The sequence below is a fragment of the Petaurus breviceps genome, unplaced genomic scaffold (assembly GCF_028583685.1).
Source record: "Petaurus breviceps papuanus isolate PSGF00001 unplaced genomic scaffold, PetGlider_PUasm1.0 226, whole genome shotgun sequence".
Classification (NCBI taxonomy): Eukaryota; Metazoa; Chordata; class Mammalia; order Diprotodontia; family Petauridae; genus Petaurus; species Petaurus breviceps.
Genome location: NW_027185890.1, coordinates 7,322,110 through 7,394,198, shown reverse-complemented (window position 1 = coordinate 7,394,198; position 72,089 = coordinate 7,322,110).

Below are 72,089 nucleotides of genomic sequence, written 5' to 3'. Positions count from 1 at the left end.
TGATAGGAAGGTACCTTCCTTTCCTCTTCTCCTTGCCATCTTCTTTGCAACTCTATGAAAAAGGGTTTTCCTCAAATATTTTATTGAGAACCACATAATCTGTATCTAGATTATTTCTCCCAACCTACCAGTCTTATTTTCCCCCTTATTATTATTATTATTACCTTATTAAAAAAGGGAAATGAGGGTGGTCTGGCATGGCATTTCTTGAAACTACTCTAGTTCCTTGTAATCATTGCTTTGGTTTCTAGTTGTTCACTAGCAGTTCTTTTAATAATGTCATTTAAGAATTTAATTTCATTAATTAAAGTTAAATTAATATCAATTAAATTTTAAATTAAATGAAAGTTTAACATTTTTTTCCAGGAATTGGAGCCATGCTATTCCAGCTACTATTTCTGGACCCTAAAAGTCTTTTGCTGGACTAAAAATGGCATACTCACAGGAGTTTGGTAGAGATAAGTAAACTTATTGGTGGGACTGTGTGGGTGTTGCTGTAAGATACTTACAAGATCTAGATAAACTGGGATGAATGCCTCTGAAGTATCATAGTTTCATGACTGTTCTCAGTGTTTCCAAAACTTGTTCTATTCTTTCAGAGATCTTACCAACAAATTCAGCAGAAGTAATCTAATAACTCAAACTTTGCTAATACTATCTGCTTCTGTCTGTCTGTTTTTTTCTTTCTCTATCGCTATTGTCTCCTACCAACTCCCTTCCAGTTTCCTCCCTACCTTTCTCTACTATCTCCCTTTCCAATATTCCCTTCAAATCTTTGGGTTTCAGTTGTTTCTTCCATTTAATGAGTAGGACAGATAGGTAATTCTGGTCAATTTTTCCAGGAGTCTTGGTTGAAAGACTAGAGATCAGATCCTATGTTTTTTACTCCTCAGCAAGAAGTTTCCTATCTCAATGGCTCTCTGAGTTTGCTCCCATCCTCTTACAAGCCCTTTCCTACCCACTGGACATAAGTCACAGTACTCTACTTTAGAAATAAACAGCAGTGTAATTGGCCCAAGGGCTCCCTTAATTACTAATATTGATCTAAATGAAGTTTGGATTCTGCTTAACCTTCTGCTTGAAAAAAAATGGGAAATATATTAGGTATCAGAACTAGAACTTGTCAACTTCATAGAGAGGTAGTCGACTCTATAAGGTACCAAAAAATAAATCACTAGGTAGTTGTATTCAGTTCCCTCTTTGAAACTTTCCAAAAAATCATTTTCAACTATACCATAGAACTGTGATAACCCAAATCAAGTAACTTGAAATTTGGAACAAAGGAATTGATGACTTGTAAAGTCTTTTCTAGTTTTAAAATTTGGGATGCTTAAAGTACAGGTTATATACAGCCTACCTATAAATGTAGAATGCTTAACTCATAGCAGTCACCAGTCTGGAATCAGAATTTAGAGTCAAATTTCTTCTTTTTACTGATGGAGGAGTCAAATGTCATGGACAAAGACAAATACAGTTATCTAGAGACACAAATGAGACTGGAATCAGACATTCTGACTTCTAGCCTGGTACTCATTCTACTATGTTGCTTCATATCTTGTTTAGGCAACAGTGAGAGTTCAGATTTAACTTCTCTCTATAAATAGAGATGGTTTGATATAGTTTACACCTGACCTCTAAAATAACCTGTAAACAACTGGGAACATATAGCAAGACAAAGAGGAGAGTAGGGTACTCTCCCCTTCCCCTGCCTTATGTCTTACTCTACATTTACTTCCTTTTTTCTGTTACTGCTTCCTTTAAACTGTCTCTTTTATGATTCTCCATATTTTCTCCAATTTCCATCTCCTCTCACCTTTCTGCCTTATTTCAATGGTAGAACCTCAGCACTCCTTTATCACTTTCTCCACCCCCCTCCCCATTATTCATTCATCCTTAGACAAAGAAAGGAAGACTTACATCACCTCCATGTGAGAATGCTGTAAAGCAATTTATGAAGCATGTTTTCAATTGTGCCTGACACAGTTGATCAAGGCAGCTCACCAATGCATGAAGTTTTGGGGGTTTTTTTGAGTTTTTTCTTTGGCAAACAAATGTCACCCTTGGTTCAGTTGAACTCTGGGTAAGAGGTCCATAAAACATTTGGATGTTATAAATATTAAAAACTTTCTATATATTTTGTATTTATTTTTATTTATGTAGAAAAAATACTCCTTAGCAAAAAAAATCTAGGTTAAGTTTTTGTGTCTAATTTTCAGTTTTTGTTAAGTGGATAAACCAAGACAAGAAGTTCAGCAACAAGTTTATTGCAAATTAAACTCCAATGTCATATACTCCCAGTTCAATTTCCAAATCATTGGATTCTTACCCCACCCCCACCCCCACCCTATCCCCAAACCCAATTCCACTGGGACTGAGCTATTATAAAACAGCTGTAGAAACATGTCTTTGAAGCTGTTTCATCACTCAGTAGGGGGATTCCTTTGCAAAAAATACTGGCCCAAGAGCAAGTCCAAGTGTAGAGATCCAAAAGGGTTTCAGTGACTCAGGAGGGAGGACCTTGCCAGAACACTTCATCCTTTTTAATGCCTAATTCCCTGTCCCAGTTCCCCATGTTCCATCAGTGCATCTTGTGTGGGGGGGAGGGAGGATGTACACTAGTGCAAATTTTTCAATCAGCAAGTAGTTTGTTTGCTTCTTCTCACAGAGATCTTCCTGGACCTCTAATTTCTCCAATATCACTACCCCACTATCACACCCAAGCTTATTTTTCAGACATCCCTTAAATTTTTATAACAAAACCAGAGGCACCCTGGGGGGGTCTCTCTAAATCTTCTATCAGTTTAGTTCTTTCAGGGGACAATACCTTATTGTCCCCTGAATCTTAGCAATCTAGATCTTGTTGCATTGGTCCCTATCTTTGTTCATCCAGTCTTGTCCCCTAAAGTATAAGGGTCATACTTATACTGCTCTTCTAAACTTGTACTCATAATTTCCCCTATTCCATTATAGTCCCATCCTACTATGCCCTTTGGAATTCCTACTTTATTATCCATAGTCTTGAAATTTCTAACCAAAATCCCTTCTACTCCCTTCTTTTAACAAAATTTTGCATCTTTATCTTTAAATAGCTCTTTACCTTGAAATTCTCTAATGAGTTGATCATGTAACATTGAGAATTATAGCTATTTTGTTGGTGTTTTTGTCCCTATTAGACTAGAACCTCCAAGACTCATGTGTTATTTAAACACTGTATCTCTCCAAGTACCACAGTATCTTGTACAAATTTTGTAGGTCGAAGTTTGATTTGTAGTACTTAGATCAATTTTGATATACATCTGCATGCACTTGTTTGTACTTTATTTTACAATTGTTCTCTGTACTATGTATGTTTTTTGCATTTCAAATTCTGAGTACACATTTACCTAGCCCACTACATCTGTCAAATCACAGACCTGACTATGACTCACATACTATTTAGTCATCCATCTAGGCCATCTTGCCATCTACCCAACATAGTACACAACCAATAACAGCCTCCACTTTCCACCTCTTGCTTTTGGCATAAATATCTAGTCAATAGTCTAATTGCCTCTGGAGAGGGCATGCTAATTGACTGCCCTAAAGATCAATTTACCATTTGCATGAAGTCTCACACAAAAACTCCCTTCACTGGCCACTGCTCCCCATGTGTATTTTCTCTGACATTAGAATATAAGTTCCCTGAGGATAGAGACTATTTCACTTTTTATGTGTCATAACTGAACACTAAGTAGATATAAAGTCTATTTATTAGTAATGTTAATAAATATTATTTCCTTCCTTCCTTCCATGCTTCTTTCCTTCCTTCATTCATTCAATAAGATTTTGAACTTCATTCAGAGAACCATCTTCAATTTATTTTGTTCTAGATTAATAAAGTATATATTTATGAAGTCATGTAATGAATGGATGAGTGTATGAATAAGTAAATTAATGAATTAAAAAATTAATGACTAAATGAGAAGATGACTTTGGCCAACTCACAGTAACACCTCACTCTTCTGGCACTTTTGAGGAATAAACTATTCCACATGGTTACACTGATTACCTTCCTACATGAAAAGAGAATATTTGTAACTCTTAAGAACTTTATCACTAGTAGGGTAGTTAAAAGGAGTGTACATAGACAGAGGGCATAAGTATCAGTTCATTATAATGGGACAATAGCTAAAAAATAATAAGAGCTAAGAAAGAGCAATGCACTGAAAGAAGAGGGAAGGGACAGATGGAATGAGAAATTATCTCACATAAGAAGGGCTGCAAAAAAGGCTTTTAAAGTGGAACTGGGGTGCGGAAATGCTTGAACCTTACTCTCATCAGAATTGGCTCAAATTTGGGTATAGAAATTTATTTTACTCACAGGAAAGTAGAAGGGGAAGGGGATAAGAGGAGGAAAACTGATAGAAAGGAGGGCAGATTGAAGGAAGTAGTAGTCAGAAGCAAAACACTTTTGAGGAGTGACAGGGTGAAAGTAGAAAGAGGTTAGGATAGGATGGAGGGAAATGCACAGCAAATAATCATAAGGATGAAAAAAATATAGCAAGTTTCTCTGATAAAGACCTCACTTCTCAAATATAAAGAGAATGGAATTTGTAGGAACGTAATTCATTCCCCAATTGATGAAGTAAGCAAAGCTCTCTATAGTCATATAAAAAAATGTTCTAAATCACTTAGAGAAATATAAATTAAGACAATTTAGGTTCTACCCCATACCAATCAGTTTGGTTAATATGACAGAAAAAGAAAATAAGTGCTGGAGGGGGTACAAGAAATTTGAGACAATGCACTGTTGGTTATTAAACCACTCTAGAAAACAATTTGCAACTATGCCCAAAAAGCTATAAAATTGTGCATACCCTTTGATTCAGCAATACAACTACTAGATATGTATCCCAAAGAGATTTTTAAAAAGGAAAATTATCTATAGTACAAAAAAAATTATACCAGTTCTTTTTGAGGTGGCAAAGACTTGGAAATTGAGGACAAGCCCATCAATTGGGGAATGACTGGACAAGCTGTGGTATGTGATTGTAAGGGAATGCTTTTGTGCTAAAAAACACACACACACACAAGCCGCCCCCCCCCCCAAATGGTAAGCAAGATGCTCTCAGAAAAACTTAAATGAACTCATGCAGAGCCAGGAGAACATCATACACAGTAACAGCAATTACTTAGGATCATCCACTATGAATCATTTAGCTTTTCTCAGCAATACAATTATCCAAGACAATTTCAAAAGACTTAGGATGAAAAATGTTATCTACTATCAGAGAAAGAACAGATGGAGTCTGAATGCAGATTGAAGTATACTTCTTTTTACTTTATTTTTTGTTGTCATTTTCTTTCAGAACTTAATATGGAAATATGCTTTGTATGACTGCAAATATGTAACATATCAAATTAGTTGCTTTCTAAAGGAGCAGGGAAGAAAGGAATGGAGGGAAAGAGTTTGGAAATCAAAATTTAGAAAAAAATGCTAATGTTAAAATTATTTATACATGTAATTAGGTAAAAATACAATGTGAAATTCCAAAACTATCCATTAATTAGTAAATGACTGATACAATTACTAAGACAAATTGAACAAATAGTATGATAATGTTGATCTACTAACTCTATTTTCTTTCATATTTGTCAGTTACTTTTGTTGTGTCTTTAATTTGACTAAATCTTCATAATTTGTGATTTTTTTTCATCACCAGGTCTGTAACAGAGATAAATTATGCAAAGATTTTGTTTCCTAATGGACAATTTCCCTTCTTATTCTAGTTACATTGTTTTTATTTATCAAAAAACTTTTCAATTTCATGTAATCAAAAATGCCTATTTTTTTCTTTTTTTGTGATCACTTTTGTCACTTAAAGGGGGCTTAAGAACTCAGCCCCTAACCCTAGTTGTCACAGACGAGTGTTCTGGTTCTCTTTTATTTTTTATTTTTTGTTAAAACCATTAGGATTCAGTTGCTTATTTTGAGTTTACTAGAGTAAATGATCTAAGATGTTGCTCCAAACCTAATTTTTAACACACATTTCTCTTTTTCCAGGAGATCTTATCAAATAGAAAGTCCTTTCCCACATTTTTTTTAATATGTCAGGTTTACTGAATGCAGGCTTAATGAGTCTGATTGTTTTTGCTTCTTCCTTATCCAATGTATCTTAATAAGTTTTACAATAGAAAGAACATGGGATTTTAAGTCAGAGGACTTAGGTTTAAATCCTGGCTTTGCCATATACAACCTATTCGATTTTAATTGTTACTTAACTTCTCTGGACCCCAATTACCTAATCTGTTGGACTAGGGGGTTAGATGACATGATTTCTAATATCTCTTCTAGCTTTAAATTTATGATTTTATTATCTCTGTTGTTTTTTAATTGGTACAAAAGAGTTTTAGTGTTTATTACTTTATAGTATACTTTTAGGTCTGGTAGTATTATATTCCACTTTTCATTCCTAATCTAAATAAGTATTTTCTTTAAAATTTAGAACATTTTTTTCCTTTGAAAAAATTTTGGGTTTTTTGTCTAGTTATTTAAATATCTATCCCTTTGCAGTTTAATAAACCACTGGGTCAGTGAAAATTAATATTTTAATATAGGGTCAAATACAAATTAGTAATGATTAGTCCTCTAGTTATGCCATTTAAAAAATTGTTCTGTTTGTATAATCCAAGCCTTTATACCCTGACTTGCAGATATTGTATACACTTTGTAGTCATTTAAAATGAGACATCCTTTTTCTACTATTTCCTCCTCTATTTTTTATTTCTTTGTTAAAAACCCATCATTTTTATTGATTTATTTTTTATCCTGCTACTTTACTGAAACTGTTATCTCAATTAGTTTCTTTACTGATTCCATGGCATTTTCTAAGTAATCCATCAGGTCATCAACAAATACAGATAATTGTGTCTCTTTGCTTATATTTGACTTTGATTTATTTTTCTTTTTTATCCTACATATTACTTATTCTAATGCTGTCGTTATTATTTTCTAATACTAGTATTAGTACTTCTGGAACTATATCATGAGTAAAGAGGCTTCCTTGTTTGCTTTTGCTTCTTCACTGTGAAAAAAGTTAGCCTTTTATTTTATTTACACAATTTAATCATACTTAAATTACCTTATAAACCAACTCGTTTAAAGTATTTTTTAAATAAATCTTTTGTATTTTGTCCAAGGCCAGTCTGTGTCTGTAAATAAAATCATTATTTTTTTTAGCTTGTTTTAAATACTATTCAAAATGTCAATTACTTTTTTCTAATTTTGAATCATTATTGTTATAAATCCAATTTGTTTAAAGTAAGTACTTTTGATTTTTATGTTGCTATTATTTTTTGCCAATATTTTATTTAAAATATTTCACAGCAATATATATTTAGTTCACTTTCTTTGTTTTTTCCTTCCTTCATTTAGATATGAGGACTATATTTGTTAACCAATAAGTGGCATTTATTAAGTTCTGGTTTCTGAGCTTGGGGCTGGCATGAAACATGGCAAAAGTAAAACAGTCTATGTCCTCAAAAAACATGTATTCCAATGGAAGAGACAGTATCCTCATATGTAGGTGTAGACAAAATAAATACAAACCAAGTACAAAGTCACTTTGGGGTGGGGGAAAGGTGCTATCAGCTAGAAGGTGGGAAGCATAGGCCTCACACATGAGTACTTGACCTGTCTCTAAGGAAACAAGGGATGGAAAGATGTAGAGGTGAGGAGTGAAAGAGCATTGTAGGCATGGGGGACAGATGGGATGTGGAGTTTTATGTAGGAGAAATAGCAAGAAGGGAAAATTGGTATGTACTCTATAAATGTGAAGCCAGTTATTGTGATAAAGAAAGAGATATAGGATATTGTCATAAAGAGATAAGAATGTCAAAGGGTTTATATTTTACTCAAGAAGTAATAAATAATTCTTGGGATTTACTGAGTAATGGTTGACACACTCAAACCTATGCTTTCCAAAAATCACTTTGGTAGCTGTGTGGAGGACTGGTTAGAAGAGGGGAAAGACTTGAGGCTGGTATTAGATCAATTAAGAGATTAATGCAATTATCCAGTTTAGAGAATCATGTGGGCCTGAACAATTACTCTAGGGTGCTGACTGTGGGAGAGCACCAATGTCTGCAAAAGATATTGTAGTGTTGAAAACAAAAATATTTGACAATTGATTAGATACATGGGGTGATCAAGCTCAGTTAGAGACCCTGTCATTTACTTCTGGGACTGTGATGCTCACATTAATTCTTTGCATATTGTTTTTAAAGCCAGTCACTTTGGCTTGTATCAATTCATGTGGTCTTTTAATTTTTTTTCCTTTTGCTTCTTTTCTACCTAATTTGATTCCTCTTCAATATATTTCTGTTTCAAATCTGCCATTCTCTCACACATTTTCTCCTTCTTTACACAAATTTTTCATCATGTATTCAATTTTCTTTATTCTGTTGTTCAGCCTTTATAATTCTCTGTTGATGGTCGTACTTTGCCTCTCAATTCCTAAATTTGAAAAAAAAAGTTTTATTTCTCTTTTTAATCATTTTGGGATTTTTCTGTTGTCCCACAGTCTCTGAGGAGTTCATAGGATTGCTGTTTGATTTGCTTCATTTTCCTTTAAAGTATAATTATTCAGAATGATATGTTTTGGAGGTTTCTTTGGGGTTTTACTCATACTTCTTTTTGTCTTTGTGATCTATTTGGTTATTTATCTCCTTATGGGAGTGGATATTAATTTAAGCAATCACTCCTGATCTCCTTTTGGTCTTTATGCTTTTTTCTTATATTCTCTTCTTTTAGAATCCTCCTCATCTTTTGTTTTTTTTTCCTTTTCCATGCTATACAGACTTATCCCACCTCCCACCTCCCCATCCCCAGTCTCAGATTGTATGGGTCAAAATTGCATGGGTCAAGGTGCTACCTTTGCTTTGGTGCTACCCAATTTCTCTTGCCATCAATCTCAATATTTAGTCATCTACTAGTTGTATTAAATTAATTTTTTAAATAAAATTCATGCAAAATTTGGCATACATGTATTTTAAATATCCTTACTTCCTCAAAGAGAATATAAAACTGAATTTGATCTTTTCCTGATGATTCACTACAATCATTATGGATAGTCATTATGGTACTGCATAATAATATAGATTTATATTAAATTACTAGTTTTCCTTCTTTTCCTATCACCAATCACTTCTATAAAAAGCAGGTTATTAATAGTCCATTTCCACACCATTTCTAAAGGCCCTTTCCTTCAATTGTTCATTCTGATCTTGTCTTGACTAGGAAATTGAAAACAATACATAATAGCAATTGTATGTTCATTCAAAGTCAATAAGTCTAAGGCATTATCAGTAAATGTAGGGCCTCTTTCAGATTTTGCATATTTTTTTCTTCTAATTTGGAATAATGTTTTGGGAAGTAAAAGTTTGCCAGAAGACTGGTTTTCATCTAGTTAAGCGGGGTGTTATGTCCTACTTTTTGCCCTTGCCAATAAACTCTATGGTTTTGCCTAGTCAAATGAGCCAGAATTCACCTATTATTTGCCTGTATTTCATGTTTCTTCTCTTCCAGTAAGCAACTAGACCTTTGGCTATTTACAAGGTGTTACCAAGTCAAAAATGTCTAACCTTTTCTTTAAAATCTCCAGAAAAGGAAGGTTCCACAGATTTCTTCCTCCATTTTCTTTTGCTTTGCAGAAATGGAGAACAGCTGGTCATTATCCTTTGTATTATAACCCTTCAAATACTTGAGGATAACCACTGAATTATTTCTAAGTCTCTTTTTTCTTTCCCTAGGCTAAACACATTGAAACACTAGTGAGTTATTTGTTCAGTCAAGGTATAATGAAGCCAAAGAAACCACCTGTGTTCAAAGACCACCTGTCACACCCACAACTTTTTCCATGACATTTCAAATAAAATCCTTTAACGTACAGTCTATATGGAAGACACTAGTTTTCCTGGATGGTGAGATTGAGTTTCATTGATTTGTAATAGGAACATCCCACTCTGTAATTTAAAATACCTTAACCATCAAGTCATAGGAATTTTCTTATTTCAGTGTAATGCAATGATCTCTGTCAGACCCTGGTTACTTGTCAACAGGAGAGAGGAAAGGAGGAAGTTTGTAAACAGTGATATTCATCTTTTTACTCTCCTTTTCTTTTTCACAAGAAATTACTTAAGTATGGAGTAGATGTCTATGTGCAGTCTTGTATGCATATATACATACATTTATACATATGCATACATATACACATGCACATATATATTATATTATACATATTATATATATTCACATATATAATCATTTTTGAGACCATATAAATTTTTTAAATTAATATATTTTGGTTTTTATATCACTTTTTCCAAGTGTATCTGTCTTCTCTTCCCTACCCAGAAATCCATCCCTCATAACAAAGAATGAAAGAGATAGAGTACTACAATGAAACTAATAAAAACATTAACCAAGTCTGAATATATATGCAATGTCCTTCACTTATAGCACCTGTTTCTGAAAAGGGAGGACAGTATGTTTTTTTTAAATTGTAATAAAATAATATTCCATCTCAGTATTGAGGTGTTGCTCTTTCCAATTACATTGTAAATATTGTTTTCCTTCTTTTCCTTTTCATTAATTCATATAATTCTTAGAATCATTAATTAAGAACTTGAATTGAACCCAGAAATCATTGAGTTCAAACTCCTATTACCAAAGAGGAAATTGAGGCCCAAAGAGAATAAATTGCCCAGAGTCATGAAACTAGTATCTGCAATAGAGTTTGAATCCAAGTCTTCTTGACTCTGATTATTGCACTGTCCTATACATCATATTGCCTCTTGTGATACTTGATTAATATTTCATTTTTCATATTCATTTTCCTTATAATGCAGTATATTTGAGCTATATCCAGATGCAAAATGATAGACAACATTCTGAATGTTATTAGTTTGAGTAGTTCAAAAGTTCTTTGCTGAATAATGTACTCTTGCATAATACTTTATTATGTAAAAAAAAGGAAGATCATTTTGGAAGAGAATGATAAAAATGAACAAAGTTCAGCATAGGATAAATGGTTTCCTTTGAAATCCTGAGTTCTCTCTATTAAACTTTTTTGTCAATTGTGGAAAGGGAAATTACTAAGAGGAAAGTGAATAACTTCTTTATTGAAATGAATAAAGTATGTGAGAATGAAGTGTTATACAGAACACTGACTGGAGTCAGAAATCTCTGGATTAAAATCCTTTCTAGATTTGCAATAGCTGGTTAGTCATGAAAAAAAAATCAGTGAACTTGTCTGAGTCTCAGATTCCTTCTCAGGAAATAAAAGATGGAAATAATAAAACTTGTAGCTTCGAGGTTGTGATGTTCAAGTGAGATAGTGTTTAAAAAGTGCTTCATAGTCTCTCAAGTTTTTTTAATATACAAATTGTTCTTGTTATTACTATTATTAATCCTTTGACATACTCTGGTAGGCAGGAGATTCCTCTTTGGGATTATATGGATTCAGCCCTAGTAATAACACCACAGACTTTATAGGAAAGCATAGAATTCACTTTCTGGGCAATAAGCATGGAATAAAAGCCTAAAGCACAAGTGTTTTGGAAGCTAGGCAAGGAATCACTAGAGAATCACTCTCATATCCCAGTAGAGCATAGAGGGAGGCCCTCAAGTTCCTCAAGGTTGTTTCAGGGAAATATCAACTCTGGCCAATCTCCACAAGCTGGAGTGGTAACAGATTGTTTTTATGTCTTCTGAGTACCAGGCTAGAGAAATTCAGTATAGCTTATCACCAGAGAGTTTACCCTTAGGTGTTGACTTTTTTTCAGTCAAAGCAATTCATGAAGATATCTACTGAGATAGGGAAGGGGTCAGAATCTGTATCTGTAGAAGGAGTACCAACAAGGATGAAATCATGAGTCCTCAAAGCATTAAAGTCAGGAACTCTTAATAATCTATTCCCTTAGGATGAAAATGATAAAAACCTGAAGTTGAGTTATGGACCTCAAATGCAAGACATCTCTGCTGTCCATTACTATTACTGCAAAGGTTTAGGGATGGGTGAACCCAGCCATGTTTTGGGTTCGTCAAACATCTTGAACTACTTTTCCAATGTTCTGGGTTAGGCAAAACCCCAAATGTGTTTTGCCAAGCACATTTTCTCTTAATTCTTAAACCCAGGAGTATTTTAAGGTAAATTTAATCCATATGCTTCTGATTCATTTACACTAAACTCATCAAAATGTTCTGTCTTAAGTGCTATTTGATGTGCAAGAAGCTCTTTGAATCTTTTTTACAAGCCTTTAAATTCCTATTCTTTGGAGTTTTACATTTAGCTGGGCCAAAAACAAATGAACTCGAACCCTAAAATGTTCAAATTTGGTTCCAAAGTTTGAAACATCAAGGTTTGAGAGGGTTCTATACTTGGCCACATATGTTCTTACATCCCTAGTAAGAGTATATATTAACATTATTTTTTACAGAATGTAGATTGTGTAACACAATGAGTAGTGAGCAAAATGCAAAATAGGGCATGGAAATATAAAGGAGCCAAGTGACAAGTAATTCAAAGCAGATTGAATGTCTGTTCTTTAGCAAGAACCATGCACGAGCTAACATAATGGAGGATGACACTGCATCTGTTTTCATTTTTCCTTCTCCTGGGAGAACTTTCTTCTTTTTTCACTCTATTTCTTCCTCTCTCTCTCTCTCTGTCTCTCTCTCTCTCTCTCCTTCTCCCTCTCCCTCTTTCTCCCTCTTTCCCTTCCTCCCTTTTTCTTTACCTCTCTCTCTCCCCCACTTTCCCTCTCCCCATTTTGGAAAACTGTGGGATTTAAAGAATAAAATAAGCAAAAAAAAATTGTTGAACTATTATTTTAGCCCTATAAGACAAATCTTCAGAATGGAAAATATAGAGTGAAATCACTTCCTCTTATGCCTCACCTCAATGATGTAAGACTTCAGTCTATGATATAGTTGTTGGATTTGTTGTTTTTGTTTTGTTTTCTTTTTCATCATCCAGGTATGTTGAGTAGATAATCAACTAATCAGTCAACAAACATTTATTAAGTGCTTACTATGTGCCAGGCAAAGTGGTACAGACTTCTGAAGAAAGGGAAAAGAAAACAAAATATTTCATCAAGTGCTTAAGAATACTCATGAAGAATAGACTTTTTTTAGCTTATATATGACAATCAAACTTTGAGATTTTTATCATTCTAGTTCTTTTTCATTCTATATACTAAATCACATCTAGAATCCTGAGATTTGATTTTTGTGTATAAGTATTGAGCAATTAAGATTGTTGTTGCATAAACTAGAACACAGAGATATATTGAGACATAAAGTGCATAGGGAAGACCAACAAAAGAAACTGATAGAGAAATCATTTATCTGGGGCAAAATATTTGAAATTTTCATTTTACTTGTCAATTACAGAATTCCTGGAAAGCCAGAAAATGAACCAAAGAGAAATAACAATCAATAATAATTTAAGCATAAACTTTGTCAGTTATACACCATGAGAAAATTGTATTTTTCCTACTGTTGTTGGCTTAAAGTAGCATCATTACGGTTTGAAGAATGTCTCATTGTAATAAGATACAAATGAAAATAAACATCTTTATTAACTGTTTCCTCAAAATTCATCTGATGTTCTTTTTAGGCATTTTTCTAGGTACATCAGGAAAAGATGATGATTCATATAAAAATAGAAAAACTGAATGTCTGTGATTCTAATGATCTTCTTGTCATCACCATGACACCCTGATATTGTCACCAACTTCCATGGATTTTTCCTTTCTTCTCTGGTCTGGGCTACAGGATAAAACCATATTCAGAGGAGACATGATGACTCTAGCAAGTGTCTGAATGAATTTTAGAAAAGTGCTCAATTAATGAAGTATATCTGTCTCTATTTCATCAAATGTCAATTGAAAATAACCTTGGATTATGTTGGCTAAATAGTCCATTCTTTCTGCCACAATTCCTTTAAGGGGAAATTCTTTCTTAATTGCTCCTTTTCTCATGCCACTGATGACTATTCAAAAAGATCTGCAGAATGGCCAAGATGACTACATGTAAAAGGAAATGTTATCATACCCCAGTAGAATATAATACCTTCCTTAGCCCAAGACCCAAGAGAGTATAATATCAAGCAAGAGGGAGGGTTATTTGTAATTGGGAGAAACATGACCTGCAATTTTAAAGTAGAAATTTATCCTCGAATAATTTTTATTACCATTTCATTCCATACAGCTGCTGTTTGCTCAAAATTAAAAGTCAATTAAAAAAATATTAGTCGATCTTCATTATATCTTTCCCCTAGAGCTCTTAGATTTAAAAAAAGAGAAAAAACAACTTTCCCACTAGCTTTCTTTCAATGTCAAACTTCCTTAGGTGCTCCCTAATGGTGGCATATTTTTCCCTTTAGAATCTCATGTTGTTATGGTATTGCTCAATGATTTTCCTAATCACAACTTAGTATTTTGCTTTTTTTATGGTCAAAGTAATATAATTAGGGAAGCTAATCATAAGGATTTTTTGGTTTTGAGATTTGAGGGAACAAATCGACATTTGTTTGTAGATCAGTAATGTGACTGGATATTTTCATTATATACATACATTTGGGGGTCTGCATTGATAATAATAAAACTTCATGGATTTGTAATTTCATCAGTATAGGTACTTTCCTCATTGATGCAGACCACAGTCCCTCACTCTATGACTCTTCTTAAGTTTCTCTTTGGGAGTATAAGCTTCAGCTCTAAGTGGTTCAACTTCTGGTGATAAGCCCACTCAGACTTAGATAATTTGTTTTTCTGGTTCAAGACTCAAGACTTATTTGACCTATCTCTAGGTCTTTTCAGATTGGTTGAACTTATTAGAGATGGCACTCTGTTGACCTTCAAGGACGTAGGGTTATCTCCATGCCACAGTGAACCATTATGGTAGGATTTTGCTGAAGGAAAATAATAAATCTTAGGTTTTTTTAAGGAGTTGAGGTTTTGTGGGTGATCTTTTCTTCTATACCAAATATAGAAGTGGAACAACTTGGGTAGGCTAATGAAATAATGGAGTTTGCTTGTGGTCATACAAATATCTTAGACTAGGAAAAGGAACTGTGTCCAACTTGGTGATGAACTTAATGAGACTTAGCGTGATTATCCTACAAGAAACATGACTTTACTTATATGTTTTCTCTAGATAAGACCTGTCAGATTTTGATATTGCATGGGCAAAGACTTCATAAACTCAGGTTCATCATTCCAACAAAATGAGACCCAAGAACACAACTTTAGGGGCATGATAGTAACAACTCAAATTCATATAATATTTTAGTTTACAGAGGAGTTTCCTTATAACTACACTTTGGGATAGGTAATAAATACAGGCTGATTCAAGGTTAGGAGAAGAAGAGAAGACTATTTGATCTCTAAGCTAAGATTTGACCCCAAGTCCAGGATTCTATGACTCCCATTTTAGGTGTAGGTACTGGACTTGTGATTTTATTGATTTGGGGACTTTTATAAGAGGTATTTCACTTACCCAATGCAGGTGAGCACTGTCTCTGTGACCTTATGGTCACAAAATTAGGAAAAAGCCAGAATTCAAAGTCAGGTCTTCTGAATTCAAACTCATGACTCTTGCCATTACACCACACTATCATTCCTTCCTATTTCTAATACTTTGATATAGAGCAGGTAGCATTATTTCAACAGATAAGCTTTTTCTAAGTACTGAATTCAATTCAATAAACATTCATCAAGAGAAAGGCCTGGTGCCAAGTGCTAGTGATGCAAAGATGAAAATGGGTATACTTTCTCCTCAAAGAGTTTACAATCTTGTAGGCATGTTAAGTTATGCATACAAATAAGTTTGAGATAAAGAGAAATGTGAAGTAAAAGAGAGACCTAAGCAATAGACTAAGAGAAATTTCAGGATGGAAAGATCATCTTCTCTGGGAGGGATTGGGGATGGTTTCATGAAGATGGCAAGTTATAGATTTAGATTTGCTGTATTTTATTTACAAAAATAGGTCTTCTAACCAGAAAAAATGCATATTGGGGTGTCCTTAAGTGCAATGATTTGAGATTTTATACAGCCCTTCTCAAGATCTGCACACTTGATCTACCCTAGCATCACTGATCTAGCCTTAAATATTCTTATGGTGAACATTTTTTTAATTTTTTCTTAGAAAATGATATATAATTGGGGGCGGCTAGGTGGCACAGTGAATAGATCACTGGCCCTGAAGTCACGAGGACCTGAGTTCAAATCTGACCTCAGACACTTACTAGCTGTGTGGCTTTGGGCAAGTAACTTAAACCCAACTTCCCTCCAAAAAAAGATATATAATTTTAAATCTAAAATTATATTTGTCATACTCTGAATGTGGAATATCAATCTGTCTAGTGCCAAGACTAATATTACTATTTTCACTGGCCTATATAGGATACCCTAATGTGCTAAAGCAAGCAAAAAAAAAAAACTTTAGAAAAACAGAAAGATAAAGATGTCAGAAAATAATCATGTTCATGACAGCAGATTTAATCATTAAAAGCTAAAGATTTTGCATGGTAGAGACTGGTTGAGATTTGTTTTTGTATGTGTTTTTCCATTAAAACCCAGAAAGAAAGAAATTAACACGCTGTCAATCAGTAAAATTCTATAGGAATCACAACCTTTTTAGTTATAAAGTATTAGAATTTTATTTTCATTTAAAATACCATTTTCATTTTTTATCTCTGTGGTTTCACTAGTATACCCCAGCTGGACAAAGTCAGAAGTATTCAAATTCACTAGAGCTTCTTGCTTACAATTTCACAGAATTTTCTAGAAATTAGCTATATGATTTTTAAAAATTAAACAACTTGTTCCCTCTTGGAGAGCTTCCTCCAATCCCTCCCACTCACCCATCCAAGGAATCAGGTAAGAGAAGTACACATGAGTTTCTTTGGAATTTAAAGTGACTAATCCCCTCAAAACTAAACCTTACCATAGAATTCAAAATAGGGTAAAGAACTGAGATATTAACTGAGATATTCAAAAGTAAAGCACTCCAAATCAGAAATGCATAATGCTTACAAAGTTAGTCCTATAGATGAAGAAGTGTTTAAATAAAGTTTCCTCTTTAAAATGGTGAAGTATAAAAATGTGAGTTAATTATTACTTAGTGATCTAAAAGATAAGAGATATTAAAATGCATGTGTCACATGTAGAAAATACCAACAAAAAAATTTAAGCTTATAAACAAATAGCCATTTTTTTACTCAATATCATATCTATGATCTCATTGATTTGGGAATACTTTTCAATGATGGTGACCTCAATCCATGTCTATCTGTCTTGTGTGATTCTATTATTGTCATCCCAAAATTTTGCCATATGAATATATATCCAACATTTTGGAGGCCTCTTATTTTCTTCAATTTTATTATGGCATTATGCATTCCTATGATCCTTTGGAGTTCTTTATTGACTATACATTGCAGCCACATCTCTCCCACATGCATTTTATTGACCTTTATGTAATTTTCATCTTTAGCTCTTACTCAGTTGTGATCTTTCTATATAACAGATACAACTGAATACAGATCTATGCAACAACATTGGTAAAAAAAAAAAAAGTTTGAAAAAACGACTTTTGCTTGGAGTGAGCAAATTGTTTTGTATTTTCTCCAAAGCAACTGTGTCTACTTTTCTTCTTTTTATATTTGGTCTCAGCTCAATTCCCATTTCTATTGTCTGTCATGGAAATACATACTTTTGGATAAGCCCTATATAGTCAGATGTTTAAGGAAAGTTTGGCAGTAGCTTTTATCATTGAGTTTCTTGTGTAGATGGACAGGTCAAATCACTTAGAATGATTACACCTCTCTTCCAGGAGTTGTTGCACTTTCCTGAGGCTCAGCACAATCAATGTCATCTCCAAATGGGAGTATTTGGAGAGCCTCACCATCTTTAGGGGATCCTTTCTTGAAATTTATACTGGTCTCCAGTATATTGTATAATGTATAATGGTAAATATTTTTGGGGGAGCACACATTTTCCTGCTAATAAGAAGATGGTTATTGAACAGGGTTATTAATGTTAGAGTTTTCATGGAATCCTGAATAATCTTGATATGTGAATGGAAGACACCTTGCTATGAAAGAGCTTATTTTATTGAATTATATTTTTGCTTGTAATCCATATCATAGGTGTCTTCCTCTCCTTTAGATACCTTGTAAATCAGTCCCTTAAAACCGTCACATTTGTATCGCCTCCAACATGGATATCCTATATATGTATGTGATACAAATGACACACAATTAAGATTTAGCCCCAAAAATAGAAGTCAGTTATTATAATGTTTCACTGTACAAAATGACAGAATGTCAGTCAAGTAGGATAGCTTTGAAAGTTACATGTTAAACCTACTGTATATTTAAAGGAAAAGCAAGCCATACATAATAGAGATCCACAATTTCATGTACAATGTTCTTCAGTTATACTCTATATGCAAACATTTCTATTTTATTTGGTATGCCTGTTGGGTTCAAATTAAAAAAAAAACAGAATTAAATATGTTGCTGAGAATTTTAAACAGTAGGAAGTCAACACCAAAACTGACATTGCCTTGCAATCATTTCATCTGGAAGATAAGTCAATATAAATTAATTGCTGTAAGGAGATTCAAAGATTTTATAAAGTGCCTTGGTTAGCAACCTTTGACTATTTTGCCAGACATAAAGATATGGTTGCCAAACTCAACAGTGAGTTAGGATATTAACTTATAAAACTTTTATGCGAAAAGATACTTTAGGATAAAAATGGAAAGAGTATACACAAAAAAAGTGGAAAAGATTTGCAAAAATTCTGACAACAAAATAGATTTCTGACTTTACTAGTATTGATTCTACCTTTAAAAGTATACATTGCAACTCCCCATCCTTTCTCATCATATATAATTTTGCTCTGCATTATTAAAAAATACTATATGCTCAATTTGGCAAAAAAAAATCTCCTAGTTTTCTTTGGTATCTCATCTTACAGCCTGTTTTTGGATACCTCTTAATCTTATTTTAAGTCTGATCCACCTGCTTTTCTGTTTCTCTATATATTATTAATATTATCTTTTACACTAATTTCCATGTCATAATTGGTAATATGCAACTTAATTATACCCTCCCTATTGCCATTGATGATTGGATTGTTATTGGTCTGAGACTGCTTTTCCCATAATTTGTAGCCCTAGAATCAGTGAGAAGAATATTCACAATGTATATTCAGAAAAGGAGGGAAAGGCAGGAAGAGTAGATGAATGGTTGCTGACCTGGCACTCAGAGAATGTTAAAAACCTAAAGGGAAATTTTTGGTATGTTTAATGCATCCCTTATGGAGGATTTATGGGACAACATGAATGAAAGTTTAACAAGATGAAAATGCATAAAAGAGTTGCAATCTGTACTGGTGCAAGACACTCCCATATCAACTAGATCTTACTATAACCAAAGAGAAACATGACATCGTCAAAGTCTTGGTCATCCGACCTTGCTTGGCTCTTCTTGACCCATGAAATCATGTTTCTTTTTGGGTATCGAATGCTCTAATTTTGAATTATTTTTATTTGCCCCTTTGAGAAACATCTGAGATTAAATAATCTTTCCATTTAACTTCAATGTTGTTATGTTTACTGGTTTGTTTTCATTTATCACAAGAATGTCAACATGGATGGCATTCAGGTATTTAAAGAATGTATTAACTTGCTGGTCATTATAAAAATGTAACTAATGATCTAGAGCTACTTTCCCAACCTGTGTCTCACAGATCAGGTCCCCAGAAGGTGGCTACAACATATCCTGCTTGTGGTCCTATGGGGCAATCCTGAGGGATGTAGGGTTGATTTTCTAGTATGTTTCTAGAGAAAGTAGCTCATGACACCCCATCAGTGTGTTTTCCTTGATAATTATGAATTAATATAAACTACTTTGACAGATTAAACTTCTAAGACAAGGGACGACAATCTACAGCTAGAGGCCAAATCTAGTCTGCCACTTGTTTTTTATGACACACAAGCTAAGAAGATTTTTTAAAATATTTTAAAAAGTTTTTAATGTATCTAAAAAAGTAAAAAACAAAACATTCTTAGCTTTTAAGCCATACCCGAAAAAAAGTGTTTGGCCAAATTTGGTCCTTCTGACCATAGTTAGTTGTAGCAGCAAGCATATCCAGGATAGCTGCTAGGACAGGTTCTTTGGTGTGCTTCTCTAAAGGAAAGCAACTCTAAAAGGCATAACAACTTTACTTTAATCCAACATATATCATTTACTTAGTTCGGGGGGAAAAGTCAGCACCCTGAAATTCAGAGGATACAAACAGAAGTTACAAGCAGACAAAATATGCAGAGAGAGAAAATAACACAATTCAGCAGACAGGGCTTCTAGCTATCTGACCATCACATACGTACGTACACATACATACACAGTTAGTCACCAGAGGGAGAAGCATCAACATTGGTGTTTTCAAAGCAGGAATTCGATGACTGCCCAGAGTCTCATCTGGCCAAATCACACAGCTCTTCCAAGAAGTGAGCTTCAAAGCAAAACCTGACATGAGGGTATATATAGCCTTCTCCAGGGTGAGAGAATCTCACAACCCTCCTGACCCACTTGACTACAAAGTAACAAAAGTTGTGCTTTCCTGAAAAACAAGTCTCCCATCACAGACTCCATGTGACCACATTCATCCTATTAGGGGGCAGAGTATATTTTCAGATCAGAAAAGGTCCTCACATTCACATAAGCCTATCAAGGGACAATGAAGATCTTCAAATTTCCATTACCGTTACGTTAGCTAAACCTTAATTTTGAAAAAGGTATTTTCTAAGATGATGTAACTGATACAAAATGTACATGAAGATAACACTACATGGAGTCAAACAGAAAGTCATCTCAAGTTTAAAAAGCACATGTGACAAAGAGGTAACACAGTGCCTGAAAGTCTTTTTTGCTAAAATTTTCAAGATTTTCTCCTCGACTATAGTGTAGCTTTTCTGCAGCTCTTTACAATCTTAAATCTAAGGAAATTATTGTGTCCAATCTATTTTGTTGCTGTTCTCTAGTTATTTCAGTCATGTCCTACTCTTCACGACTCCATTTGGGATTTTCTTGGCAAAGATATTGTAGTGGTTTGACATTTCCTTTTCCATATAGTTTTACAGATGAGGAAACTGAGGCAGATAGAACTCTAGTGACTTGCCAAGCAGCACATAGCTAGTAAATGTCTAAGACTGATTTTGAACTCAGGTCTTCTTAATTCTAGGATCAGCACTCTATTAATTACATCACCTAACTGCCAAATCTATATTTGGATATAAATGCAGTTGCTAATAGCAACTATTGCTGTACCATGATCATTGCTAAGATTGAAAGGAAAAGTTCATTTGAAGTTTATGATGTTCTCTTTAAGTCAAAGGAGGAGGTAGAAGAGACTGAAGCTAAAGCTGAATCTAGAGTGTTTTTTTCCTCCTGATTCACAAAGTCTTTCAGTCAATAAACATTGTTTTTAAATAATTTCATTTTTAAAATTTATTTTAGTTAACATTCATTTCCACAACATTTTGAGTTACAAATTTTTCTCTCCATCTTTCCTTTATCCCTACACCAAAATAGCAGGCTCACTGAATATCCCTTCACTCAATCTGTTCTCTCTTATATCCTCCCCTCTTCTCACCCCAACTTTCTAGTAGGGAAAGATGGAATTTTATACCCCTGTTGCATTTTTAAAAGATTTAAAATTTTTTAAATTTGTTTTTACAGCTTTCATTTCCAGATTCTTCCCCTTCTTCCTTCCTTATGCACCACCACTGGGAAAACAGACAATTTAATATAGGTTGTACATATGTAGTTGCACAAAACATTTCCATAGTACTTATATTGTGCAAGACTAACTATATTTCCCTCCATCATATCCTGTCCACCACTTATTCTGTTTTCTCCTGTGAACCTGCCCCTTTTCAAAAGTGTTTGCTTCTAACTACCCTCTCCCCAAATCAGCCCTCCCTTCTACCATCCTCACTTATATCTCCTTCCCCCCTACTTTCCTGTAGGGTAAGATACCCAATTAAGTTTGTATGATTTCCTCCTTAAGCCAAATTCAATGAGAATAAGGTTCACCCATTCCCTTTCACCTTCCTGCTCTTCCCCTCCATTGTAACAGTTTTCTCTTGTCTCTTTTATATGAGATAATTTACCCTATTCTATTGCTCCCTTATTCCTACAAATATATTAGGAATATATCTCACCTCTTAGTTTTATTTTTTAGATATCATCCCCTCATATTCAACTCATCCTGTGCCCTCTGTCTATGTATACATGTACACACATAAATACACACTCAGATATGTATTTATACACATGTACATACTAGTATACATACATGTATATGTGTACATATATATGTATTTATACATATATATTCCCTTCAACTATCCTCATACTGAGAAAAGTCTCATGAGTTACAATTATCATATCTCCATGTAGAAATGCAAATAGCTCAACTTTGATGAGTCCTTTATGATTTCTTTTTCCTGTTTACCTTCTCATGCTCCTCTTGTTTCTTGATTTGGAAGTCATATTTTCTGCTCAGCTAAGGTTTTTTCATCAAGAATGCTTGAAAGTTCTATATTTCACTGAATGACCATATTTTCCCCTGAAGCATGATACTCAGTTTTGCTGGGTACTTGATTCTTGGTTTTAGACCTAGCTCCTTGCACCTCACCTCCAGAATATTGTATTCCAAGCCCTTTGATCCCTTAATGTAGAAGCTGCTAGATCTTGTGTTATCCTGATTGTGTTTCCACAATACTCAAATTGTTTCTTCCTGACAGCTTTTAATATTTTCTCCTTGAACTGAGAACTCTGGAATTTGGCTATAATATTCCTAGGAGTTCTCTTTTGGGGATCTTTTTCAAGAGGCTGTTGGTGAATTCTTTCAATTTCTATTTTGTCCTGTTTCCAGTATATCAGGGCAATTTTGCCTGGTAATTTCTTGAAGATGATGTCTAGGCTCTTTTTCTGATCATAACTTTCTGGTAGTCCAATAATTTTTCAATTATCTCTCCTGGTTCTATTTTTTCAGGTCAGTGGTTTTTCCAACAAGATGGCTTTCTATTTTTTCATTCATTTGGATTTGTTTTATAGCATCTTGATTTCCCATAAAGTCATTAGATTCCACTTGCTCCAATCTAATTTTGAAGGAATTATTCTCTTCAGTGAGCTGTTGAAATTCCTTTTCCATCTGGCAAATTTGGCTTTTTAAGGCATTGTTCTCCTCATTGGCTTTTTGGGCCTCTTTTGCCATTTGAATTATTTTTTTTTCTTAAGGTGTTATTCTCTTCAGTATTTTTTGGGTCTTCTTTTGCAGGCTATTGACTTGCTTTTCGTGATTTTCTTGCATCATTCTCATTTCTCTTCCCAATTTTTCCTCCCCTTCTCTTACTTGATTTTCAAAATCCTTTGTGAGCTCCTCCATGGCCTGTAACCAATTCACATTTTTCTTGGAAGCTTTTGATAGAGGAGTTTTGACTTTGTTGTCTTCTTCTGGTTCCCTGTTTGGATCCTTTTTGTCCTCCAAAAAAGTATTCTACGGTCTGATTGTACTTCCTCTGCTTGCTCATCTTGCCAATAAATTACTTGTCGTTTGGCCTTTTTGCCATGGAAGAATTCTGCTTCCAGAGTAGTTGTCAGGGCTGTTGTCTGAGCTATGAGGAGGGAACCCTCTCTACAGCCACCACAAGCTCTGGCACACTGGCCACACACCCCAAGACGACCACTCAAGACTATGATCCACATCCAGGCAGGTCAAAGCAATAATGATGACCCTCTGAATGGTCCTTTGGTCCCCCTATGATCTGCAGACCAGGAGCCCCTGAGGCAGCCACGTGGCTGCCACCATGTACCTCTGCCACGTCTTGTTCAGAGGACAGGGGCCAAACTGAGCTCTTCAGTTACCTGGTTCCAACAGAGTTCCCTATTGACCTTTTACTTTCTCTTTGGTGTTTATGGTTTGAGAAGTTTGGAAACTGCCACAGCTGTTGGTGATTCACTCTTCTGAAGTCTACTCTGTCTAGTTTGGGCAGCTGGTTGGGGCCACCCCAGGTTTGGTTCCAAACAGCTCACTTGGGACTGTACTTAGAACCCAGTCTGGTGTGATAGACCCTTTCTTTTGGCCTGCCAGGCTGCCTTCAGTGGGAGATTTGTTTCTCTCTGTCACTTTGTGGGTTCTCTAGTTCTAAATTTGTTTAGAGTCATTTTTTCACAAGTATTGGAGGTGGTTGGAGTGGGAATTCTTCTACTCTGCCATCTTTGCTCTGCTCCATCAATAAACATTGATTAAGTGTGTACTAAGTTCTGTGTACTGGTGCTAAGTCCTGAAGATTTTAAAAAAATGGTCCCTACTCTCAAGAAGCTCACTAGCTAATCGTTGAAACAATATACAAATGGATATGTAAAAACAAACCATATAAAGGATAAACATGAATTAATTAAGAAAGATAAGTAAGAATTAAGAGGAGTTGGTAATGGGTTCTTATAGAAGATGAAATTTTAGGTAGGACTTAAAGGTAGTAAGGAAGGTCAGTAGGTGGAGATGAGGAGATAGTATGGGAGATAACCAGAGAAAATGCCCAAAGCAGAGAGATGGAAGGTTTCAGAAACAGTCAGGAAGCCAGTGTCACTGAATCAATGAATATGTGGCAGGGAGTAACGTGTAACTACACTACAAATATTTATGTGGGGGGGGGGAGAATGGGGGGAATGTTATGAATGGCTTTGAATGGTAAGCAGAACATTTTTCTATTTGATACTGGAAGTGTAAAGCCACCTCATCAGGCAGATGAAGAGTAGGATATGGTAAAGGTAAGCAGATACAGAGGTGAAGAGTCAATATATCATGGTTGGAGAAGGGGATTTTTGAAATTCCTGAATATGGAGGTGATATATTGTGAGAGATATTAAAATCAAGAATATTAATTCTTTACACACATCTTTCTGTGTGACTGACATAAGGTAGAGAAATAGCCCATGGGAAGTGAGTAGATTATGGAATTGGGTAGTTAGTGTGTTTGAGGGAGAGTCAATATATATGTTGGATTCCCCTAATATGAAGGCAAGAGTTAGAAAGGAGGTAAAAATTGTGAGCCATTTACCACACTCATTGAGGAAGGAAGTGGAGGGATCTGTAGGTCTGTTGACAATAGCTACTAGGATTTTGATTGGATCATAAATATAACTGGCATAACCCTAAAAGGAGAAGAAGTTACTGGGTGATTTGGGTAGAGAAAAGCTAGAAGTAACAATAGGGAAGAAGGAAAAATTGAACTTCCTTGGCTCATCTAGTGATTGAGGGGAATTAGGGAAGATTCAGGCAGTACTGGAAAAGATCATCAGGGAGGTTGTGCAATTGAAAGGAGCCAGTTTGCAGCAATAGCTAGTGAATAGAAGTGGTAGAAGAAAAAGTTTAGGAAAAGGGGAAGTTTATTGTCCATGGAATAAGCATTCCAGGGGGAATGAAGGAAGGGGTGAGTGACATTTGTTTGGAACTGTGGTATAGGAGCATTTGGATTGTGATATACAGGTATTCAGAATCACTGGGCTGTGTAAGGTGTGAAAATTTTTATCTCTGAGTGAAAAGTGACCCTCTTTTTCCCAAAAAAGGTTGAAAATTGGGTCAAAGACAAGTTCAAGATAAGAGGAAACATTGTCAGATGGGAGGTCTTGCTTCAATACTCCTCTTGCCTTTGAAGGCTTGAGATCAGATAGAAAAAAGGAACAGCAAGACATAGAAGTTGAACCTGCCCAACAGGAGAATGAATTCCTGTTCTCCACCAAATTTGCTCTTCTTTCCTCAAAGGACAGGAAGAACAACAGGAGATAAAAGTCTGGGGTCAAAGAGAAGGTTGCTCCTCTTATCACCAAAGGTTTTCCACATTTCAGATGAGATATCAGGTTGACAGCAGGAAGCACTTATGCCAGCAAAAATGAAAGTCATTGCTTTGCAGAAGAAGAAAAACATCCAGCCTGGTTGCATCTACCTTATTTCAGGGGACAGTGAGCATAAAGGTGGTGTCACTGACAAGGAGCCTGGTTAGAAGAAGGAGTGATGGCAGAGCCAAAATGGTAGAGAAGAAGTGCAAACTTGGCATGAGTTCCTGCTCATCATCATTCAATCACTTCCAATATATGTAAAAAATGACTCTAAACAAACTTTAGGGCTACAGAACCCACAAAGTGACAGAGCAAAACAAATCTCCTTCTGAGGAAAGCCTGGCAGGTGGACAGGAAAGGTCCAATGCACTAAGCTGGGAGCCGTTGTACAGTTCCACATGAACTGTGCAGTTCTGGCCCCAGGGTGGCCCAGACCAACAGCAGCCAGAGCAGATTCAGGAGAGTAAATCACCAGCAGCTGTGGTGGTTTCCAGACTTCTCAACCCATAAATGCCAAATACAAAGTAAAAGGTCAGTGTAGAACTCTGTTGGAATGGGGGAGGAAGGAAGAGCAAGATCAACCCCTGCCCCCAGAGTAAGAAGCAGCAGAGTCAGGGTGGCTGTGCAGCCATCCATGGCTGCCTCAGGAACTCTGCAGATTTGGTCTGCAGATTGTAGGAGGACCAAGAGGGTAATTTCTCTTCCTTTAGCCTGCTTGGATCTGGAACAGGTCTTGGGTGGTGGTCCTGGGGTATGTGGCCAGTGAGCCTGTGGGGGCTGTAGAGAGGGACCCTTCCTAATAGCTCCAACAGCTGTGAAAACCCCAGCAATTGGGGACAAATCTCTCTCCATTCTGGAAGCAGAGTTTTGTGGGAAAGAGCTCAAAAGTTAAGTAATTGGCTGGCAATATCAACAAGGAGAGGAAGCACAAACAGACCATAGAATCCTTTTGGGGGGACAAAAAGGATCAAGGCATGGAACAGGAGGAAGACAATAAAGTTAGAACTCCTGCATCAAAAGCCTCCAAAAAAATAAGAATTGGTTACAGGCCATGGAGGAGCTCAAGAAGGATTTCGAAAATCAAGTAAGAGAAGGGGAGGAAAAATGGGAAGAGAAATGAGAATGATGCAAGAAAATCATGAAAAGCAAATCAACAGTCTGCTAAAGGAGACCCAAAAATAAACTGAAGAAAATAACACCTTAAAAAAATAGACTAACTTAAATGTCAAAAGAGGCCTAAAAAGCCAAAGAGGAGAAGAATGCTTTAAAAAGCTGAGTTTGCCAGATGGAAAAGGAATTTTAAAAACTCACCTATTTCAAAAATAAGATATACAGGCACTGGGGTATAGAATATAGGATAACTGTTTCAAAATTTGTTTGGAGCAATTGGAAGCTAATGACTTTATGAGAAATCAAGATAGTGTAAAACAGATCCAAAAAAAAATGAAAAAATAGAAGGCAATGTGAAATATCTCATTGGAAAAACCACTGACCTGAAAAATAGATCCAGGAGAGATCATTTTAAAATTATTGGACTACCTAAAAGCCATGATCAAAAAATAGCCTACATACCATCTTTCAAGAAATTTTGAAGCAAAATTGCCCCAATAGGGGTGGCTAGGCAGTGCAGTGAATAGAGCACCAGGCCTAGAATCAGGAGGACCTGAGTTCAAATCTGGTGTCAGACACTTAACACTTACTAGCTGTGTGACCTTGAGCAAGTAACTTAACCCAATTACTCTGCCCTCTCCCCTCCAAAAAAGCAAAAAAAAAAATGTCTCTGATATTCTAGAACCAGAGGACAAAATAGACATTGAAAAAATTCACTGATCACCTCTTGAAAAAGACCCCCAAAAGAAAACTCCTAGGAATATCATAGGCAAATTCCAGAGTTCCCAGGTCAAGGAAAAAACACTACAAGCAACCAGGAAGAAACAATTTGAGTATTGTGGAAAAACAATCAGGATAACACAAGACCTAGCAATTTCTACCTTAAGGCATCAAAGGGCTTGGAATATGATATTCTGGAGGTGAGGTGCAAGGAGCTAGGTCTAAAACCAAGAATCACATACCCAGCAAAAATGAGTATCATGCTTCAGGGGGAAAATATAGTCATTCAATGAAATAGAGGATTTTTAAGCATTCTTGGTGAAAAAACCAGAGCTGAGCAGAAAATTTGTCTTTCAACTACAAGAAACAAGAGAAGCATGAGAAGGTAAACAGGAAAAGAAATCATAAGGAACATTAAAGTTGAACTATTTACATTCCTACATGGAAAAATGATAATTGTAATTCATAAGACTTTTCTCAGGATGAAGATAGTTTAAGGGAATATATATGTATATATAGCAAGGTGTATGTGTATATAAATAAATATATATACATATATATATATATGTGCATGTGTGTGTGATTGTGGGCATATGTATGTTCATGTATACATAGACAGAGGGCAGGGGATGAGTTGAATATGAAGGGATGACATCTAAAAATAAAATTAAGAGGTGAGAGAGGAATTTATTGAGGGAAGGAGACAGGGAGAGATAGATGAGGGTAAATTATCTCATATAAAAGAGGCAAGAAAAAAACTATTACAATGGAGGGGAAGGGCACAAAAATCAAAGGGAATAGGACAACCTTATTCTTATTGAATTTGGCTTAATGAGGGAATAACATACACACTCAATTGGGTATCTTACCATCCAGGAAAACAGGGGGGTAGGGGATGAGGGGCGATGATAGAAGGTAGGACAGATTGGGGGAGAGGGTAGTTAGAAGCAAACATTTTTGAAAAGGGATAGCGTCAAAGGAGAAAATAGAATAAGTGGGGGGGTAGGATAGGATGGAAGGAATTATAGTTAGTCTGTCACAATATAACAACTATGGAAATGATTTTGGTAACTACACATGTACAACTTATATTGAAATGTTTATCTTCCCAGTGGGGGTGGGTGAGGAGGGAAGAAGGAAAAAAATCTGGAACTCAAAGTTTTACAACCAAATGTTTAAAAAATATTTTTAAATATCTGAAACTCAAAATTTTAAAACCAAATATTTAAAAAAATATTGTTGTTTTTTTTTTACATGCAACTGGGAAATAAGATATACAGGCACTGGGGTATAGAAATCTTGTCCTACCTGAAAGTTAGGGGAATAATGGGGGAGGATATAAGAGAGAACAGATTGGGGGAAGAGGTATTCAGTACGCTTGCTATTTTGGGGTGGGGGTAGGGGAAAGACAGGGAGAAAAAAATTGCAACTCAAAATCTTATGGAAATGAATGTTGATAGTTAAAAATTAATTAATTAATTTAAAAATGTGTGACACCTCTTCTCTCCTGAGACTGAAGATCAGACAGGAGCAGCACGTGGTAGATCCCCACTGCAGGGAGAATACATTCTGGAGCACATGGGAGATGCCTGGCCTGGGTCCTTGCCACCCTCCCTCAGGGATGCTTTTTGTAAGGAGATAGAAGGTGATCAGAGGAAGGTTTTGCACCTCTTTTTCCCTGAACCTGGAGATCAGATTGGTGCAAGAAGAGTAGACTCTTTGAGCAGGGGAAGGGGGGGGGGGGGGGGGAGAGTTATTCTAGGGCAGATGGAAGATCCCCTGCCAGGATCCTCAAGGCCTTCCCTCATGAGACATATTGCCCAGCAGGAGTCAGAGGAAAATGATTTCTTCTCAGGGGCTTGTCTGGAAACTTCCTATATGGTGGTAGGTGCTTGAATTTCTGAGATCCAAATTGCTTTGCTGTTTTACAAACAACCACCAAGGAGTCACCTGGTTTCCTCAACCAATCTGAACATACTTTCAGGGCAACAATAGTATAGTTCACCCAGTAGCTTTCAAATCTGCCTAAGTTTATCATGGGCATGTTTTCCCCATATTTAAAGCCTATAATTGAATGATTTGAGAAGCATTCACCTGCTTGAGGTACACAGGGTCTAGAATCCTATTATTCTTGTCAATTACTTTAAGTGGAGTGAGACAATTAACTTAATTTTGCTGATGATCTAGCCCCCCCCCCTCAGTGTGACTCTTAGCACTTTATCTCCTAGTTTGCACTCCCCCCCACTTCCATTCTTCTATTATTTCTGAAGAATTAGAAGATACAACAGATCTGAATACCATTTAATATTTTTGCCTGTCCTCGGAGATCCAAAAGAAACATAATCATTATATGATAAGCCTCAGAGTAAGCCTCAACCAGCAATCCTGAGTTCATGCTTAAAGTCTTTCTAGCTTGGAAGATGCTTCCAGACTTTGAATTATACTAAAATGACCAGGTTAACCTCTGTTGCAAAATTAGGTTTCAAGGGAAGACTTTGTGGATGAGATTTTTGCTGTATGAAAACCTTGTAAAATTCCAAACAAATGGGCAAAATACTTGAACACAAAAGAGTATTTGGCTGCTGAAAATAACACAGTTTTTCAGCACTTTAGATATATGTGTATGTGAGGATTTTAAACATGAACCTGGAATCTTCGTCTGAAAGTTTCATTCATTTAAATGAGGTCTCAATGAAGAAAACTTTAAAGTAATAAAATTGAATTTTTAATTTAATTTAATTTTTTAAATTTTAATTTAACAATATTATATAACTGAACTAGTTTATCCTCAGTTATAGTCATCATAGAGTAGTGGATAGAGCACTGAATTTTGAGTATGAAATCCCTGTGCTCAAATTCTTACTCTATTTAATCTAAGGTAATTCATTTCATTATTGTGCCTCAATTTTCTCTTTAGTTAAATGAGGGACTTGAACTCAATGACTTTTAAGGTCCTTTCCAACTAAATCTAGGAGTCTATGAATTACTCTGGTTATAATTTAACATCAACATTTGTAATAAAAAAGGGGAATTTATTGACAGACTTATTAATTGTCACAGTTATTTTAATAAAAAAATCTTAGAGGTTCTTAAAGGTAAAAGATTAAGGTAAAAATAAAGGTAAAAGATACAACATTATCCAAATACATACAATATTCATATTTCACAAAGAAACAGAAGTGATTCCAGAAATCACTTTCCTTCAAGTTTACTTCAAGCATTTCCCTGTTTAGTAAACATGAACAACATCCCACGAATAGTCTACTTACACACAAATATATCAATGCAGAATGCAGTAACAGGACCAATATTGAAAAAAAATCTGCAAACATTTAGAAAACAATGGAATTTTGAACCATTAGCAAAATGGGTTCTTAATCAAGTCAGGCCAAACTAATATCACAATTGTTTTTTTATAGAATTACAAAATTAGTGGAAGAAGGAGATGTAATAGACATCATTTATTTGGACTCCAATGAAGCATTTGAAGAAGTGTGTCATGAACTTTTACTTAAATTAGTTCTAATTGTCTTGGATATGAACAGAATCACATGGATTGGGAACAAGCCGATAGTAAACAGAAAAAAAAAAAAGTGATGGCAAGCAATCTATTTGGAAAAGTCTTACAGCAGGTAGCCACAATGGTCAAGAATTGGTTCAATCTGGTTTAATGGTGTTCAGGATATGAAAAAAGAGTTTTTGAGAATACTAAAATGGGAGTGGTTCAGAAACCAAATAGGATAAAAAATGAAAATAAATAAACCTACAAAACAGTGCACTAAAACCTCATCAATTGGGGTGGCCAGGTAGCACAGCGAGTAAGAGCACCGGCTCCAGTGTCGGGATGACCTGGAGATCGAATTCCGGACTCAGACACTTAGCACCCACCCAGAAACACCTGGCCGTGTAACCTTGAGCAAGTTACTTAACCCCAATTGCTTAAAAAAAAACTCATCAATTTACATACATTAATTTGAAATAGCAAAAATAACTGCCATTTATATAGTGCATTATATTTGGTAAATCACTTGCCCAGTTTAAATCATCTCTTGAAATAACTTACATATGTTATACTATAGCACCTTTAGGAAGCAAATGTGACAGAGACCATTATCCTGATTTTACAAATTAGAAAAATGAGACTGAGTCACACAGCTAATAAACAGTCAATCTGGAATTTGAACTCTGATGTTCCTGAGATCAAATGTAGCATCCTACCCATAACAGCTCATTGCCTCAAATAAGCTTAGGTTGGAATGATGTTTATCTTCATAGTAGTCACAAAAATCAATAATAATAAGAAAAAGTCCAACAACCACTAAGCAACTTCAGACTGTGAATATTACAGAAGAATTTTTTACCTCCTTAAGAGAATTATCTGTTGAAGAATGTTTGGTTACCATTTGTATAGAAACAGTTGCTTAGACATTAACTTTCATATTATAACAATTATTACCGTATAATATCTCTATTATGTAACTCATATATTACTATAGGTAATATATGGAAAACTCCCTGGAAAACCTTCAAACATTTCTAGCCTGGGACTTGGGAAAAAACATACGTATAAATAGTGCCTTGTTGGCCAGGCAGTGAATTGGTTCAGACATTCTGGAAAGCAATGTGGAAATATGCTAGAAAAAAGTGAGTAAAATATCCCAGAAATCTCACTACTTAGCACAAACTCCAAAGGAGTCAGAAATGGAAACAAAATAATGTGCAATATATAACAAATTATACATATCAGTACCTTTTTTTTGTAGCAGCAAAGACCTGGATGTGAAGTTGATTTTTATGACAAGGGAATAGGAAAATACATTGTGATACATGAATGGGAATATTACTATACCATAAGAAAAAACAAATATGAAGAATCTGAAGAAATAAATCTAATGTAAAAACAAAAAAAAAGTTCAATAAAATAAGGTTTTTTTTAAAAGAAAAAAAAACTATTACCATTCTGGGAACAACCTGGACACACTCATTTCACAGTGAGACTCATCTTACCATCAAATTAATTTTTAGGAGTTGTTCTTATTATATTGTATGAGAACAGTATAGAAGGAAAGAATTTGGGAAAGTTAAATATAAAATGTTTGACAATGCCCTGAGATGGAAATTGTCTTGAACTGACAGAAGAAAGGAAGCTAGTTATGGTGATTTAATTGAAGGCTAAAACTTCACTAAGGTCCTTCTTTGATACCTGACCAACTCAGAGATAGCTGAACTCCACCTGATAGCCAAAGTTTTAAGCACTATTTGGTTCAACAAAATCCAAACCCACCAAAGATACTTAAAATGACCTTTGGCATTTGCTGTACCAGAAACTGGCCTCTCATCCATTTTCCCTGAATTGATATTTCCCATGAGCTTTGGTTTTTTCATTTAGGGAACTTGGTACTAGGGAACATCAACATATGGAAAGTAGAGCAACAGAATTAATTAACAGGACAGAGAGATTTATAGCTTAGGAAACCATGGAAGGACCAAAAAAGAAACATTTCCAGAGTAGCGATTACTATATCAAGATCAGGTCACAAAGTCTTTTAAATCTGTAGAACCAATAAGGGTCAAGGCACTGTTAGCACAGTTTGGGGAATAAAGTGGACCTAGGAGAGTTGGCCTAAGGGAAAGGAAAGGGAACTTTCAGATTTTTATTGTATAAGGGAAAACACTGAGAAAAGACCCCTTGCACAACAGCCTCCCAAGGGCGGGGATAGAATTTACATCACTTCGAGGATTGAAAACTTACCCTGATGAAACACTGAGATCTTTATAGAAGGGAGTGATGCCAAATACACAAGAGATCAGATGATTTGTCATGTCTTTTATATTTCTTATTTACTTGGTTTTGTTGTCTTAATAATTATTCTTTTGGAAAACAATTTTCCTGGCAACCTGAGTGTTTTAGTTATGGACTCAAGAGTTTTCTGGATGTGTTCAGCTGTCATTTCCAAACATGGTAAAATAGAGATTTTTCCAATTTAGTCCAAAGAAAGGCTGTGCCTGTGGTAAGCCTCACTTTCCCAAGCTGTTTAGGTCTTTTGGAACCAGTTGAGATGAAAATAAAGTAGGATAATTCAGCTAAGTAATAGCAACCTTTGCTCCATCAAAATCCATTAAAATAAAAATTTCCGCCAAATACAAATCATGGCACCTTTATTATAATGAACTTCTTCCTTTCTCCAGTGCTTCAAGTCCCTGTATTATCTTCCTTTCTTCCCCCCTTCTTATAGTAGGGAACAAAGATGCTCTCTTAAACTTTCTAATATCCCAATCCTTCAATTTCCTTAAATCGACCTATTTCTGCATTCTACTTTAGCCAGACATAATGGTAATCACACATTAGATCTCACCATTATTTGCAATTGCTCCACTTGTCTAATAATAATATCTGACAACCCTCTATCATTCCACGTATTCCATCATTGCCTATACCCCATTCCTCCTCCTAAATTTACTCTTCATCCTCAGTGAAACATCCAATACTCTCAATATTTTTTTCTTCTTGAATTTATACCCAATAGCTAACTATTTCAAATCTAAACTGTCTTCTCTTTTATCCTTTACTCCTTTGTATTATCAACTCTTCTTTTTCCAGTCCTTGGCCCAATATAACTTCCTCCATCTGTCTTCTCCACTCCTACTCATGAACCATTGAACAGAGATGGAAGAAGTCTCATAACTGTGCTGTCTACATTCATTACAAATTCATGTTATCCAATGTACAGCAAGATAGAACTTTTGTTCCTCCCTAATTGTATCCTTATATCCTTCACCACAAAAGCGATTTGAAACCTTCTCTTCCCTACTCATACCTCCTATATCTTTCCCCCAACCTCTCTCTTAGTCAAGCACATTGCTTCCTAATTTACTGAGAAAAATAAAGTAGTTTGATGTGGACTCCCTCTTCTTCATCTCTAAACTCCTTGAGATCATCCCACCCCACTCTCACTTCACCCACGTCTAATATGAGGCAGCTATTGTCCTTGCTGAGGCTAACCTCTTAACATATGTACTTTCTTTCATCTTCTCCTGTCTTTTCTAGCAGGTTTCCCTTTCCATTACCATATCTCTTAAGTCTTCAACATCTTCATCAAAACACCTTCATTAGCTCTACTATCACCTGAAACTATCATCCTATATTTCTCTACCATATCTCAAACATCTTCCATTTGCAGACAAAATTGAGATACAATGAACTTAAATTATTTGCCCAGGTTTATACTGGTTACAAATGTAAACACCAGCATTTGAACTCAAGGATTCTGAGTCTAAACATAGCATTCTCTCCACCATAAAATATTGGCTCCCAACTTTCGGAAAGCATTTACAAAGATGTGATCACTGATATCATGGGAATAGATGAAATTTCTAAGAGGTAGAGAGAGCAAAAGAATGCATAGAACATAAATTTGTGGCACATTAAGGACAGGAAGAGGAATGTGAGTCAGTGAAGGAAGATGTCCAAAAAGTAGCACTCAAAAACATCAGTAAAGAACAAGAACAAGCAGTGTCCCAGAAGTAAATGAAAGAGAAAATATCCACAAAAAGGAAGGGCACTCAATAGAGTCAAATACTGCTCAAAGGTCAAACATAATGCCAAAGAAAAAGCCATCAGATTTCACAAGTAAGAAGTCACTGTTGACCTTTAAGAGAGCAGTTTAAGGAGAGATATAGTATGATAGCTTGAAGGCATGACCAGCTCAAGTGGTAGCTTTTGTTTTGTTAGAATTTAGGAAACTGGAACAAGGTTGAAAGCAGTGGAAAAGGACACTAGAGAATTATAAACCATAAGAGAGAACTTCGGAGGAAGCTTAATCTGTTTCTCTTTGTGTCCTAAGGGAAAACTATACTTAAATAAACTATCTCAGATAGATGAGAATTTCTCTTTTTTAAAAAAGATCTATAGGAAAGGAATTGAATTGTTATGTTTTGCTTTGAAAACTCAGATCAGGGTTTAACAATTATCATTGCAAATAATATTTAACCTAATTACCTCATGATTCCTAAAATATCCATTGTGGGGAGGGGTATAATTTCCTAAAATAAGCCTCTTTTGGTAGTATGTCATTTTGTAGAATAAAATGTCTAGCTCCCTCCTGGTAGTCAAACTTTGACATCTTGTTCTCAAAAAGAGAGTAAAGGAAATTAAATCCACAGACAACTTCTAAATCTTATGCTTTCTTGGAAGGCCAATACTTTCTCACCTCTAACTTTCTAGTAAAGCTACTGAAAAATAGCAAACCAAACTCATTTTGTTATTAGTCCCTTTCTTTTCCTCAGCTAACCCTCATATTAAAGAAGAAATTGCTAGGGAACTGCTTTCATTTGCCCAGATCCAATCAGTCTATTACTCATAAAATCCAAGGGAAATTCCTTATTCACAGTTATTCCACATGCAGTAAGAAAGTATCAGAGGTGAAAAGATGTTCAAGGGGCAGAGTCAAGATGGTCGAGCAGGACCTCCCCTCTCCTCCAGCTTCCATCTTCCCCAATCCATGTGAAAAAGGGACTCTAAAAAACTTTGGAGCTGCAGAACCCACAAAATGACACAGACAAGCTAACCTCCTGCTGAGGACAGCCCGCCAGGCTAGCAGGAATCGGCCAGCACAGTGCTCTGGGATCCAAGCTCAGCCCCAATCGAGGCTTTAGCCCCAGGGTGGGCCTGACCAGATGCCAGGAGGAGGAACCTGTTCCCTGTTGGTTCCTTTTTGTTAAACAGAAGCATTTATATTTATCCTAGGCATAATAAATATCCACTGCCATTTACTAAGTAGGGGATGGCATGGTCAAACTTGTGCTTTAGAGAGCTATTGCAATAGATGAGAAAGGAGATGACCACATTTCCTATTGTTCTGGGAAAGAGACAGTAGCTACAAAATATTCCATATCTGTATTCTATTTGTAGGTGTCCGAAAAGATTTATTCAAGAGAAAAAAAAATTGATCACTTAAATTTTCAGTGTGAGCATTTTCTCCTTAGAAATAGTCAAAATCTGCAAATTAGGGCTTGAGTTGTTCTTTTGTTGAATGTCTACACATAAGAAAGTGATGGAGAAAATGTAAAAAAAAAGTATAGATTAAACTTAAAACATACATTAAGAAGCATACATTAACAAACTTACATTACCAAACATTACATTAACAAACTTAAATACATACATTCCTCCCTCACCCTAGCTGGTTTTTAAATATTTACAAGCATACTTCTGTCCTTTTTATTTTAGAAACTGAAGAAATTAAGGCTCGAGAAATATGCAACTTGCTCAAAATCACAGAGCTTAACCAACAGAACTGGTATTGGATCTTGGTCTTTTTAAAACTAAACATTTGTCAATATCTTTTGTCTTTTTTAAATCATCAGAATTTCTCCCAATTTCACTCCCCTTTTCCCTTCTATAAAATTATACCATATTACAAATAATATTTTAAAGAAATGAGGAAGAGAGCAGACACACAGAGGCAGGCCAGGAGGAGGCCTGATCAATTCAGGGAGCAAGTTGTCCCACCAACCAAAAGGGCCACTAACAGGCTTATCACCAAAGGGCTGGGACTGGAAAGAGCAAGGTAAGAACCAAATGCAGGGACCCTGTATGGGACAGCAAATACTCCTGGGACTATCACTCATAGCCGAGAAATTAAAAAAAAAAAAAACCCTATCAAGACCTCCAAGGATCAGGATGGCAGAGTGAAGCCCACTTGCTCTAACTGCTCCCCCCAATCCTGAAAGCATAGTAACTATTGCCCCAGGGCAAAACCCTCCACAGTAAAGGCTTAGGAATCCTAGAGGAAGGGCGTGGCTAGGGCCCTGCCTCAAAATGGGTAGAAAGCAGACTACAAAGACTCTGGAGTCCTACTATCCTCAGAGGGAGGAAGCAAACTCAGAGGGAGACAATGTGGACTCCACACCCACAGCTGAAACATCAACAGGGAATGGGTCCCCAGCACAGAAAGCTCTCCTAGATGAGCTCAAAAGGAACTGTGAAAACCGAATGGGAGAGATGGAAGACAAAATGAATAATTCTTTTAAAATCAAAATTGCAGAATTAGAAAAACACTATAATATAGGAAACAGCTCCTTAAAAAGAAAAGTGTATGATATGGAAAAGGAGCTCCAAAAAGTAACCAAAGAAAATTATTTGCTAAAAGCTAGAATCAACCAAATTGAAACAAATAACTCTATGAAGAGCCAAGAATTAGTCAAACAAAACAACAAGAATGAAAATTAGAAAAAGAGGAAATATATCTCAATGGAAAAATAACTGACCTGGAAAACAGATCCAGGAGAGATAACACGAGAATCATAGGCCTACCAGAAAATCATGATGAAAAAATGAGCCTGGACAACATTATCCATGAGCTGATTAAGGAAAATTTCCCTGAAATACTAGAATTTGAGGGTAAAATAGAAATCGAGAGAATCTACTGGACACCTACTGAAAGAGATCCCAAACTGAAAAGTCCTCGAAATGTTCTGGCCAAACTCAAGAACTACCAGGTAAAAGAGAAAATACTTCAAGTGGCCGGAAAGAAACAATTCAAATATCGAGGAACCACAGTGAGCGTCACACAGGATTTGTCAGCCTCTACACTGAAAGATCGGAGGCAGTGGAATTCAATTTTCCACAAGGCAAAAGACCTTGGGTTACAACCAAGGATCACCTACCCAGCAAGATTGAGCATATTCTTCCAGGAAAAGATATGGTCATTCAACGATATAACAGATTTCCAGACCTCAGTGATGAAAAAGCCAGAGCTCAATGGAAAATTCAACCTCCAATTACAAGATGCAATAGTGACATAGAAAGGTACAAAAGGAAAACACACACACACACACACCCTGTTATTTAATAAGAGCAAAATATGTATAGACAAGTAGAGGGTTATGAGTATAAAATACAAAAAATTACAATTAAAAAAATCTTATTAAGGGCTACAAAGGGACTGCAATGGAAGAAGAGGAATGAATGAAGTGGAAAAGGGAAAATTATTCCACACAAAGGGGCCTAAAAACAATATAGTAGAAGAAAAGAAGGGAGGGAGATGAGTATTATATGAACTTTTCCCTCAGTGGTTCTGGTGCAAGGAGGGAGAAACAATCAGTTAAGCACAGGACTCTATGGAGAAGAGACACAAAACATCATATTAGAGGGAAAGAGGGGAGGGTTAGGAGCTTCGCATAAGATTTGTTTCTGTCACTCTTGGTGCGAAGAAGAAATAACATACTTCATTAAGCATAAAAATATCCTACAGGCAGTAGGAGAGGGAAAGGGCTATGAAGGGAGAGGGGTTCAGGGAGGGAAGAAGTAAGGGGGAAAGGGAGGAAAAGGGAAAGGAGCTTATAAGGGAATACTGAGGGAGGCAGTGGTCAAAAGGAAAACTCTTAAGGGGGGAAGGGAGAATGGGGAAAAATATGAGTATTAACATGGGAGGGAATAGGATGGAGGGAAAGAAACAGATAATAATCATAACTGTAAATGTGATTGGAATCAACTCTCCCAAACATGGAGGCAGATAGCAGAATGGATTAAACATTATAATCCTAAAATATGCTGTTTGAAAAAACACATCTGAAACAGAGGGATACACACAGGGTAAAGGTAAAAGGCCAGAGTAAAATATATCATGCTGTAATGGGAATGAAAATTTGGAAGATCTTCCCTGACCCTAGGCTAAAGTGCACCTGAAGCCTGGGGTGGGAGGCTTGTTTTTCAGTAGATACTTTTTGATTGGCCAGTGGGTCCAAAAGGTTGTTACATTCTCTGAGCCAGGAGAAGGCTATATAAGCCCTGATGTGTAGCTTTGTTTTGGGGGCTCACTTTGAGAAGTGTTCTGTGATTTGATCTGCATTCTGGGAAGCCGTTGTCCAGGGCCCCCCCGGCTTTGAAAAACCCAGATCTGATTTGGTATGGATGTAATGGTTGGAAAGTTTGGAAATCTGTCTACTTGATCTGTTTCTGTCTTGATAATTCTGCCTGTATACTTTGAAGTTCGGGGTGCTGAACTTTTTCCCCTGAACAAGGTAAACGATATATGGTCTGACTGATTAAAGTAAGCTTGTTAACCCATTTTGAGTTGCTTTCCTTTATCAAAGCAGATCCAAGAACCTGTGTGTGCAGCCACCCTGGGGACGCTGGGGTGTTTGCTGCTACACATGCCTCAGCCAAAGTAAAAAAAGCAGGGTGAGAAATCCTTATTTCAGATAAAGCAAAAGCAAAAAATTGATCTAATTAAAAGAGATAAGGAAGGAATCTATATCCTGCTAAAAGAATGAAGCAATATCATTAGTTAACATATATGCACCAAGTGGTATAGCATCCAAATTCCTAGAGGAGAAAGTAAAGGAATTAGAGAAAAAAATAGATAGCAAAACTGTACTAGTGGGAAACATTAATCTCCCCCTGTCTGAACTTGATAAATCCAATCTCAAAATAAATGAGAAAGAAGTTAAGGAGGTAAACAGAATTTTAGAGAGGGTAAGTATGATAGATGTCTGGAGAAAACTGAATGGAGATAAAAAGGAATGTGCTTTAATTCTCAGTGGTTCGTGGCACATACTCAAAAATTAACCATGTTCTAGGGAATAAAAACTTCACAATTCTGTGCAGCAAGGCAGAAATATTAAATGCATCCTTCTCAGATCATGATGAAATAAAAATGATATGCAATAAAGGACCATGGAAAGACAGACTAAAAACTAATTGGAAATTAAACAATTTAATCCTAAAGAATCAGTGATTCAAACAAGAAATTATAGAAACAATCAGTAATTTCATTTAAGAGAATGATAATAATGAGACAACATACCAAAATTTCTAGGATGCACTAAAGGTACTTCTTAGGGGAACTTTTATGTACCTGAGTGCATACATGATTAAATTACAGAAAAGGGAGGTCAATGAATTGGGCATGCAATTGAAAAACCTAGAAAAAGAACAAATTCAAAATCCCCAATGAAATACTAAATTAGAAATATTGAAAATCAAAAGAGAGATTAATAAAATTGACATTAAGAAAACTATTAAATTAATAAATAAAACTAAGAGCTGGTTTTATGAAAAAAAAAAACAATTAAATTGATAGACCCTTAGTCAATATGTTAAAAAAAAAAAAAGAAAACCAAATTATGAGCATCAAAAATGAAAAGGGTGAATCTGCCTCCAATGAAGAGGAAATCAAAACAATTATTAGGAATTATTTTTTCCCAATTGTATGCACATAAATTTGACAATCTTAGGGAAATGAATGAATATTTACAAAAATTCAAGTTGCCCAGATTAACTGAAGAGGAAGTAAATTATTTAAATAACCCCATCTGAGAAAAAAGAAATTGAACGAGCCATCAGTCAACTCCCTAGGAAAAAAATCTCCAGGGCCAGATGGATTTACTAGTGAATTCTATCAAACATTTAAAGAAAAATTGATTCCAATACTCTACAAACTATTTGGGAAAATTAATGAAGAAGGAGTCCTACCAAATTCTTTTTATGACACAAATATGGTACTGATACCCAAATCAGGAAGAAATAAAAGAGAGAAAGAAAATTATAGTCCAATCTCCCTCATGAACATAGATGCAAAAATTTTAGATAAAATATTAGAAAAAAGACTACTGCAACTTATTTCAAGTATAATACACTTTGATCAGGTAGAATTTATTCCAGGAATGCAAGGATGGTTTAATATTAGGAAAACCATCAGCACTATTTATCATATCAACAATAAAACTAGCAAAAATGATATGATTATCTCAATAGATTCAGAAAAGGCTTTTGAAAAAATAGAACATCCATTCCTATCAAAAACACTAAAAAGTATTAGGAATAAATGGAGCATTCCTTAAAATAATAGGTAACATCTCTTTAAAATCATCATCAAATATTTTATGTAATGGGGATAAGCTAGAAGCATTTCCCATAAGATCAGGGGTGAAACAAGGGTGTCTACTATCACCCCTGTTATTCAATCTGGTACTAGAAATATTAGCAGTAGCAATTAGACAAGAAAAAGAAATCAAACAAAGCAAATTAGGCAAAAAAGAGACCAAGCGATTACTCTTTGCAGATGATATGATGATATACTTAGAGAATCCTAGAGAACCAAGTAAAAAACTAATTGAAAGAATAAATAAATTTGGCAAAGTTTCAGGATATAAAATAAACCCATATAAATCCTCAGAATTCCCATATATTTCCAATGAAATTCCACAGCAAGAGAAAGAGAAATCCCATTTAAAGTTACTGCAGACATTATAAAATATTTGGGAATCTACCTGCCAAAACAAACCTAGGACCTATATGATCTCAACTTACAAAACACTTTTCACACAAATTAAGTCAGATCTAACTAATTGGAAAAATTTCAATTGCTCATAGTTGGGTGGAGCTAATATAATAAAAATGACAATTTTACCTAAATTAAATTAAATATTTAGTGTCATACCAATCAATTTACCAAAAAACTACTTTATAGAGCTAGAAAAAATAGTAACAAAATTCATTTGGTAGAATAAACAGTCCAGAATATGAAGGGAATTAATGAAAAGAAATGCTAGGGAAGGTGGACTAGGTATACCAGATTTCAATCTGTATTATAAAGTAGCAGTCATCAAACCTACTTGGTACTGGCTGAGGAATAGAGGAGTGGATCAATGGAAAAGATTAGGCACGTGAGATTTAGCAGTCAATGACTATAGTAATCTATTGTTTGATAAAGCCAAAGACCCCAGTTTTGGGGATAAGAACTCACTATTTGACAAAATCTGCTGGGAAAACTGGAATATAGTATGCCAGAAACTGGGCATAGACCATTATCTAACACCATATACCAAAATCAAGTCTAAATGGGTGCATTATCTAGGTATAAATGTTGATACTGTAAGCAATCTCAGAAAACAAGGAATAGTTTACCTGTCAGTTTTGTGGAGAGTGAAAGACTTTATGAGTAAACAAGAATTAGAGAGCATTATAAAATGAAAAATGGATAATTTTGATTACATGAAATTGAAAAGTTTCTGTACAAACAAAGCCAATGTAACCAAGATTAAGAGGGAGATGGGAAATTGGGAAATAATTTTTACAACCTATGTCTCTAATAAAGGATCCATTTCTAAAATATACAGAGAATTGAGACAAATCTATAAGAATACAAGTCATTCCCCAATTGATAAATGGTCAAAGGATATGAACAGGCAATTTTCAGAGAAAGAAATTGAAGATATCTATAAGCACATGAAGAAATGCTCTAAATCACTATTGATTAGAGAAATTCAAATCAAAACACCTCTGTGGTACCACATCTCTCCAGTCAAATTGGCTAAGATGACAAAACCAGAAAATGACAAATGCTGGAGAGGATATGGACAAATTGGAACACTAATGCATTGTTGGTGGAGTTGTGAACTGATCCAACCATTCTGGAAAGCAATCTGGAATTTACCCAAAGGGCTATAAATAATTTCATACCCTTTGACCCAGCAATACCACTTCTGGGTTTGTATCCCAAAGATATCATGGCAGTGGGAAAAAGACCCATATATACAAAAATATTTATAGCAGTTCTTTTTGTGGTAGCAAAGAATTGGAAATTAAGGGAGTGCCCATAAATTGGGGAATGGCTGAACAAGTTGTGGTATATGCATGTTATGGAATACTATCGTGCAATAAGAAATGAGGAGCAGATGGACTTCATATTTACCTGGAGAGGCTTATACAAAGTGATGCTGAGTGAGAAGAGTAGAGCCAGGAGGAATTTTTACACATTACAAACACAATGTATGTGTGATGAACAATTTTGATAAACTAGACTCTTCTCAGCAATCCAGAGACATAAGTCAAACCCAAAAGACTCATGATGGAAAGAGATGTTTACATCCAGAGTAAGAACTGCGATTGAACCAAGATTGAAGCAAACTATCTTCTCTTTTTTGTTCTCTTGTTTGGTTTTGTTTCTTCTTTCCCATTCTTCATTCCATCTTTTACAATCCTTCTTTCTAACCTGAATAATGCCTAGTGTGAAAGTATTTGCAGATACTGTACTTGATTGTATGCTGCCATGGTGGGGGGGTTGAGGGAGAGAAAACTTGAAACTCAAGGAATTGTGGTAATGAATCTTGTAAACTAAAAGTAAATAAATTAATAAAGACTAAAAAAAGATATGAGGAAGAGAGAAAATGTCAGTAAAACTAATCAAGTGTATCAGTAAAATATCAGTAATAACTAATCAGACTGAAAAAGTCTGAAAATACATGTACCACACCAATGAATCTCCCACTTTGGGGTGACCCTGCTTATTCCCTGTAACTTCACAGTACTCACTTTTAATTATTTCATGGTTGTTCTTTCCATTTACATTATTATAGTAATTGTATAGTTTGTGTTCCTGGCTCTTCTTATTTCACCCTGTGTCAGATCATGTAAATCTTTTCATTCCTCTCTGCATTCAACATATTTGTTTTTTTCTTCACCATAGTAATATTCCATTATAGTCATAAACTATGCTCAAACTAGTCATTCCACAAGTGATGGGCATCTACTTTGTTTCTAAGTTTTTGATACCACAAAAAGTGCTGCTATAAATGTTTTGGTATATATGTTGGTTTTTTTTTCTTGTCAGTGACTTCCTTGGAGATAGAAATCTACTAGTAAAACATTTGGATCAAAGGGTAAGGTCATTTTATTCACTTTATTTGCATAATTTTAATTGCAAATTGCTTTCCAAAATAGATATACTGATTCCCAATTCAATCAATAATTTGCTAGTGTCCCTATCTTTCCACAACCCCTCCTACATGGACTGTTTTCATAGTTTCTCATTTTTACTAATTTCTTGGATGTGAGGTGAAACCTCTGGATTATTTTTATTTGAATTTCTATTATTGTAAGTTATTTGGTACATTCTTTCAAATAGTCATTTGCAATACTTATTTGGGAATTCTTTTTTCATATCTTTTGACCACATTAACTCAGAACTTCTAACTCCACACAATACCATGTTCCTCTCACCTGCTCTGTGTGTATGTGTTTTAAATTTTCATCTTTTTTTTTTTTTGCTTCTTGATTAGCTCCAGTGGGAATGACCTCTAGTAGGTCAAGAAAACAAAATACTTGGAAGACAAACTGAAATACCATTTTGTATAATGTGCCAGACCTGTGGGCTTCTGGGAAATTCTCCAGAGTAATAAAATATTCAAGTGGGTTCTTGGGCATCCACAGAATTCTTGCTTTGTTAATACTTTGTTGAATGAATTATTAGCCTATTCAGGGAAAAAAGTTCATCTAGGGTATTTAGCAGAACCTGTGGTGGTGTCACACATCTACCACTGAGTTTAGCTCCTTTTTTAGTGACCACGGTGTCTACATTTGAAAAGAGTTCTGATGAGCTTTTACATATCACACTGATAGTAAAACTGCTACTGATTTTGGTTCCCTGTACTTTGTTTCTTATGTGTTTTTACCATTGACTTGAACTAAAACCCAAGGCAGGATTGTTGAGCAGGCAGAAAATCATGTGTTTAGCTTACACTGGTGAAGAAACATGTCTAAAGGTAGCCAGAAGGCCTACGCTAGCTAAGGTCAGTAATAGAAATACTATCCCATGACTCCTATTTCCTTCACTGCCACTAGCTAGTTTCTATGAACTTGATTTTATCATTCAACATCTTCAAGCCTCAATTTCTTCACCAGTAAAAGGCAGGGTTTGGATTAGATTGTTTTTAAGTTTATTCAGCTCTTCCATTCATTGATTGCCAATCAAAAATAGTTACTATGAATGTTAATGAAATTTGGATTGCAAATGAATGTAACTAATCAGGACAACTGCTTTCCTTTTGAGGACTTATGCCAATGCCAGTGAATTGTATTATTTCCTCTGTCCATCAAGCAATATGACAAGTTTGGTTCATGAAGCTGGAAAAAGTTCTTTTAAAGAAGTTTTCCTTGTTATTTAAGTGGCCAGATTTATTGAGTAGGACTGTGGGCTATGTTCCAACATGGCGAATGATAGTAAAATATTAATTACTTTCAAGATTCCTCATGCCTCTAGAGGTAGAATTTGCCTCAAATCTTTTCTTGGTTGATGTAGGACCTGGTTATTTGCCCAGATCTTGTGCAACTTTCTTGGTTCAGTGCAAAGGATTGGGAAAGTTCAAAAGTGGGGTGAGAAACTTAAGCATCCTTTAATTTAATCCTTTAAGGATATGCAATAATTTTTATTGTGGATCAACTCTCCACTGATAAAAATCCCCACCCCTCTTTACTTTAGTATATACTGTGGCCAAAGTAATCTATCACCTGATGGTTAAACCTTGATACTTCATAAAAGTACATACACCATTGATTTCTTTGGATGATATCTCTCCACATGGAAGATGGTAGTGAGCTTCTCCTAGAAGAATTACAATGATGTATAAGCAAAATTGTCTGAAGAGAATGGAACCTAGATGAACATTCTGTGTCAGATTCTGAAGGGTGAACCTGTGTACTGAAGGGGGAGACTCCTTGATTGACTTTGGAGGCATTAAAAAAGTCTTTTTCAGTTTGGTAATTTCCTTTTTGCCTTTTATTATTTTTTTGTCTTTAGCTATACTCTGATGGTGTGACATCTAGTTAGAGGCAATGATATAAAGAGAAGGTAAGAAGTAAGGTCGTAAGCTGTAAGATTATATGTAGAAAGGGGTCCTTCTTGGATTTTTTTGTTTATTATTTTCTGTTGTAGGTGCTGGGTATAGAATATGGCTCTAAGAAATTCAAAAGCCAGGAGACTGAATCATAAAAATCTGGGAGCTGAAATCTTGCCTGATATGCCATAATGATCAAGGAATGATCTTTGGAACTGAACTTAGAGGCCAATAGAAGTACTCATATGGCAGTAATTCTGACTTTTGGATGTGTGTGTGTGTGTGTGTGTGTGTGTGTGTATGACATGGTCCCACCTGTGCTTTACGACAATCATTTTGGTGGCTGAAAGGCAAACTTACATTGCTGGTCAAGATGGCAGAGTAGAAGTAGGACCTCCCTGCTGCACCGGCTTCCACCTTTCCCAATCCACATAAAAGGGGACTCTAAGCAAACTTTGGAGCTACAGAACCCACAAAAGGACACAGAGAAGCTAACCTCCTGCTGAGGACAACTGGCCAGGCCAGCAGAATTTGGCCAGCACAGTGCTCAAGAGCCCAGCCCAGCTCCACACAAACGCATTAGCCCCAGGGCGGGCCTGACCAGCCACAATGCCAGAAGGCCTCCAGATCAGCAGTAGCTGTGGCCATTTCCAGATTTATCAACACACAAATGTGAAGGACAAAGTGAGAAGTCAGTGCAGTGTGGAATTTGGGACCCAGTAAGTGGGAGTACATGGCTTTTGCCCCCAGGGCGAGAAGCCACTGAGACGCCTGCACAGCCAGCCAGTGCCATGTGGCATCTTCAGCTCCTGGCCTGCGGAGTGTAGGGGGACCAAGCACCAGTCTGAGGGATAATTGCTCTTGCTTTAAACTGCTTGGATCTGGACTGCAATCTAGGGTGGAGGGGCTGGGGTGTGTTTCCAACTTGCCAGAGCGTGTGGACTCCTCAGAGAGAGAGCACCCATCTAATACCTCCAGCAGCTGAGAAAACCCCAGCCTTTGGGAGGAAAGCTCCCCTGTTTTGTGGCAGAGTCCTACTGTGGCAAAAAGCCCAGGGGTCAAGTGACTGAGGGGTGACATGACCAGGCAAAGAAAACAAAGCAGACAGAATATTCCAACATTACACTCCTATTTTGGGGACAAAAACGATCAAAGCATGGAACAGGAGGAAGACAATGAAGTCAGAACTCCTGCACCAAAAGCTTCAAAGGAACATACAAGCTGGTTACAGGCCATAGAGGACCTTAAGAAGAAGATAAGAGAAGTGGAGAAAAAATTGGGAAGAGAAATGAGAACAATGCAAGAAAATTACAAAATGAGAGTCAACAGCCTGACTGAGGAAAATCACATCTTAAAAAATAGACTAACTCAAATGGCAAAAGAGGCTCAAAATGGCAATGAGGAGAAGAATGCCTTAAACAGCCAAATTTGCCAGATGGAAAAAAAATCTCAAAAGCTCACTGAAGAGAATCATTGCTTCAGAATTAGATTGGAGCAAATAGAAGCTAATGACTTTATGAGAAATCAAGATGCTGTTAAGCAGATCCAAACAAATGAAAGAATAGAAGGCAATGTGAAATATCTCATTGTAAAAAACACTGACCTGGAAAATAGATCCAGGAGAGATAATTTAAAAAATATTGGACTACCTGAAAGCCATGATCAAAGTAAGAACCTAGAAATCATTCTCCAGGAAGTTCTCAAATAAAACTGCCCTGAGGTTTTAAAACCAGAGGGCAAAATAGAGGTTGAAAGAATCCTCCTCCTGAAAAAGATCCCAAAAGGAAAAATCCTAGAAATATTTTTGCCAGGTTCCAGAATTCCCAGATTAAGGAGAGAATATTACAAGCAGCCGGGAAGAAACAATTTGAATATTGTGGGAACATGATCAGGATAACCCAGGATCTGGCAGCTTCTACACTGAGGGATTGAAGGGCTTGGAATATGATATTCCAGAGGTCATAGGAGCTGGGATTAAAACCAAGAGTCAACCTACCCAGCAAAACTGAGTATCATGTTTCAGGGGAAAATATGGTCATTCATTGCAACAGAGGACTTTCAAGCATTCTTGTTGAAAAAACCAGAGTTGAATAGAAAATTTGACATTCAGATACAAGAACCAAGAGAAGCATGTGAAGGTAATCAGGGAAAAGAAATCATAAGGATCTTATCAAAGTTGAACTATAAACATTCCTACATGGAAAAACAATAATTGTAACTTATTAAATCTTTCTCAGTAGTTGAAGGGAATAGAAAAAAAAAAAAAATATATATATATATATATACTTGAGGGTTTATGGGCATATGTTTACAGGTATACATAGATAGAGGGCACAGGACCAATTTAAGAGGAAGGGATGATATCTAAAGGTGAAATTAGGAGGTGAGAGAGGAATATGGTGAGAGGAGATGGGGAGAGACAGAATGGGGTAAACTATCTCATATAGAAGAGGCAAGGGAAAATGGTCACAGTGGAGGGGAAGAATAGGAAGGCAAAAGGGAATGGGTTAACCTTATTCCCATTGAATTTGGCTCAGGGAGGGAATGAAATACACATTAAATAGGGTATCTTACCCTACACGAGAGTAGGGGAGGAGGGGATGAGAGGGGGAATGATGGAAGGGAGGTCAGGCTGGGGGGGAGGGAAGTTGGGAGCTCCCACTTTTGAAAAGGGATGGGATCAAAGTAGATAATAGAACAAGTGGGAGGTGGGATAGGAGGGAGGGAAATATAGTCAGTCTTTTACAATATATCTACTATGTTATTGTTTTGCATTAGCCACATATGTACAACATATACTGAACTGCTTATCTTCCCAGCAAGGGTGGGGGACAAGGGAGGAAGGGAATGAATCTGGAATTCAAAATTTTAAAATCAAATATTTAAATATATATATGCAATTATTAATACTATTTTACATGTAATTGGGAAATAAGATATACAGGCACTGGGGCATAGAGATCCACCATGTCCTACTGGAAAAGTCAAAGGGGGTATGGGAGAAAACATGGGAGAGAGCAGATTGGAGGCGGGGATATCCTGTAGGACTGCTCTTTTGGGGTAGTGGGTAGGGGAAAAACGGGGAGAAAATTTGCAACTCAAAATCTTGCAGAAATTAATGTTGTAAATCAGAATTAAATAAAGCATTTGAAAAACAAAATATAAGAATCAAGTGGAGGAGATTGTGAAAAAAAAAATGCAGACTCACCAGGAGGCTCTAAAAATAGTCTAGGCCTGAGATAATGAGGGCCTGTACTTAGGTGGTGACAGTGCCAGAAAAGAAAAAAAGGGCATATTCAAGAGATGATGCCAAGGTGAAACTGACAGACCTTGACAACAGAGTGGATGTGTGGGATGAGATATAGTGAAGGGTCCAGGCTGACTCAGAGTCTGGATGTATAGTATTGTCCTAAATGGTAGCAGGTAAGTTAGAAGGGTAGGGAGTTGGTTTGGGGTAAGATTTTGGATTAAGGAGGAAAGACAATGAGGTCAGTTTTGGACATACTAAGTTTAAGATGACTATTGGATATCCAGCTTGATATATTTGAAAGGCAGTTGGAGATGGGACATCGGAAGTGAACAGAGAGGCTGGGGCAAAAATAGCTGGATTTGAGAATGGCCAGGATAAAGAGGATAATTAAATCAATGGGAACTCATGAGATTATTAAATGAAATAGTCTAGAGGAAGAAGGGAAGAAGAGCCAGGACAGAACCTTGTGCAACAACTATGCTCTGAGGATGTGCTCTGGATAAGGATCCAGAAAAAGAGACAGAGAAAGAGCAGGAGAACAATTTCATAAAGGAAGAGACAGTGATCCATAATGTCAAAGGATGTAGAGATACCTGAAAGAATGAGGATTGAGGAAAGGCCATTGGATTTGACAAGTAAAAGATCATTGTTAATTTAGGAGACAGGATTTGATGGAATAATAAAGTGTGAAGCTGGATTATAAAGGGGTTAAGAAGAGGGGGAAAATGAAGGGACTTATGGTGGATGGCCTTTTCTTTTTTTACTTTTTTATTTTTATTTCTTTGAATTAAATTTTATGTTTATTTTTAGTTTACATCATTCATTTCCACATGATTTTGAATTACAAATTCTCTTCCCATTTTTCCCCTACCCACCACAACAAAACAGTGATCCCACTGAATATCCCCTCCCCCAATGTGCTCTCTCCCATATCTTCCCCCATTCCCCCTCTGACTTTCCAGTAGGGCACGGTGGATCTCTATGCCCCAGTGCCTATATATCTTATTTCCCAGTTACATGAAAATAATAATAATATATATATATATATATATATATTTAACTATCTTATTTTAAAACTTTGTATTCCAGATTCTTTCCCTTCCTCCCTCATCACCCACCCTTACTGGGAAGATAAGCAACTCAATATTGGTTGTACATGTGAAGATATGCAAACCATTTTCATAGTGGATATATTGTGAAATGACTATATTTCCCTCCCATCCTATCCCGCCCCTCGCTTGTTCTATTCTCTGCTTTGACCCTGTCCCTTTTCAAAAGTGTGTGCTTCTAACTCCCCACCCCCCCAACCTGCTCTCCCTTCAATCATTCCCCCTTCTCATCCCCTTCCCTCCTACTCTCCTGTAGGGTGAGATGCCCTATTTAGTGTGTATGTCATTCCCTCCCTAAGCCAAATTCAATGAGAGTAAGGTTGACCCATTCCCTTTTGCCTTCCTGTTCTTCCCCTCCATTGTTACAGTTTTCCCTTACCTCTTCTATATGAGATAATTTACCCCATTCTGTCTCTCCCCATCTCCTCTCATTATATTCCTCTTTCACCTCTTAATTTCACCTTTTCAATATCATCCTTTCCTATTCAATTGGTCCTGTGCCCTCTGTCTATGTATACCTGTACACATATATACACACACTCACGTATGTATTCATATGCCCCTATACCTTCCTATACAGACATATATATGTATGTATACACACACATATATATACATATATATATATATACATATACACACACACACACATTTCTATTCCCTTCAACTATTCTCATACTGAGAAAATTTTCATAAGTTACAATTATCATTTTTCCATGTAGGAATGTAAATAGTTCAGCTTTGCTAAGTTCCTTATCATTAGTTTTCCCTGTTTACCTTCTCATGCTTCTCTTGCTTTTTGCATCTGAATGTCAAATTTTCTATTCAACTCTGGTTTTTTCATCATGAATTCTTGAAAGTCCTCTATTCCATTGAATGACCATATTTTTCCCCAAAACATGATATTCAGTTTTTCTGGGGAGGTGATTCCTGGTTTTGATCCTAGCTCATTTGACCTCCAGAATATCATATTCCAAGCCTTTTGATTCCTCAGTGTAGAAGGTGCCAGATTCTGTGTTATCCTGATTGTGTTTCTACAATATTGAAATTGTTTCTTCCTGGGTGCTTGTAATATTTTCTCCTTGATCTGGGAATTGGGGAACCTGGCTATAATATTCCTAGGAGTTTTCTTTTTGGGATCCTTGGGGCCACCTGGGGCTAAAACTGCTGCTCAGTAGGGACTGCTCTTGGCTCCCAGCATGCTGTGATGGACCCTTCCTGCCACCTGCCTGGCTGTCTTCAGCAGAAAGTTAGCTTCTCTTGTTTCTGTAGCTCCAAAGTTTGTTTAGAGTCATTTTTACATGAATTGGAGGAGCTGTGCGGAAGTCCTGTTTCTATTCCACCATCTCTAGATGGCTTTTTCAAAGAGTTTAGTCACAAAGGGCAGAATAGATATAAGATGATAGTATGTAGGGAAAGATCAAATGAGGAACTTTTTCAGCATCAGGGAGACATAGACATTCATGTAGGCAGTAGGAAATGAACCAGTAGAGAGGGAGAAATGGAAAAATAAATGATAATATGAGGATATGAGAGGGGACAGTCTTTTGAAGAAGATGGGATGGAATGAGATCACTTGAGCAGGTAGAAGTGTTGGCCTTAGTAAGGATTAAAGCCACCTCATCATGTAAGACAAGAGTAAAGGAGAAGATAGTAGCAAAAGGCATATGAGTCATATGAAATAAGGTAGAGGGGGGAGGAGGGAACTCCTTTCACTTCTGCCTATGTCCCCAGAAAATGAAATATTTCCTCCATAAGATGTTTGGTGATAAAGCCAATGATAGGGAACAAAAAGACACCCTAAAACTTTATGGGGCTCTTCAAATTGCTGATGAACAATGTAGCAGGCCTGATTCTGAAACAGTAGGATCAGAGTGCACATGTTACCTAAGAATTGTAGAATATATACTTCTCGAGGGCAGTGGCTATTTCTTTTTTTATTTCTGGGTGTGGTGCTGAGTATCTGAGCCCAGATTTGATCCAGGTCATCCCGACACTGGAGTGCTCTTACCTGCTGAGCCACCTGGCCGCCCCTAAGCAATTGGGGTTAAGTAACTTGCTCAAGGTTACACGGCCAGGTGATTCTGGGTGGGTGCTAAGTGTCTGAGCCCGGGATTCAATCTCCAGGGTCTTCTCAATACTGGAGCTGGTGCTCTTACTCACTGTGCTACCTGGCTGCCCCAAGGGCAGTAGCTATTTCACTGTACCTGTACCTCCAGTAGTTAACGCAATGCCTGCAATTGATTGATAGTTGAAGAACTCCAAATTCAGCTAAGCTGTTTCTTGGATGGCAGATATGTTATTGTTGTCAGACAATCACCTAGCCTAATCTTTAAAGTCTTGAAGCTTAGTAGAACTTGATAACACTTACATTCCACAGTATAGAACCCAGGGTCAGCTCCAGTATGGCACAGAACTTTAATGGAGATTTATGTATATAAAGATAAGTTTAAAAAAACCTTACACAAAAATAAAATCCTAATTTCTTTTAAGGCAATGAGCAAGAAGATGGCAGAGTAAGAAGTACATCATCATGGTTCTCTCATCTTCACCTAAAACAACAATAAAAAATTCACATAAAATAACCATAACCCCAAAACAAATCCCAGGACAGCAGAACCAGCAAAAAGATGAGGTGAAACAATCTTTTAGCCCAAGAAACTTGGAAGATCAACAAGAAAGATCTGTCTCACTCATGTAAGGGGAAAACACAGTTTGTGAGAGTCCCAACAAGCCAGCACCAAGCCTCATCTCAGCAAATCAGCAGGAGGGCTTGAGCCCCAGCATGGTGGAGCAGGCAAATGCCAACACCAGGACTTGCCATGTGCCTCAGCATATCCAGGTAAATGGGCAGACTCCAGCTCCAATAAGTTCCATGCATAGCCTCATGCAAACAGGTAACTTCTAGCAGATCAAATCTCCATGTGCTTCAGAGTAGCCTTGGGGAAATGCAGAAAACCCCACTGGCTTCAGCACATACCAGACATCAACACAAGGATCCTGGTCTAGCACCAGGTAAACTTCTAGACCCCTATAGCCTCCAGCAATGCCAGGCACACCTCACCATACCACCTCAGCACAACACCAGACATAGAGGTACCCATGGGCAACATCAGTGCAGCATTAGGTAAATCACCAGTGCCTGTAGCCTCTGGCACAAGAAGACCTATACATTGCCCCTTCTACCTTGAGAGCGGAACTCAAATTTAAAGGAAATAAGAAAGGTCAAAAAATATGATTAATAAAACAACATGTGGTATATGAATGTAATGGAATTATATTGTGCTATATGAAATGAAGAGCAGACAGACTTCATAATAACCTGGAGACACTTATATAAACTGATGCTGAATGAGGAGAGCAGAGCCAGGAGAACTTTGTACACAATTACAGACACATAGTATGTGTGACAACTAACTTTGATAGACAAGACTTGTCTCAGCAATACCAGGTTAGAAGACAACTACAAAAGTCTCATGATGGAAAGGATATCCATATCCAGAGAAAGAACTAGAGTCTAAATGCAGATTGAAGCAAATGACTTGCTCTCTCTTTGTATTTTGTTTTGTTTTGTCCCTTCTTTCTCATTGTTCACTCCATTGGTTATAATCCTTCTTTACAACTTGGCTAATGTTTAATGTGAAGTATATGTAGAACCTATATTTGATGATATGTTGCCATGGGGGCAAGGGGGAAGGAAAAGGAGGGGAAGAAAATTTGAAACCCAAGGGAATGTGGAACTGAATGTTGTAAACTAAAAGTAAATAAATAAATTTAAAAACAAAAAAAAATCTAAACATAGAAAGTTATTGCGGTGGCAAGGAAAATCAAGACACAAACTCAGAAGAGGACAATAATGTCAAAACATCTATGGGCAAAACCCTAATGAAAAATGGGAAGTAGTCTCAAGCCCAAAAAGAACTCATTGAAGAGTTTTAAAGGAACTTTAAAATCATATAAGAGAGGTAGAAGAAAAAAATGGAAAAAGAAATGAGAAGGATATGAAAGAATTATGAAAAAAGAGCCAACAACTTGAAAAAAGAAAACAACTGCTTAAAAAGTAGAATGACCAAATGGAAAAGGAGACACAAAGGCTAAGGAAAACAATTCCTTAAAAGTTAAGATTGGGCAAGTAGAAGCTAATGATTCTATAACACATCATGAATCAATCAAACCAATTCAAAGAATGAAAATAGAAGAAGAAGAAAATATGAAGCACCTCACTGGAAAAACAACTTACCTGGAAAATAGATACAGGAGAGACAGTGTCAGAATCATAGACTACCTGAAGGCCATAATCAAAAGGAGGGACTGGACAGCATCTTTCAAAAAATTATCAAGGAAAACTGCCCTATCCTGGAACTATAGGGCAAAATAGGCACTGAAAGAATCTACCAATCACTTCAAGAAAGAGATTCCAAAATAAAAGTCCAAAAAACATTATAGCCAAATTACAAAGCTATCAGGTAAAGGAAAAATAGTGTAACTGACCAGGGTGAAATAATTCAAATATCAAGGAGCCATGATTGGGATCACACAAGACTTAGAAGTTACAACATAAAAAATTGGAGGTCATATTCTGGAAGGCAAAGGAGCTAGGACTACAACTAAGGATCACCTATCTGGTGAAAATAAGCATAATACTTCAAAGGAACAATGGTCATTCAATGAAATAGAAAGAAGTATTTCATGCTTTTATAAGAGGAAAACTATAACTGAAGAAAAAAATTTATTCTCCACTATTAAGACCCACGAGAAACCTAAAAAGGTAAAAAAGAGACAAGAAAATATAAGGGATTCAATGGAACTGCACTATTTACATTGGAAGAGGATGCTTTTACTTCTTAAAAACTGCACCACTAATAGTAAGGCTAGAAGGCATATACACAGGTAGAGGGTATGGGTATGAGATGAATTTGAGGAAATGACAAAAAATAATTAGGGGATGACAAAGAGCAGTACCCTGGCTACGGAAGGCAGCGAACTGCAGAGCGGGTAAATCATGTCATGTGAGAAGCCAGTGAAGGGAAAGATGGCGGGTGAGTGACGGGCATCACTTGAACCTTGCTCTCATTAGTATTGGCTCAAAGAGCCACAGTCAGTGGGATATACAAGTCTATTTTACCAAAAGGAAAGTAGGAGAGGAGGAGATTAAATAAAGGGGTAGGGAGACTGACAGAAGAGAAGCAAAATACTGTTGAGGAGGGAGAGGGTGAAAGGGAGAGGATAAATAGGAGGAAGAATAGGATGGAGGGCAATACACGGTGAGTTATCATAACTGTGAATGTCATTGGGATGAACGCTCCCATGAAACAGAAGCAAATAACAGAGTGGATCAAAAAAACAGGATCCTACAATATCTTATTTCTAAGAAATACACTTACAATAGAGAGACACGCACAGAGTAAAGCTAAGGGGGAGTTATGCTTCAGTTGAACTAAAAAAAGCAGGGGGTAGCAATCCTTTTTTTTTTCATTTTTCAAATGCTTTCTTAACTTCTGACTTAAATCATTCATTTCCACCAGATTTTGAGTTATGCATTTTCTCCCCATTTTTCCTGTAACCACCACCCCAAAATAACACTCCCACAGTATATCCCCTCCTCCAATATGCTCTCTCCCATATCTTCTCTCATACCCCCTTTGAGTTTTCCAGTAGAGCATGATGGATCTCTATGCCCCAGTGCCTGTATATCTTATTTCCCAATTACATGTAAAATAGTATTATTAATAGTATATATATTTAAACATTTGATATTAAAACTTTGAATTCCAGATTCATTCCCTTCCTCGCTTATCACCCGCCCTTAATGGAAAGATAAGCAGTTCAGTATAGGTTGTACAAGTGTAGCCTATGTGAAACATTAACATAGTTGATACATTGTAAAAGACTGACTATATTTCCCTCCCTCCTATCCCACCTCCCACTAGTTCTATTCTCTACTTTGATCCCATACCTTTTCAAAAGTGGGTGCTTCCAACTTCTCTCCCCCCCAGCCTGCCCTCCAATCCATCATTCCCCGTCTCATCCCCTTCACCCCTACTCTCCTGTAGGGTGAGATGCCCTATCTAGTGTGTATTTCTTTCCCTCCCTGAGCCAAATTCAATGAGAATAAGGTTGACCCATTCCCTTTTGCTTTCCTATTCTTCCCCTCCATTGTAACCATTTCCCCTTGCCTCTTCTATATGAGATAGTTCACCCCATTCTGTCTCTCCCCATCTCCTCTCATTATATTTCTCTCACCTCTTAATTTCATCTTTTAATTAACATCCCTTCCTATTAAATTGGCCCTGTGCCCTCTATCTATGTCTACCTGTAAATATATATACACACATTCGCATATGTATTCCTACACCTGTATACCCTCCGATATAGACATATATATGCTCTCTTCAACTATTTTCATACTGAGAAAAGTTTCATCAGTTACAATTATTGTTTCTCCATGTAGGAATATTAATAGCTCAACTTTGATAAGTTGCTTATGGTTTCTTTTCCCTCTTTAACTTCTCATGCTTCTCTTGCTACTTGTATCTGAATGTCAAATTTTCTATTCAACTTTGGTTTTTTCATTAAGAATGCTTGAAAGTCCTCTATTTCACTGAATGATCATATTTTCCTCCCAAATATGATACTGATTTTTTGCTGGGTAGGTGATTCTTGGTTTTAATCCCAGCTCCTTTGCCCTTTGGAATATCATATTCCAATCCCTTCGATCCCTCAGTGTTGAAGCTGCCAGATCCTGGGTTATCCTGATTGTGTTTCCACAATATTCAAATTGTTTCTTCCTGGCTGCTTGTAATATTCTCTCCTTGATCTGGGAATCTCGGAATGTGGCTGTAATATTCCTAGGAGTTTTCTTTTTGGTATCTTCTTCAGGAGATGATCATTAGATTCTTTCCACCTCTATTTAGCCCTCTGGTTCTAAAACATCAGGGCAGTTTTCCTTGAGAATTTCTTGGAGGATGATTTCTAGGTTTTTTCTTTGATCATGGCTTTCAGGCAGTCCAATAATTTTTAAATTATCTCTGCTGGATCTTTTTTCCTGGTCAGTGGTTTTTCCAATGACATATTTCACATTACTTTCTATTCTTTCATTTGTTTGGATCTGTTTAATAGCATCTTGATTTCTCATAAAGTCATTAGCTTCCATTTGCTCCAATTTAATTCTCAAGGAATGATTCCCCTCAGTGAGCTACTGAGATTTTTTTTCCATCTGGCAAATTCATCTTTTTAAGGCATTCATTGCCTTTGTGAGCCTCTTTTGCCATTTGAGTTAGTCTGTTTTTTAAGGTGTTATTTTCCTCAGTCAGGCTGTTGACTCTCATTTCATAATTTTCTTGCATCGTTCTCATTTCTCTTCCAAATTTTTCCTCCACTTCTCTTATGTGCTTCTTAAGGTCCTCTATGGCCTGTAACCAACTTGTATTTTCCTTTGAAGCTTTTGGTGCAGGAGTTCTGACTTCACTGTCTTCCTACTGTTCCATGCTTTGATCGTTTTTTTCCCCCAAAATAGGAGTCTAATGTTGGGTTCTTCTGTTTGCTTTGTTTCCTTTGCCTGGGCTTGTTGCCACGCAATTACTTGACTTTTGAGCTTTTTACCACAGTAGGACTCAGCTACCAAACAGGGGAGCTTCTGTCCCAAACACTGGATTTTTCTCAGCTGCCAGAGGTATTAGTTGGGAGCCCTCTCCACACACCCCAAGACCTCCACCCTAGACTGCAATCCAGATCCAAGCAGGTTAAAGCAAGAGCGATTACCCCTCAGACTTGTTGCTTGGTCCCCCTACACTCTGCAGGCCAGGAGCTGAAGCTGCATTGCAACACTCAGCAGCTTCTCACCCAGAGGGCAAAAGCCGAGGCACTTCCATCTACTGGGTCCCAAAGTCCGCACTGCACTGACCTCTCACTTTGTCCTTCACATCTATGTGTTAATAAATCTGGAAAGGACCACAGCTGCTGGTGATTTCGAGTCCCTCCAGCTGGTGGCTGGTAAGGACCTCCCTGGGGCTAAATCAGTGGGGCTAGGTACAGGCTCCCAGAGTACCGTGCTGGACGATTCCTGCTGGACTGCTGGGCTATCCTCAGAGGGAGGTTAGCTTCTCTGTGTCATTTTGTGGGTTCTGTGGCTCCAAAGTTTGTATAGAGTCCCCTTTTACATGAATTGGGGAAGGTGGAAGCCTGGAGCCATGGGGAGGACCTGCTTCTACTCCGCCATCTTGACTCTGCCCCCCTGGAGGTAGCAATCTTGATTTCAGACAAAGCAAAAGCAAAAATAGACCTAATTAAGATTGAGAAGGAAGGAGACTACATCTTGCTTAAAGGTGCAATAGACAATGAAGTAATATCAATACTAAACATATAAGCACCAAGTGGTATAGCATCCAGATTCTTAAAGGAGAAGGTAAGTGAGTTACAGGTTCATGGCCAAAGGAGAGAAAGAGAGTGGTGTTCTTCAGTAGTAACAAAATCTATTGTTCTCTTGGAGCCAGAGTCTAGGGAACAACAATAACAAAAAAACTGGCTCAACTTTAATGGTATCACAATGAGATACTCTTGTTTCCTCTTCAATTTTCAAGGATTTGATTACTCTTATTGGTTATTACATACGGTAGAGTTAAAACACACACGCACAGGCTCACATGCATACCACTTCAGAGAACTGAGTTTTCTTGTCCATGTATACTTGTACTATTTGTGGCTTTTCATGGAATTGTCAAAGTGGCGACACTTTGTGCTTTTTAAATACTTTAGTCAGGACAGATTTTCGAAGTGTTTTGTTTTGCTTATGTTCAAACAATATCAAGAACACAAGCAGAACACTGGTTTAAATTAGACCTGGACATAGGAGCATAGATTTAGAACTAAAAAGAGACCTTAGAGACTACGTATTCCAATCTCTTAATTTTGTTTTCTTTTAATTACATTTTTTCAATTAATAAACATTTATTTTCTCTCCCTCCTATGTTTCTTCTACTCCTTAGAGAAACAAATAAAAAGTAAAAAAAAAATCCTTGAAACAAATATGCATGGCCAAGCAAAATAAATTCTCAAAATAGCCACATGCAAATATGTGTGTCTCATTCTGCATATTTAGTCCTTCATTTCACCGTCAGGAAGCAATTTCTTTTTCATTTTAGAGATTAAAAAAAATAAAAAAGTTAAGTCACTTGACCAAGGTCACTTACTAATTAAAAGAACTTGTATTTAGGCCCTGGTTCTCTGACTTTCAAATCCAGAATACTATTCACTCAATCATAGTCACTTCTAATTTAGGCTCTACATAATAAATTATATCATCTTTCAAGTTATATCATATGCAGCATGTATGGTCCCCTTGCCTCTGCCTCATAGGACCCCTGGTTTCCTTCAAGACTTTGTTAAACCCAACCTTCTGTATATTTTCCTAATCCTGCCATCTGCTAATCTCCTCCCACACACAAAAAAAACCTTGTACTTATTTTGTATAGTTGCGTATTGTATCCCTCTCTTATGTATGTGTGCCTTAAGGGCAGTAACTATTATGTTTGTTCTTTTCTTTGATTGTTTCTGCACCCCAGAATCCAGCTCAATGGTTCATAGTAGGCAGTCAATAAATACTTGATTGATTTATATTAGTTGACTGCCAGTTTTCTTGTAAGTAAAGACACGGTACCTGGAGGATTTGGGGAGCATGACATAAACTGGGAGCTCCATTTTACATTGTAGATCACAATCCATTTATTAATTTGTAGATGCATCCATGATTGCTGTTAGAGAGCATAGAGAAGTTAAATGACTCACCAGGGTCACAGAGTTTATAATTATCAGAGTCAGACTATGATTTTGTTGTTGTTGTTGTTCAGTTGTTTTCAGTTGTGTCTGAGTCTTCATGACCCCTCTTTGGAGGGACTTGTTTGGTAGAGATACTGGATTGATTTAACAGTTCCTTCTCCAGCTAATTTTATAGATGAATTCCCCTAAAAAACAGAATTAAGTTACTTGCCCAGGGTCACACAGTAAGTAACTGAGGCCAAATTTCAATTCAGGTCCTACCCACTCCAGGCCAGGAACTGTATCCACTGAGCTACCTAGCTGCCCAATAAGGAAAGCCCTAATCATCCTGGGGGGTATTAGCTAGATGGGGTGGCTATGATTATTTCATTCATTTTCCAGTCATGCCCCCCTCTGTTATACCATTTAGGGTTTTCTTGGCAAAGATGCTAGAATGGTCTGCCATTTGCTTCTCTAGTTCATTTTTAAAGATGAGGAAACTAAGGCAAACAGGGTTAAGTAACTTGTCCAGGATTACATAGCTATTAAGTGTCTGATGCCAGATTTGAACTCAGGAAGATAAGTCTTCTGAGGTCCAGACCTGAACTCTATACACTATGCCACCTAGCTACCCAATTTTAAAATGTAGAATCCACTATAACCATCATAAATGAGAACGTTCTCTAATATTACCCTCCAAAAAGTGTAAAAATATTTCCTGACTGGTATACATCAGTATAAGTGGCAGTTGATGACATGATAAGATTTACAGGAAAACAGTAAACATATCAGGGAATACTTCTAGTGTCATATTTCAAAGACTTATGACAGGAGCATACTGAAAGAACTATTAAAATCTGCAGAAAATTCTTTTGAAGATTACTCTAACATCTAACTTATACATGCAGCTGAAAACCTAAATCCCATGTTGTTCAATTAAAGAAAACAACAATAACAAAACAACAAATAATGTATGGAAAGGAAAGTGAAATATGAAAACACATAAGGAATTCTAGATTCCTTTATCAGAGACTCAAAGTTAAGTCAAAAAGTTATAATACAAGGCATCAAAGCAGCACAAAGAACAAAAGCAAAAACGAAATATCAATTTTAAAAAATTTGCTACACTGCTTTGTAAAGTAAAGAAATGAGTTGAGAGAGAGAGAGAGAGAGAGAGAGAGAGAGAGAGAGAGAGAGAGAGAGAGAGAGAGAGAGAGAGAGATGGGAAATTTCTGACCTTTATGTTTAACACAATGAAAATAAAGTTGGATCAAAGGAGAAGCAGAAAACCTGAGCAGTACAAATATAGTGAGGCCCAGAAAAACTATGTCAAGGAAGTGATTGAAATCTGCTTTTTTTTGAAAAAGGTCAGATCTTGACTATATGAGCTTGGGTAAGTCACTTAACCTCTATGTTTGTTAGTTTTTACATCCCTAAATGAGAAGGTTGCACTTGATGACCTCTACAGTGCCTTCTAGTTCTAAATCTCTGTTGCTATGATATAGGATCATTAAATATTTGATATTTATTATCATTATTATTTTTGTTCTCATATTACATTCAGTGAAGTATTTATGAAGGTAACACCAATTAATAATGCTGTTCTTAAGTTTTGCTGGACTTTTAGGGAATACATATACCAAAAGTCCTGAGAAATTTTTGATGACTTGGTTGATTTTCCTGAAGCCTTTGACTCAGTTTCACATCTATTGCTTATTTATGCACCTCAGATTTTTAAAATAGATCCAACTGTAGTGATATCACTAGAGTACTCTTTGTCTACATGGAAAATTGTTCTCTATTTAAAAATGTCTCTAATATACTAATAATAAGAATAATTGATACAAAATACAACACTTTTGAGGAACACAATTTAGTTCCATTATGGTTCTGCCCAACCTTTATTTATTATAATCTCTCTTAAATGGAACTAAGTATGACTTCCAAACTAGTTAAGTCAAACCAAAACATCCATTAATTACATGATGTATACATTAAAAAAACTATATGGCTGAACTGAAAAAAGGATATCAAATATCTCCTTCATCTCATTCAATCTGTCTCTAGTGATATTAAAATGTCATTTGTCATTTTAGGGAGCAATCTTGGAATTATGCCCACAGTGTTATTAAACTGTCTATACCCTTTGAAACAGTAATGCTACTAGTAGAATACTAGGTCTATTTCCAAAGATGATTAGGGATAAAGGAAAGAACCTACATGTTCTAAAATATTTATAGCAGCTCTATTTGTGATGACAATGTACTGGAAATTGCAGGGATGCCCATCAATTGAGGAATGGATGAAAAAGTTGTGGTATATGATTGTGATGGAATATTACTGTGATATAATAAATGATGGTCTCAGTGATCTTAAAAAACCATGGATAAACTTGCACAAAATAATGAAGAATGAAAATGAGCAGAACCAAGAGAATATTGAATATAGTAATAGCAATATTGTTTTAACAACAACTTTGAGTAAATAAGTCATTTTGAGGATTACAAACACTCAAACTAACTACAAAGGACATATAGATAAAGACATTATCTGCATCCAGAGGTAGAACTGATAAATAGAAGTATATATTGAACAATTACATACACACATACACATTTGTGGCTAGGGCAGGGGGAAAGAAAAAAGGAGAAATATACATGCTAACTTTATCATATATTTAAAAGCTATGGCAAGTTGTACTCAATAGATTTGCAGTTTCATGTGCAATTATATTTTTATTATACTATGTTACAGAAATACTTGTTTCATTCAATAAATTAGAAATTAAATATATTTTTAAAAGAATGGGAAGAACACATGTAAAGCAATCAGCACATACAAGACCATAATTTTTAATGCAATAACATTCTTAATGTACACTTTAAGAATTATAAAATGTATCTCAACTTATTTTAAAAGTACCCTAGCAAAAAAAAAAAACAACATGAACTATTACTACCATTTAGGACCATTATCCCAAGTTAACTATGGAAAGACTAGCACTTCTTCACCCAAAAATGAAGAAAAATAATAGACTTTTATAGGACATATAACAAGTAGACAAAAATACTACAGAAACATTTTGAAACATCAGACATCACTTTACCAAGCAATAGTAAAAAGTTGATAACTGGTACACATATTTGGATTTTTAAAATGTCAAAGAAAGTGGTTTATTTCCTAACTGAACCTATGAAGTAGCTAAGAGTCAAAAATGGATCAAAAGGTCATTATATAAGTGACATCTACATGACCTCAGATATGTCAACAAAGAAGCATCAGACAATTAGCTGGGTCATGTGAACTTTTTATGGAAATAGATTTATGATGGCAATTCAAGATCAAATCATTTCCACCAAAAATTGAAGAAGGTTGAACTTAACGTAGATTAAGAAGGGAATTCTGCAACCAATACTAATAATGTAAAAGTTGTTGCCCTGCCAAATATATGGCAAGACATCCCTTCACAACTAGGATTTTATATAAGATGTTCTCTATCTTTTATATACCGACATGAAAAATTGTTATTCTATTGTATATTCTAAAATATAGACCTCAACATATTTTTGAGAACTCAATTCATAAACTGTATGGGGAAAGAATCATTTTCACATGCCAGAGCATTGCTCATAGTCAACTGGATTGGATCAACTATTGATCAATTAAAAATGAAGAACTGCATTTTTAATAGATGTCTTTTTTGTTGTTGTTGTTCAATCATTCAATGGTGCCTGACTCTTTGTGACCTCATGGACCATAACATGCCAGATCCTTCTATCCTCTACTATCTGTCCAAGTTCATATTCATTGTTTCCACAACACTATATATCCGTCTCATCCTCCACTGTTGCTTTTCCTTTCAATCTTTCCCAACATCAGGGTCTTATGTTACAGGCTGCCCCTACCCCACTATACATGTGGCACAATGCCCCTTTTTTTGATGATCTTTAGTTTTTTGGAGGCAATGATGTGTCAGATTTCAATATAAAAATACTGAAAAAATTTTATTTTGAAATGATGGGCCTTGGATGACATATATTGAGCTCTGCAATTTCCCAAAAGCAAAGGAGTCTACCTTTGCCTTTTCAATTCTGAGCCCAGGTACTAGTTCATCTGTACTATTTGTCCCAGGTTTACATGCTGTTGGACAAGCTCTGAAGAGTGATCATTCTGATGCATATTAAAATCTGGGCAATAGACATTCTTTACTCATTTGTTCTTTTCCTATGTAGATTTCTTTTTCATAATCAACAAGTGGTATCTTACCTTCTCTATATATCTCATCGTGGTAAATATTTTAATCATCACTTTTGAAGACCTGCTTATTACCTACTAATATTCTCAATGAGTATGCCCTCTATTTGTGCACCTCATAATAATTTTCTATACATGTGAAATCAGTAGTTATTGATAGTCTCTAAGTCATCCTTTCTAGGTATTAATATTCTAGATTCTGCCCCCCCCATGACTTTGTCATTTTTCCTTCCTTATAAATTGCTCTATTATGCCTTTACAATTATATTATCTTCAGCTTGGACCTTCTCTATACAGGGTATTCCAAAAGTCTTAATGTAATTATAAATGTTTTAATAATAAAAAATGGCACTAAAATTTTTGAATCACTCTTTATATACCTGCTATAATCTGACTGCTTTTCCCATCTTTGTTCTCTTTACTGCCATTCTTTTAAAGAAATTTATGCCATATTGTTTTCATTATTTTTTCTTCTTGTTTATTATAAATTCTTTTCTTACTTCTGGTGAGTTGATAGTCTCACTATGCACAAAACTGTCTCTGAGATAATTCTATCAAAAATGAGTCTTTTTCTGATTTATTAAGATATATCAGTTTCATTCTTTGTGATATTATTTGGTGCTTGTCACGTACAGCTTCTAACTTTATTTAAATGGCATTCGTGACATATATACATGTTATATATCATTATTCTTCTTGATATTATTGATCTTTTTCCTGCCATATAGAATTTGTTATAATTTTTAGTTGTATAAAATAGTCCTTTGGTCATGTGATTGCTATAACATTAGCCAAGTAAATTAATTTATGCAATATTGTCACTTTTATTATATTGAATCTTCCTAGTCATGGACAATTAATATTTTCTTTAATCATTTAGATCTGTTTTTATTTCTGAAATAGTTGTTTGTTGTTGCATAAATATAGTTCTTTGTATCTTCCACAAAATCTATGTGACTTTGGTCTCTCATATTTCTTTCTCCTAAACCACATTTTTCAATATATTTCTGTTCATACTTACCTTTTCCCACCTACCCTTCCATCAATATCATCTATAAATCAAAGTATATATTGATATTATTTCCAAAAGGATCAAATATTGAAATGTATGATACTAAATTAGAGAACTAAGGCAAATATTTGAATCATTCACATGCCTGCCCCTTCCGTACTTTCAACTGAAGTGTTCAGTTAATTAAGGGAATAGAGATTAGGTGAGATTTGATTTAGTCTGTTACCTCAATTCATAGACACTGCTTCAGCAATTTAAATGAGATAGTAAAATAATAAATATATCTTTATAATTTTTTAAATAATTGTGTTCCTTGCTGCTGCAGCATTCCCTTGTTAACTATATGTATTTTTCCTTGGTTAGCAAGGTAGGTATTATCTGATGCTAAACAGTATGGAGAGTGTTTATTTACCAGATGCAAAGGATAAGAGAGCCTGGATCACATAAATAACCTGACATGGATAATGTGTGGGGTTCCCTTTTCTTTTGGTACTTCAGCAGCTCCTAAATCCTGCTGTGTTTCCTATTGCTAGCTGACAAGAAACAGACATCTCCTTCCACAAATGACTGGTGGCAGATGGACCTAACCACTAACTAAAACCGCCCAGACTTTCATCTGCCTGTCTAAAATGGGTAGTTCCAAAGTGTACTTCACACTACTCCTTATAATGCTGCAATTTATGGGAAGCTTTTATGAGTGGGCAAATACTTTGATTTTTATAAATAGAGTCTAATATAGAGGTTAAGCCTAACAAGGAATCAAGCAGGAGTATCTTCATGCATACAACCACTGACAATGGCAGAACCTCAAACAAGAATTGCACTTTATAGAATAGAGGAATTTCAGGAGCAAAACTGAATCTTGAGTCTGTTTTGGCTGGCTAGACTCAGAGTTTGGGGGAAGGGGATGGTGTGACTATGTGAGTGCTCATGTGTGCAGGAGGAGGAAATGAGATTCATTCATTTAATATGGGCTTTGCAATCATAAATGTTAATCAATGAGTATTTTTTAAAGTACCTATCATGTGCCCAAAATTGTGCTAAGCATTGTGAGGAATACACAGGAAGTACAAAACTAAAGACTTTTTACTATGGATTTTAAGCAACTTTTTGTCTCCACAAAATAGCTATTTTTTTTGTTTGTTTTTAATTTCTTTAGATTTTTCTTTTTGCTTCTTGGAGGGGGGAAAGTAGGGCAATTAGTGTTAAGTGACTTGCCCAAGGTCACACGGCTAGTTTGGTGTTAGGTGTCTGAGGCCAGATTTGAACTCAGGTAGTCCTGACTCCAGGGCCGGTGCTCTATTCACTACATCACCCAGATGCCCCAATAGCTAATGTTTTTAAGTAGAGAAATTGACCTAAAACTAAATAATAGAAAATTAAACTATTACATTGCTATAGTTTTCCTTAATGGTTATTAAAGAAGAATCATTTTCTGTGAAACCCAAGTTAGACACTGAAAACATTATCAAAATACAAAATGATATTTTGAAGAGTTGCAACTTTGAAAGTTTTCTATAGTTCCCCTGGTTTTATTACATAGGAAGTTTTACATGGTTATCATTATTTATATTTTGAGTCTAAAAATTCAGTGGAAAGGAAGCACTCTGCTTTATTTACATACGGATCTGTATAGATTGCCTAGATAGATATGTCTACAGATGTTTCTATCTCTCTATGGAACTATTTACCTACCTTAGGTGTCCTTTGAAAGATATATTTTCCCCTTTAAACTAAGAAACTTTGCTAGTGGGCTACATTTATTGATAGGGAGATTGGTGCATGCAGGTATTTCTCAGTCACATGCTAAGAGCTACACGATCCCTTTTCTCAAATGTAATATAGGACAGTTCTCTCACCACTACCCCCTTATCCCAATATCTTGTTAATACATTCTCTTTGAGGCTCAAACTGGAAAATGTTATCAGATTTCAGAATTGTGGCCCAGGACTGGGAGGGAAATAGGCAACAATTTTGTGAGCCTGACCACAAGGTTCTAAGTGTCTGGGAACACCTTAGTGCATCTTACTAGGATTTAGCTTAAGGTTATCTCCCCCAGAAGATTAAACATGTTTGGTGGCTAAATTTGGGCAATCCCCCACTTCTGATAGTTGAGTGCTTATATATCATTGTCCAAGCCCTTGCCAATAACATCTAATCTACCTACAACTCAATTATGTCCATGGTAACACGGATATGTTACCAAAGTAAACATCAATAGAGCTTAGGATCATAGATTTAGTTCCTGAAGGGATCTAAAGAGTCCCTCTAGTTCAACTTATTATCTACATCTAAAATCTAACTAGATACAAAAATAAACATCTATTAACCACCTACTACACATAAGAATGGTATTAAGCAATAGGGATAGAAACACAAGCAAGAGAATGTCAGACCTCTAGGAACTTGTACTCTGGTGGGGAAGGTAACAGAAAATGGGAATTTGTGAAGGGGGGTGTGCAGCAGTAAACATCCTAGAATACAAAGGATGGCTGCTAGCACAGGTTCTAAGATCTGCTTTTCTAAAGGAAAGCCACTCAAAAAGGAGCAACAATCTTACTTTAATTAATCAAACATGTATCATTTACCTAGTTCAGCAGTAAAAGTCAGCACACTGAACTTCAAAGAATACAAACAAATTGCAAGAAAGGAAAGAAACACTAACAGAGAAAATAACACAATGCAGCAAACCAACAGACAGGTCCTCCAGCTATATGACATACATACAGTTAGTCACCAGAGAAACACCAGCATCTGGTTTTTCTTTTTTTTTCTCTTTTTCTTTTTAATTTTTCAAATGCTGTATTAGCTTCTGATTTACATCATTAATTTCTGCAAGATTATGAGTTACGAATTTTCTCCCAATTTTTCCCCTACCCACCACCCCAAAATAGCAGTCCCACAGGATATCCCCTCCTCCAATCTACTCTTTCCCATATTTTCTCCCATACCCCTTTTGACTTTTCCAGTGGATCTCTATGCTCCAGTGCCTGTATATCTTATTTCCCAATTACATGTAAAATAGTATTAATAATAGTATATATATATATATATATATATATATATATATATATATATATATATGGATATTTGGTTTTAAAACTTTGAATTCCAGATTCATTCCCTTCCTCCATTGTCACCCACCCATACTGGGAAGATAAGCAGTTCAGTATACATTGTACATATGTGGCTAATGCAAAACAATAACATAGTAGATATATTATAAAAGACTGACTATATTTCCCTCCCTCCTATCCCACCTCCCACTTGTTCTATTCTCTACTTTGATCCCATCCCTTTTCAAAACTGGGTGCTTCCAAATTCCCTGCCCCCCAGCCTGCCCACCCTTCCATAATCCCCCCTCTCATCCCCTTCCCCCCTACTCTCCTAGAGGGTGAGATACCCTATTTAGTGTGTGTTTCATTCTCTCCTCAAGCCAAATTCAATGGGCATAAAGTTGACCCATTCCCTTTTGCCTTCCTATTCTTCCCCTCCATTGTAACCATTCTCCCTTGCCTCTTCTATATGAGATAGTTTACCCCCATTCTGTCTCTCCCCATCTCCTCTCATTATCTTCCTCTCTCACCTCTTAATTTCACCTTTTAAGTATCATCCCTTCCTGTTAAATTGGTCCTGTGCCCTCTATCTATGTATGCCTGTAAAAATATATACACACAATCATATACGTTTTCATAGGCCTGTATACCCTCATATATGTATACACACACACACACACACACATATATATATATATATATATATGTATATGTTTCTATTTCTATTCTCTTCAACTACTGAGAAAAGTTTCATAAGTTACAATCATTGTTTTTCCATGTAGGAATGTTAATAGCTCAACTTTGATAAGTTCCTTATGATTTCTTTTCCCTGTTTACCTTCTCATGCTTCTCCTGCTTCTTGTATCTAAGTGTCAAATTTTCTATTCAATTCTGGTTTTTTCAGCAAGAATGCTTGAAAGTCTTCTATCCCACTGAATGACCATATTTTCCCCTGAAACATGATACTCAGTTTTGCTGGGTAGGTGACTCTTGGTTTTAATCCCAGCTCCTTTGACCTCTGGAATATCATATTCCAAGCCCTTTGATCCCTCAGTGTAGAAGCTGCCAGATCCTGGGTTATCCTGATCATGTTTCCACAATATTCAAACTGTTTCTTCCTGGCTGCTTGTAATATTCTCTCCCTAATCTGGGAATTCTGGAACCTGGCAATAATATTTCTAGGAGTTTTCTTTTTGGGATCTTTTTCAGGAGGAGATCAGTTTATTCTTTCAACCTCTATTTTGCCCTCTGGTTCTAAAACATCAGAGCAGTTTTCTTTGAGAACTTCCTGGAGGATGATTTCTAGGTTCTTACTTTGAACATGGCTTTCAGGTAGTGCAATAATTTTTAAGTTATCTCTCCTGAATCTATTTTCCAGGTCAGTGGTTTTGCCCATGAGAAAAATCACATTGTCTTCTATTCTTTCATTTGTTTGGATCTGTTTAACAGCATCTTGATTTCTCATAAAGTCATTAGCTTCCATTTGCTCCAATCTAATTCTGAAGCAATTATGCTCCTCAGTGAGCTTTTGATATTCTTTCTCCATCTGGCAAAATCAGCTTTTTAAGGCATTCTTCTCCTCATTGCCTTTTTGAGCATCCTTTGCCATTTGAATTTTTTAAGGTGTTATTTTCCTCTGTCAGGCTGTTAACTCTCATTTTGTAATTTTCTTGCATTGCTCTCATTTCTCTTCCCAATTTTTCCTCCATTTCTCTTATCTGCTTCTTAAGGTCCTCTTTGTCCTGTAACCAGCTCGTATTTTCCTTTGAAGCTTTTGGTGCAGGAATTCTGACTTCACTGTCTTTCTCCTGTTCCATGTTTTGCTCCTTTTTGTCCCCAAAATAGGAGTGTAATGTTGGATTCTTCACTCTGCTTTGTTTCCTTTACTTGGTCATTTCGTCCCTTAGTCACTTGACCCCTGGGTTTTTTGCCACAGTAGGACTCTGACACCAAACAGGGGAGCTTTCCTCCCAAATTATGGGGTTTTCTTAGCTGCTGGAGGTATTAGATGGGTGACCTCTCTGAGGTCTCCACACGCTCTGGCAAGCTGGACACACATCCCAGGACCTCTACCTTAGACTTCAATCCAGATCCAAGAAGGTTAAAGCAAGAGCAATTACCCTTCAGACTGGTGCTTGGTCCTCCTACACTCTGCAGGCAAGGAGCTTAAGCTGACATATGGCGCTGGCTAGCTATGCCGGCATCTCAGTGGTTTCTTGCCCTGGGGACAAAAGCCATGCACTCCCACTTACTGAGTCCCAATATCCAGACTGCACTGACCTCTCAGTTTTTCCTTTGTGTCTATGTGTTGATAAATCTGGAAACAGCCACAGCTGCTGCTGATCTGGAGTCCCTTTGGCCTTGTGGCTGGTCACGTCTGTCCTGGGGCTAAAGCCTTGGTGTGGGGCTGGGCTGGCCTCCCAGAGCACTGCACTGACAGATTCCTGCTGGCCTGGTGGGCTGTCCTCGGTAGGAGGTTAGCTTCTCTGTGTCATTTTGTGGGTTCTGCTGCTCCAAAGTTTGTTCCGAGTCCCCTTTTTACATGGATTGGGGAAGGTGGAAGCTGGAGCAGCAGGAGAGGTCCTGCCTCTACTATGCAATCTTGACTCCACCCCCCTCCAGCATCTGGTTTTTCAAAGGGGGTGGGAGGGGCTCAATGGTTGCCCAGAGTCTCATCTGGTCAAATCACAGAAGTCTTCCCAAAGTGAGCCCCAAAGAAAAATCTGGTCTCAGAGGTATAAATAGCATTCTCCAGGGTCAGAGAACATCACAACCCTCCCGCCCCACTTGACTACAAAGTAACAAAAGTTGTGCCTTCCTGAAAAACAAGCCTCCCGCCACAGGTTCCATGTGATCACATGCAGCCTATTAGGGGGCAGAGTTTATTTTCAAATAAGGAAAAGTCCTCAAATTCACCTAAGCCTATTAAGGGGCAGGAAAGATCTTCAAATTCCTATTACCATTACAGGGTGCGGTACAATATACCTGAGACAACACAACTTGGAGCTGAAGTCTATTCATAAGTGAAAAGGAAATCTTGTCTTTTTGTAGTGAAATTAGGGTAAAAATTTCCTCATCCTAGCCCTGGGTAATTCCAAGAACAGAGTCCAAGGTTCTGATGTGAAAGGAGATTGTGAAAAGGAGATGTAAAAGGTCAGAATGTTGAGGTGACATGATTTCGAATTAGTGACTAGGAAGTCTGTCTATCCAGCCATCTATAGAACCATCCATCCATTTATCTATGT